The sequence below is a fragment of the Artibeus jamaicensis genome, unplaced genomic scaffold (genome assembly GCF_021234435.1).
Source record: "Artibeus jamaicensis isolate MK-2021 breed Jamaican fruit bat unplaced genomic scaffold, CSHL_Jam_final contig_354, whole genome shotgun sequence".
Lineage (NCBI taxonomy): Eukaryota > Metazoa > Chordata > Mammalia > Chiroptera > Phyllostomidae > Artibeus > Artibeus jamaicensis.
This window is the reverse complement of record NW_026521803.1, coordinates 15,971,175-16,034,351: the sequence shown is the minus strand read 5'-3', so window position 1 is coordinate 16,034,351 and position 63,177 is coordinate 15,971,175. Positions and strand designations below refer to the sequence as shown.

At 37.2% G+C, this 63,177-nt stretch overlaps 1 protein-coding gene across 1 annotated transcript; it reads right to left on the bottom strand.

The window, feature by feature from the left end:
- Window positions 1–11,402: 11,402 nt before the first annotated feature.
- DSG4 (desmoglein 4) lies at window positions 11,403–62,819 on the bottom strand. Its single transcript, XM_053664317.1, has 16 exons — window positions 62,763–62,819; window positions 38,381–38,416; window positions 36,423–36,554; window positions 34,186–34,341; window positions 33,695–33,839; window positions 30,948–31,114; window positions 30,585–30,719; window positions 29,589–29,774; window positions 25,318–25,589; window positions 23,887–24,026; window positions 21,688–21,915; window positions 18,944–19,249; window positions 15,987–16,126; window positions 15,777–15,840; window positions 14,430–14,638; window positions 11,403–12,170 (listed from the first exon to the last, which is right to left on the bottom strand). Exons 1-16 carry the CDS (start codon window positions 62,817–62,819, stop codon window positions 11,403–11,405), a joined length of 3,141 nt encoding a protein of 1,046 aa, XP_053520292.1.
- Between the last annotated feature and the right edge of the window lie 358 nt (window positions 62,820–63,177).

Below are 63,177 nucleotides of genomic sequence, written 5' to 3'. Positions count from 1 at the left end.
TTATAAAAAATGTACATTTATTCTTTCATGTTCAAACTTCACTCACCTTCAAAGTACTTCCGTTTGATGCAATACACCTGTCAAGACATTTTTTCCACTGCTCCAAACAATTTTTGAACTCATTGATTTTGATGCTTTTTAGTGCTTCTGCCATTTTTTTGTTTCACCTCTTCCACATTGGGAAAGTGTTTCCCTTTGAGGACTTTTTTAATAGGGAAAACAAACCAAAAGTTGCCTAGGGCAAGGTCAGGTGAATAGGGAGGGTAGGGCAGGAGGGTTATGCCATGTATAATGCTTCTGAACACTCAGTGTGGTGTGGGCACGTGCCTTGAAAATCACCCATCATGAAATGGGCAAATGTGTGGAGAGTCTTCAAAACGAATTCACTGAAACCTGACGCAGCCTCTCACAACAATGCCAGCTGGTTATACTGCTACAGATGGGTTCCTAGAACACTCACCTAGTGGGGGAAACCTGTACTACAGGGGACCCACCATCCAGAAGGTCATTCCATTTTGGGGGGTTCCCCCTTGTACATTTAAGTGCACTGAAGTGTGTCTCACCCACACAGCTGTTGCTCTGCTCCAATGGGCTCTTTCTCTGTTTGTTTGGCTAGCTTCTCTATTCCCAGCACTAAAAACTCCCTATTTCTCTTCCAACTTACTCATAAAATTCAAGCATTTAAGAGGCCAAGGAACTTAAGATGATATAGTCTGGTGATGTTCAAAGTTGTTTTAAACATGAGCAAAAATATTGTTTATCATCAACCAATACACACTACACAGATACTATACGTGATGTACGTTGCTATTTTCTTTTACATTCGACTTAATTCCATGAAAAATGTCCAGCTAGACATAGTAGATTGACTTTATGATCCATTATTGGGGGGTGTAGCTCACAGTATGAAAAACACTAACCTGATCAAATTTTCTAATTTGACAAAAAAGGGGAACAGATTTAAATAACTTATCCAAGAATTGGACTCAATGGGAACAGAATTGTCAATCCAGTTATGCAGAGCAGTAAGCCTTGGCAGGTAGATGTTGAAACATCTAATTAATTTTTCAATCTAATAGATTAATCTCTTTATGATTTTTCCTTTAGAAAGATAGAGTCCCCCATAGTCTACAGATGGTTAGGGGGGATAATTTTGATAACAATGTTAGGAAGTGATTGAGAAGGCTAATCCGGTCAGTAAGTATTTATTCCGAGGGCATATATTAAGTGTCTAACGTGTTCCAAGCACAGTTAGGGCCTGGAGATATGAAGATGAATGAGATAGAGGTAGAACCCTGGGTCAGGGTGTGGGCATGAGTTTGGAAAGAAAGGCACAGATTTAATTTGTGCTGTAAAGGAGTTTACAGTACATGACTAACGGTCATGTGAAATTGACAAATATTTAATGAATGCCTAAAATGGTGACTGTATTTTCTAAAACTCGACTTTGTCTCTCAAGATGAGTGTGTAAGAGCAATAGGTAGATGATTTTAAGTTCAGACTAAAAGGAATGGTGATAATATTTCATCGATAATTATGAATCTGTTCTAGAAATCCAGAAGGTATGCTTGGTATTCATTACACACATCACCCTGAGAATCACCAATTGCTACAAATTGCAAAACTCATCATAAGGCATTTTTTATTTTAGCCCGATTTTCCATTTGACAAAGTGGTGGATGCTTTTTCTTTTAAGTATTCACTGCCAATCAGCCCTCATGGGGTTTAGGACTTTCGACTTCAGCCTTTTTCCTGTTAAGCTCTGTGCTTTGCTGCCTTAGCTGAGGGTGCTTGACAAGCACGTTGTCCAAACATGCAATGAACCGAACACACCCTGATCTTCAGAGGAAGGATACGCCTATCAGTTCCTTGGAAGTCATATTCCTAAAGCCCTGAGATTTGCCGTAGTCTCTTCTCCCCTCCCCTCCTTTTGCTCTCTAGGGGAGGGAACAGTGGTGGGGAGGGATTTGGGAGGAGTCTGCTGCCCCCTAGACCTGCAGGGTTTTCAGTTCTAAGGTAGCGTGTGGTGCAGGGTGGAAGGAATCTGTTGACCTGCAGAGACAGGGAGAGGCTGGAGTTAATGGAGGGTAGGTGTCCTGTTTCCTCTTCCCTAGAGAGCAGCCGCTCCCTCCTTCAGCTCTTAGCTTGCTTCCTCTCAGCAGAAGGGAAGGTTCCCCTTAGCCTCTCAGCAGAAAAATCTGAAAATTGAAGGAAGAAGGAAGGCACTAACTACTTAGACTAGCTAATTATCAGAATATGATGAAAATGTTTTCTTTTCATTTCTTTTTATAATTATTTTTCACTGATACATTTTATGAAATTGGTGAGGGTGGAAAGTCTTAAGGTTCCAGTTAACTTTTTGTAGCACTTGCTGTGTGATTTTGTTCTAAAGTGCTACTAGATTTCAGTAGTCGGTGGAAGCAGCTGGAATCTAACCAGGCTGTGAGGATTGTGAACACACAACACCCATCAGAAAGAATTAAGGATTTATTAGCTTGTGATATTTGTTTGGGGAAGTTTGCACCCCAGTTTGAAATTGTAATGAAAGTGATAACTGTTCTGGCTGGTGTGGCCCAGTGGATTAAGCGCTGGCCTTCGAACCAAAGTTGCTGATTTGATTCCCAGTCAAGGCACAGGCCTGGGTTGCAGGCCAAGGTCCCCAGTGAGGGGCATGAGAAGCAATGAGCAATGTATCTCTCACACATTGATCTTTCTCTCCCTCTCTTCTCCCTCCCTTCATTTCTCTTTAAAAGTAAATAAATAAAATCTTTTAAAAAAGTGATTACTGGATAAGCCAAGTGTTCCCTCAGGTGTCCAGATCTTCCATCCTCTGTGTTCAACAGTTAAAACAAAATATTTTATCTTAGTTTTTCATCTTCATTTGTCACAGTAGCTTTTCTGCTGCCAGTATGTCAGTGCATGTGAAGAGAGATTGTAGATTCCCTAAGTTAAGGGCAGAGTGAGGGGTGGAAACATTGGTTTGAAGTGATGGAAATGGAAAAGAACAGGGAGCAGGCAGGTACTTGAAATCCACAAATTGTGAAAGATTAGTCATAGTTAATCCATCTGGACAATGTGAAAATTTCATTTATTTAAAAAAATTAAAAATTAAGAACAAAGATTAATAAGTACCACCTGAGGTTAGAATCTGCTATCATCATGTCAGATCATGTCTTACCTTGGCTGGGAATATTTTTCCCTGTAAAGCACACATTTAAATCTAAGGGCCTTTCATGATGGATGGTTAACCTACTTCTGTCAACCAGCCTACGGGTGGCACTTGAGCAATGCCAGTGTGGCTGGTGGTTCAGGTTTTCTCATGGCTTTTTGGGGGAGAGATTTTTTTCAGAATTAAATTGTTTTAGAGGACAATTTGGTGCTTTCTTAGAAAATGATAGCTCATAATTTTTTTTCTAGGATTATACTCTACCTAGGTCAGGGCTGAACACATTACAGATAGCAGAGCCTGTATTGTCTTCAGTCTAAAGAAGGAGTAACTTTTTTGGTCATCGAAAATATCCTGGGACAAATTAAGTCTTGAGAGCTGGGGATATCTATCTAAGTATTTCTCTGTAATACTGGCACCCTTACAAATGAGTGTAGGATCCATAATGATATCTTAAATCTGTTGGGTTCATGGATTCAATTTCAGAGCTAGAAGGGAACCCGAAACTACAAACATTTTAAAAACTTATTATAGCTATGATGATTGCATTTTGGTGTATAAGGTATTTTCACTAATATCCAGGACTTGTCAATAATGTGCTGTAATATTCAGATTATTAAATATGTTCACAGTCTTTGACCCAGAAATTTCAATTCTGATGGAAATAATATAGGGCATGGGCAAAGCTCCATGTCATTATTTACAATATAAAGGAGTAGAAGAAACCAAAATGTTCATTCATGGGATGACATGTCCCTTAAAATACTCTCATAAGGAATTTTAGATGTAAAAAGTAGGCAAAGCCATGGCTGGTGTGACTCAGTTGGGTATTGCCCCACAAAGCCACAGGTCACTCACTGGCTGGATTCCAGGTCTGGGCACCCATATAGGGTGTGGTCCCCGGTGGGGACACATACAAAAGACAACAATCCATGTTTCTCTCCCTCACCCCCCTTTCTAAAAATAAATAAAAGTAATCTTTAAAACAGCAAGCACTTTTATATGTAATAATCTCGATTTAAAAGATGTAATGAATAAGGATATAGAGAGTGTAGTGACAGTCACGAATTTGGGTTGCTAAGGTGCTTTGTGTCTGCTGAAGGGTAAGCTGTGACAGCGTTAAGTGGAGGGAAAACTATCACAATGTAGCAATAGTCATCATGGGTGGTACATGATTTTCATTAAAAAAATGTAATTACATTAAAAAATTTTTTTACAATAAGTGGACATTAGTTTTAGACTAGGAAATAATGCTGGCTGCACTAACAACAAAAATTAGCTTAAAATTTTAGCACTAACTTTCTCATAAATTTTATTTTTGATTTCTTATAAATGTAGACAGTCTGTTATTCTTGACGTGAGAGCCTGGGTGGTAGTCTGCATGTTCTGCTTCTTCAGCAGATGGTCCTCCAGGGAGAACCCTACTGTTTGTAGAGCATTTACTGTTCTTGGTGTTTTCAGGTGATGGCGGTGACTTTGGCATAACTGGTTGCAGCCATTTATCATGAGTGACACTGTTGCTGCCAATTGTGAAATGCAGTTATAATATGATCTTGTGATATGGGCCATTAATTAGTTATCTCAAGGATTATGCCAGGTAGATGAAACTCAGATCGTTCCCTCACTGTCTTGTCTCACTGAATCAACTTCTTCACTCATCTCCACACCGGTAGCCTCATGCCCCTCCTCCTACATGTCTCAGAGTAAACGTCCCAGGTGATGGCAAATTTCCTGTTCTCCTGTGAGTGTTTCAGGGGTTCTCTTCAACTTTCAGGTTAAGATAAAAATTCCTGAGGATGTCATATATATTTGGGTCTCTGACTTCTTATCTAAACAACCATCTTTCATTCTCTAGCTTTACCAACTATAATACTTAACAATTTTTAAAAGGATCCAATCTCTTTGCCCATGTTCCCTGTTTTTCTCCTCTCCCATTCCATTTTATTGGTCTAGAATGCCCTTCCCATTTCTTCATCTGCATTATTTCCTATGGGCCCTTCCAAACTCAGCCAAAGGTCATTTCTTCTGAAAGGCCTTTTCTAACTCCACATGGCTGGGGCACCTTCTTTTCTCCCGTAGCCCTCTCACTCATTCCCCTTGTGTAACACTTGTCATCCTGTATTTTTGGTCTTCACTTCCTGCATCTGATGTGAGATCCTGGATGGCAAGGACCCTAGTTCACCCCTCTACTTCCAGCGCTTAGTTCACAAGGAACTATTGAAATGCTCAAAATATATTCAGTGCACAAATGAGCATGGAACTAGGTTGCCGTGGTTCCCGTGTCATTTTTTCTAACTTCTTCTGTAAAAGAAGATCAAAAGGTGGATTAAGTAGGAAAAGGTTTGAAAAGTAATTAGCATAATGTTTAGCACAGAATAATACACATTTGTTCTTTTTTTTAAATTCTTCTCTCTTTATAACCCTTATCTAGTTTTATGTTGCCCACACCTGGTTGCTTATGGCTCACTGATACCAAAGTCCCCACCCAGTTAGTGCCTCCCTGTTAAACACATAATGAAGATTTCTCCATCAACCAATACTTATGCTGATCACAGGTGCCCACTGTGACTTTGTACTAACACCTCACTATCACTCAGCACACATATTCATCTCCTCCCTGGTAAGTGTACGTTCACCATCTCACCTTTAACTCACTCATCTTACTAATCACAGAGGAACTATGACTTTCTTACCAAAGTATGGTCCTCTCTTTAAGAAAACAAATTTCAATGCTTAGAGTTGATCTTTTATGTCAATAACAATAAATACAGGCAGTCCTCGATTTTAATTTTCCCACTTTCATGCAACTCACTTTATCTACATTGTGCATTGGTGCGCTTGCATTTCCTTTCTTACGCACAGTCCAGCCTGCGGATGAGCTAATGAACAGGCACTTCATGCTGGCACAGAATGCCTGCCTGCCAGCAGGTTGGTACCAGACAATTGCCGTCTTTGTCTGTGACGCAGAACAAATTTGTGTAGTGATTGGAATGGTTTTATTGCCTTTTTCCTTGTTTTTTTAAATGATAAGGCATCTCACAGTCTTTTGTTTATTAACTTTCTCAACAATCCACAAAACACTGGCAAATCCCCTCTAAAATTTTTTTCCGAGTATGATCTCAGTTTCTTCAGTTTTACTGTTATGTTAAATAAGCTGATGTAGAAATTAAAGAAGTTGTCTTAGTAAGTCAATTTTCATTTCTTTATTTAATATTCAGTCCATGTTCAAAATATTGTAACAATCATTTACACATTGGAACACTGAAGAAAAAAGTAAAACATTGGCGTGTTTAGTGGCAATAAGTTTTGACTTACTGGGAATGATTTTTTTCATGCATCATGTGAATGTAATGTTTAGGATTCATTTACTTGATTTTTATGGTTGTTCTGAGGAATATAGTATAATGAAAAGTAAAAAACTTTTATCTTAAGGACTCTATTTTGCCCCCTGCTGTATAACATGACAATGAATGAGTGCATGGGAAATAGAAGAAATGGTTTTGAAAAAGGGGGAAAAACAACTATCAACCAACCAATGGCTACAGAGTAAGGTAATATTATCAGCAGTCTCTCAAATTTCCAGAAATTTTAACTTTCTTCTAAAGTAATTATTGTGCATAAAAGCACTTTCTCTGTAACACTTTAGACTTTATTTGATTTAGCTATACCATAATTTCTTTCAAAAGGAATGTGAAGCTGTTTTCAATAATGTTATTATTCTTTTTGCAAAAGGTAAGTTTCTCCCAAAATGCAGTTGTCTTCATGAGTTAAGTATTTGCATTTTCTTGCTCAGTGTGGCTTTTACATCAGCTCAGTGACTGGTTAAAGGGCTGCTACCTAGAGGCAGCCTGTTGAACTGCAGATACTTCCTTGGTGCCTGGGAAGGGGCAGAGCGTGCTCTAAAGCAAGCCGCCCTGAATCTTTGTCCTGAGGGCTTTTTATCTTCTGCAGGTGAGAATCTTAGTGGGGGATTTCAAAAGAATATTCATCAATTTTCCAGGTGCATTTCCAATATGTTGATGCATCAAAAATGAGAGTATAGAGGGGTTTGGGAAAAGTCTTTGGACTGCTGTACTGTTTTACTTTTATGTTGGCTCTGTCTGTCTTTTAATGGGGCTTTTGTTATTTGTTCCATTGACTTCATCTGTCTCTGGGTTTACCTGGCACAAAAGGGTTAATTGGGTCTTTGTTCTTTGTTCTCTGTTTCTCCACCAGGGAGGTTTAAGCCATGTGTTCTTTTGTTAGGGAGGAGAGGTATAAACCATTCACTCTCAAGTGTCCTTTGTCCTTGGTTATGGGAAATAAGGTCTTGCAATTCACCAGCTGGCTCAAACTGTTTGACCTTGCTTAGTTTTCTTGTCTCAGTTTCCTCCTCCCACTAGCCCAGGGATTTTCCTAGCTTCTTACTACCTTATCACAGTGTCACATGGTGTTATTTTGAGAATTCAATAGGATAATACATCTTGAGTAATTACTGCAGTAAGCATCATATAAAATGACTATGTAATAATTTTATAATCCCGAATTTGATTTAGACATTTAAAAATATTTAATTTTACTATTTAATATTCCCTGGCTATATCCTGTGATTTTGTGTTTTATACCTTTTAGAATCCCTGTTAGACAAAATCCTTCTTTGCCTAGCTCAGATCTTACCTTGTTCAAAAACCATCCTCAATTCTCTTAATTGGAATTAATTATTCTTTTGTTATTTCAGCAGAAATAGGTGCCTCTGATACAAGAACAGTAAGAATTTTGTTGAATTTAAGTCTGATGGGAAAAGATCTTATTTAATTCTATAACATGCATGACATCTAGAATAGCTGGGAATTATTCAATTGTTTTGTTACTTTATAGTGAACATTTACTAATAAAGTAATGGTTATATTGGGAATTCTATTAATGTCAAGATAAATGAATTATTCTGAGTTTCAATTTACAAATGAATCTATGATCCTGTATTATACACAGAATGATACAGATGGCATTCACCTAGAAACACAGTGGGGAAATTTTTCCGAATGTGTGGCTGTGTATGGACTACAACATACACCCAAGAGAAAAAACATTTTTTCCTTTATTTCTAAAAAGATTTTATTTATTTATTTTTAGAGAGTAGGGAAGGGAGAGAGAAAGTGAGGGAGAGAAACATCAATGTGTGAGAGAAACATCTATCAGCTGCCTCACGCACATGCCCCAGTTGGGACTGGCCCAAGAGCCAGGCATATGCCCGGACTGGGAACTGAATCAGCGACCCTTTGCTTTGCAGGGTGGCTATATTCAGCCAATCGAGCCACACCAGTCAGGGCAAAACATTTTTTTCACATCACATATTTTTATATTGAAGAAATTTGTAAAACATTACTACATGACTAATACATTACAATCAGAAACATCTAATCCCAAAATGAATTCTTAAACATTTTTCTTATGAAACAAGTTTATAAATACTCTTTGTTTCCCTAAAGTCTTTCTTTCCCTTCACCTGATAAGACCTTTCTAAGAAAACCCATTTATTCATTTAATAATGCTATCTCCTCAAGTAAACACACAGGGCCCAGGATATGATTCAAAACCCTACTGTAAGTGCTATACCACTTTTATCTGCTGGATAAAACAATACCCTAACCCTTAAACTGTGAAGTAAAAATCTTGTTTTATATTTTGTTCGAGATGATGTTTTTAAAATATGCCAGTTTCAGAGACTTGAATCATGTATGAACGATACTGACAATGTTGGAATGATAGAAAAGTTCTTCCTCACTGATAATGTTGAGAGAAAAAAATGAAATGTTTCTGGTCTCATTCCCATGGATCATAATGGAGGAAGGCATCCATCAGAGGTAGACTGCCAATTCTGGAAGCACCCTTAAATCTTTGCATATTGATAGAGATAGAAGAAGTTCACAGAGAATTTTTTTATCCTTCTTGCATATGGGTTTACCTAAGTTTAAAATTTTAATCTGCCAGTTCAGTGCTTACTACTATTTTATTCATAATTTCTCGAATAGAATATTTTTTAGTTTAAAACCCATTATCATCTTACATTTAATTATTTACTAATTGTTTTAAAATTCTTAGAATTACTGACCTAGTAGAATGGAAACTTCGAGAAAGAGGAACATCAGGGTGTGCCATAGGACTGAATGCATGCAGGATAAACTGTGCGGCTGGCTTTTGACCCTGGTGCCAATGCTCTGGGGCTATCTTATGGATTTCACCAAATTATAGAGTAATGAAATGTAGCAGGATCTTGGTTGTGAAACTAAAATAAGGAATGACTATAATGACTGGTAATACATACAATTTGGAAATGATCAGGGACATGTAAATGATCTGGCATTATACTCTTTTATTCATCCTACACTTAAACTTCACAAAGCCTATTTTATTTTTTTTAAGAATAAAGTTTTCCTTCAAATAGGAAATAGCAAAGACCATGCAATGGGCCAAATTAAATCCCTTCCATGTCTGATGAAGTTATAGTATCAAAAGCCGCACTGGCCAGAGTACCTGAGCAATGAGTTTGAGTTTTGTACCACATCTGGCTGGTTGTGGTCATTTACTGTCTCCAGTTCTAGATTCCTTTTCTGTAGAATGAGAGAATTGGGCAAGAGTATATGTGAGATGCCTCAAATTCTACAATAGTTTTATTTACAAAGAAACAAAATGAAGAAACAAGCACTAAAATTCTTTCCAAAAGGAAAAATCCCTGAAAATAAGCTTATTCCATTATTTTATTAGTCATATTATCATTACTACTATATAATTTACATATTTTACAGAATTAAATAAAACTATAGAATTTTTTTCTCAAGGCAGCTTTTTGCACACTAAAAGAAGCAACCTGTGCGTGTGTTTCCATTTCACTTATTCAATAGAAGTAGCAGTGTTAAAAGGAAAAAGAGAACTTGGTAATGGACTTAAATATTTAGTTAGTTATTCTTTTTTTCCAGATTTTATTTATTTACCTTTAGAGGGGAAGGGAAGGAGAGAGGGAGAGAAATATCAATGTGTGGTTGCCTCTCATGTGTTCCCTGCTGGGAACTGGCCTGCAACCCAGGCATGTGCCCTGACTGGGAATTGAACCACGATCCTTTGATTCGAAGGCCCATGCTCAATCCACTGAGCTACGCCAGCCAGGGCTAGTTAATTATTCTTGCTAGGAACTCAAACCTCTTTCTCCAGAGTTTTAAGTCTGGATAGAAATTAGAACTCCTACCAAGACAAGAATTAAGTCTGTAAATTTAGACATGATTCTTCCCCTACAAATTTAGAGCAAAGACCAACACTCAACCTATAGCAGCTTCTAAGTATATATTGTTGAATATATACATACTTCTAGGGGTGATTTTGGAGATGATATGGTTACCCAATAAAAACTCTATGACTCAGGTCAATGATGCTTATTAAACCATATTCTGTAGTAAGAATATGTAGAAGTAGCAAGAGGAGGGAAAAAATTCTCTGTAAGGGGGAAAACTTAACTACTCTATCTAAGAACTGTTTCTACTGTAGTGTTGTCATTTACATATTTTGCTATACTAATTTACATTTAGTGATATAAATCAATAAAGTGCAACAAAAGTTAATCCATATTGATTTATGTATCTATGTCTATATGCATACAGTATTCCTTTTGATAGACCATTCTCAGTGACACATTTAGCTGGCAAACTCCCTGTGTTATATATTAAGCGTGCCCTAAATATTTCATATCTTGAGAAACTATTTGAAGAGACAAATGACTTTATTTTTCTATTGATAAATGCTCCATCTTCCTTTTCAATTTCCTTTCAGAAATTTACATTTCATTCACTTTCAATTAAACATATTTAATAGAGATAGTTTTCTAAAGATACACATGACTGGTGACCGTGCACAGGGCTTCTTTTGCAACCTCCAAGGACAAGGGCAACTTGGCTTACATGATGAGTTCTACAGGCCTGAAGACCTCTTAATATTCTCCTTGTGAGTTATGTGCTGTTTATCAGTCTTGAAGGCTGTGACACAGTCTTCAAGTTTTTTGGCTTATTACTTAAAATCAGAAATAATTTTAAAAAGCTTATAAGTGCTCAGCCATATTTACCTCTAAAAAAGATATAATCAAAGAATGCCATTAAATTTCAACAACTTGAATTTTGTTGACTGTTAAAGTGTTAAATATAGTACAATATACATCTCTGATGACTATGTTGGTGATGACAAGGTGCAAGGAATACTGACCATAAAGCGCTTACTGTTGGGAGTAATGTATGTTACTATACCTTGTTACTCTGTGTCGAGGTGTCATCGGGGATGTGGAACCAATGGTTTGGCTTATGTGAATATCTGGACTCATCATTTGTGTCACTTGAATTTCTGGCCCTACTAAAATACCGCCACTCATCACAGGGCCCATACGACCATCAGTCACGCTGCTACTCCTCATGTCAGGCACACCAGGACTAGGCACTACTCTCTCAGTATAGATTACGTTTTGTGTGTTGGCTAACTCCGCAGGTACACAAATATTTCCTTGGACGTCATAGACAGGTGTCATCACTGTTTCTGTCACTACAACACTGGGTGCAAGCTGCGGATCAAAAACAATTGTAGTGGGTTGCATACATTGATCAGTACTAGTGTAAGTCTCAGTCACCACAATGTCCCCATGGACCATGGGTTCCGGCATTGCCATTTCTGCCTGGAATTCAGCCTCCGAGAGAGTCATTCCTGAAGACTCATTAACGAAGTAATTAGGTCCGAGCAAAGGGAGGTGAGTACTGATAGGTATACAAGCTTGGTGTGAAGGAAATGGTTCAATTTCTGTGCCTAAGCAGATTTCGGCAAGAGTTCTAAATTTGGGGTCTAAGTTTTCCATGTAGCTTTCCTCTAAATCATCAACAATCCAGCTGCAGCAACCAATTGAGCCCACGGGTGACCCTATTCCCTCATGGTCATAAATGAGCAAGCAGTCATTTGCTGGCCGATCTTCATCTTCATCTGCATAAGCATGTGCTTTCTAAAAATGAGAAGAAAAATGGGGAATTAGAAGTTTCTTTTCCCTTAAAATAATCAGAGCCTTAGAGGCATCTGATTTAAGAACATTTTATGGAATGAACCAAGAAAAATACTGATTCTTTGCTGTCTTTCTAAATAACTGGAATTTTTTAAGGAGCTCACTGTGTATTAATGGTTCATAGAATTTGAATAAATGTGTATGTCTCTTATTTGAAAGCTAGTAAGTGATAATCTTTACATTTTATTCAGATTATGAATCAAAGATAGTGTGTTAACCTTTTGGATTTGTAGTCTTGTTTCTGAGGTGGTCTAGAAATAATAAAATATATTGAGTTATGTTTAAAATATTAAGGAGAGACATTTGACCTATTTAGCATAAAAGCAAGTGTAAAGATGCTACTATCTCTAAGCTTCAGAGACGTATCAGAATGTTCAGTGGAGTTTTATGTGGCCTGAGTGGAAAGAACTGGCATGTCTCTGGAGTTTGGTTAACAGGAGGCAGGCGCTAAGAGGCTATCCACTGTGATTTTCAAATGATTTTTTATGACAGACCCTTTATATGAAATCCTAGGTAGGAATCCAACGAACAGCACCGATGAAAGTGGCACATCTCTGTTTGAAGGGCCGGGTGGGAGCAGAGACCGGCCCTTCTCATCCCCTTCCTCTTACCTTCCATGGCCCTTGCTGGGTCCCAAGAAGTCCCACAGGGCCTGCCCAGCACCATGTGAATCATACAATGTGACCCCCTCTTTATTTTATAAATTTAAGGCAACCAAAGGCCCAGAGAGGGAGAATGGCATGCCCCAAACCTCACATCCAACTATCCTTTTTATACGGCATCATGCTGCTTTTCCTATGGTCTGTCCCAGAGTCTAAATTCTACTGTTAGAAATGATTTTAGGTCTTGAAGTCAATTATTTATGGGGTTGGGATTACCTTAAAACTTTGCTGTTTAATATTTTAAATGACAGCTCGGTGAGAGGAGAACCCTCTAGCACCCGGCAGGAGTTAGCTGCCGAGGTGGGCAGTGCTGGTGTAAACAGTGACAGGAAAGAAGCATCGCCTTTGCTCCTCAGAGGCTTCTGGCGAAGGAGAGGCTGTGTCTCACGACCGCTGAAATCTAGGGCCATTTTTAAAGTGTAGAGCTGACAGGTTTGGGGAAGGATGACCTTGGAGCCCACAGAGAAAGGAGAACGCACTGTGCTTTTGTTTGTCCTTTAAAGCACTAGTTGTAACCACAGGAAAAAATGCTCAGTGCAGTTTGACATGAATGGCAAAGTTTCTTGAAAATTCATGAGACTTTTATGCATGATTTGTTAAATAGCATTTGTATGACATTTCTAAGACACATATAGTTTGTTCCCATTTGTGAAATGTGCGTCATAGCATCGATCCCACATTTAAATAATGGATACTATTCATGCACAGCCTGCAATAGTATTTGTAACCACCAATTTTAACATATAGCTGACACTTGTAACAGTACTCTTAGCATTTTTTTTGTTAAGAACAGTTGTGAAATTAATGTATTATTACATGGGAAGTAAGACAGGCTAATTGAAAGAAGAGATGAAATGGGCTGCTAAGTAAGTAAAATAAGCATATTAAATAGGAATTTGCAAGAAAGTTTATTTACCCTTAATGCCAGGCCAATCCCAAGTCCAAGGTGCTTTCGATTTGGAATACTCACAGACCCCTGACCCCTTCTGAGGGGTCCCTTCCCTAACTGAGGCGCACCTGGCAGATGGGGCCCTGGACGGAGGTTAGGAGACCTGCGTTCTAGGCCCTGGTCTATCACCGAGTTGTGCTGATGCTCTGTTCTTGAGTTACCACCGTCTTTCTTCCCCAATCTTGGCTTTTAATTTATTTTTTCTCCTTTCTCTGGGAGGTACCTGCAGAGCAGGAAGGATCTCATAAAGAAAGGACGTAAATACACACTTTTGTTCTTCATCTGGATGGTGCTGCTCTCTGATTGCTATGGGAAGTAAAGTGGGAAAATCATAGGAAACAGAAGACAGAAAAGCGGGAAAAGGGGAAAGGGAGGATGGTGAGAGATGCTAGCCTCTCTCACGGTATGAAATGTGAAATGCCTCACCAAATTGGCTTCTGAACTTTAAAGAGAAGTGAAATTTTTTTTTTTTTTTTGGATTGGGATAATGTTAAGAATAACAGAACTTTTCAGAAGAGCCCACTGCCATTGTTACTATTACTATTGTTCAGTCTCAGGACTATTCTGTGTGTGACGGTGCGGGGGAGTTACCTCGGAGAAATAGCTGTCCAAGAATGCCATGTTCAGGCCGGTGTCTGCATACTCCCTCTGGGTTCCCAGCATCGAGCCTCTCCTCCTCAGGGTTCCCAGTGCTCCGCCAGCTGCCAGGCCAGCCGCTGTCCCCAGACCTGTGTTGAGTTCCACTCCTGACACGCCCCCTTCGACCGTTCCTCCGCCCGCGTAGGTGTTGGTGTAGATTTCTGTGAGGAGAGGGTGTGCACGCCACCATGTTTGAGTTGTCTGCATTGTTTATCCCAGTAAACCACTGCCAGCCGCTGTCCGCACCACCGCCACCACACAGCAGCAAGTAGGTCGTGGAACGCTAGGCAGGGAGAGAGTTGAATCACAGCCTCCACCTCCAGGCTTGCTGATTAAAGCAAGTCCAGAGGCTGCCTGACCTGGCCTTTTCCATTTTCACAGACTGCTCCTAGGCTTAAAGGTACAGAACTAGCCAGGAGGAGTGGGGCCTCTGTACCTGCACCAGTTCCTTCCAGTGCTGCCCCTGGCAAGCTCTCCAGGTCTGTCTGAGAAGGTCTGCACCCATTCTACAAACTCCCAGTTATGCGTTTGTGGAACTGGAACTCATAGTCCTCATTCCCCCTGGTGCTGGATGGAGAGCTGGTTTCATAGGAGCGTTAAGTCTCCTTAGGCTCCAAAGAGTCCGGCTTGGGATACTAAGGAAGCATTTTGGAGAAATCCCATGTCTGCTCTAGAATTGGGCAATTTCTCTACTTTGTTCAATCCTTGCCTGGTAGCTGGGTATACTTTTCAGTAGTGTTAGGTATTCGTGGGCCTGGTAGGTTAGGAGGGTATAAGACTGCTAAGGCGAATGCATGTATGAACCAGATGTTATTGTATTGCATATTTTGTGATACGCACTCACATATACCTATCTCACATATATAATATACAGATATAATATATACTATACATAATATAGGCATGCTATATACACATATGTATATATTTTTATTTACTCTTCACAACAACACCTTGTAGTAGGTGCTTTCATAAACTTAATTTTAACAATAAGAAAATCAAGGCCCAGAGAGGCTGTGTTTTGCCCAGGGACCTACTGGTAAGAGGCAGAGCTAGGAATCATACCCATGCACCTGGTTCTAAAGTTTACCACGTTCATTGCTATACCACGACTTCACTGTCTGTAGCTGAAGATACAAAACCAAGGTGCCCACTTCTAACATGTAACATATTCTCATAGACTATCCCACAGGAAGATCAACAGACACGCTGTTTTTCTAAAGGTACTTATACATGAGATTTATCCGGTTGAATAATTTTGCAAATTTTAATAAGAAACAGATTTTGGCATCCACTGACCTGAGGAATCCATACGGTCTTGGGTATTAGAAGCTGTCACTGGTACACATATATTTGACACATCCTGAAAAAAGAATATATTAAATATAAATGCTTTATATAAGCATTTAAAGTTGCCATCTTTTTATTTTTGTGTGCTGTATAATTGCCAAGACATGCTCGATTTCCATGGAAATCCCATGCTTCTCCGGAAAGGGACAGTGTACTCACCCTGTCCTCGGGATGGGCCCCTTCTATTCTCCAAGACTGAATCACCCCTTCTCCCCCCTCCGGCACAGGAGCAAACCTGGTCCCCAGGCCTTCTGGCTGTCTTCGTTTGCAGCAACATATGAGTAGCAACAGTGGCGCCACTGCCCAAGAAAGTGAAAAGGAAAGTGAAGGGTTAACACATGCTCAGTTTAGGAAGTCACTCAGCACATTATTTGGGGGGGAAATGTGGCATTATATTTAGAACCAGAAGGATAAATACAAATGTAACAAAGCATCAGTTTTCCCCTAAAAGATTGAGTATATATATCCATGTTTATAACTACAAAACCACCAACTCACAGAGACTTTTAGAGCTGGAATGAATGAAGTTTAAGGTCATGTAATCTGGGTTCTTGACTGACAGGTTAATAAAGTAAGGTCCTCTCTGTCCTCTAGTCCAAGATTTCTGGACTGGTTGGTGGCAGACCCAGGATTCAAATCAAATTTTATGATTCCTGGTTCCTCATAAATGTGTGCTCATTTATATATATATATATATATATATATATATATATATTTATTTACATAAAATCATCTGTGTATGTCTATGTATTTGTAAGCCTATATATGTATGTGTGTACACACATGAATAACTATGTATTTATCTCCACGGACATGTGTCTATGTGAGGTACCTGGATATATGTATATCGGTATACATAGACCATCTCTGTTGACACTGATGTATTTGCTATACCCACAAGGAAACTTATATATACAAATGCATGTGGCCAAACACCATATACACACATATAAGTTAAACACATGATTAATAAATGTTTATAAGAGAATTGGGTGCAAGATTCAGTGGTTGAACCTAGAGATAAAACCTTTCTTCCACCCTTCTTATATTTAAACTCAAAAGAAATCAACCAAATATTACCTACCATAAGCTTAAGGAAGTTATTTCTATATATTGAGACTTTGTCTATAAAATATAATGGAATAATTCACCTTAATTCTATACTTTAATTCATAAATACAGACATGTTTTCTGAGATTGTAGAATACAGCCAGTTTAGTTCTTTGGGTCTACTTTAGTTGCTTTTAACACTTTTCTAATTTCCTAGCATAACACGCATTTCAGCAAATGGGTTAATTAGAAATACAGAAAAAATACCAAAGCCACTAAATTAAAACAGTTAATTTTACGATTTTATCATCTGCACCATGAAGAGTGAACAAAAGATCAAATTCTACATTTCCAGAAGGACTCCTAGAAAGGACTAGATTTGGGAGCTTCTAGCAGCTGCTTGACCTACACTAAATGTCTGTGAACTTAGTCCTGTGCAGGGTCATGCACCATTATGGGCATGAGATCTGTCCAACAAAGGCATTTTCTAATTAAGAAAATGAGTAGCACATACCAAGCACAGTTACTATATGCGTAATCTCATTTGGAATTAACATCAAAAGACTTCATCTGAGGCCTTTTGGGATAGAACCCCTGCCCCTCACATCACTTTGCTCCGCCCTCTCCATAACTGACCCTGGGCTTCTCCATTGAGGACGAGTGAATTTGTCTTCAGATGCTTTCCCCTCCTATGCGACAACCAATTTAACAACTCTTGTGTTTTCTTTGCCTGGTTCAGGAAGAGTCATGAAAATTTTAGTGCTAACCTGCTGGAAATGGCAGCTGATTTTGGATTTCAGTCCCCAGATTGCCCTTTAGCTTCACCAGAAGGCTTAAACATGGTGAAACTTAGGAATCATCTTGAATATCACTGTTTGGGCATGAGTGATTTTTAAAGACTTCCAAGTAATCCTAATGTGCAGCTAGGGTTAAGAACTACTGGTTTATAGGTAAATGCACGCCTCTGCTCAGTTACTGTAGAGTCAGGTGCTGGGAATATGTCTCTAACATCATTATGAGACTCATTCATGATCTTTGTATAGACTTGAAAACTCAGATCATTTTAAGAAAGTCTGCCCCAAAGATAGTTGTTATTTCTTAATACATCAAAAATGATAATGCTTTAGTTTGTGTTCATCCATGAAAATATATTAATGTTGCAGTTTGAAGAATTTAGTCATCTTTAATTTTAGACTCCAATTTTTGATCTCCACAAAATCTAAGTGTTGCAAGGGCCACTTAAAATATGTGAAGAATTTCTCCTCTAAAGATCTAGATGTTTTAAAAATGGCATAGGTAGAGGAGGACCCTTTTTGAAACTTTTGCTTAGTGACTTTGTCATTTCCGTGGTGTGGTCCTAGTTTAGATGCTCATCCAGAGCCCAGAGGCTAATTTCCTTCTCTCGTCTCTTCTCCTTGCTTCCTACAACACTAGAGTAATCAGGCCACTTGAGTTTACAAGTCCTCAGGGACTCTCATTGCCTGTAGACGGAGGCCCAGAAGGTTGGGCGGATCCCGAATGTTCCTGCAGGATGGCTCCCAGCCTGCCCCTCAGCTTCTCTACTTCCTGAGTGTGCTGTGCCCTTCCACCCCTCCCTGTTCATGTTGTATTACTCCTTTGGCCTGGATTCAGTTCAGGTCCTGCCCCGCTAACCCCCAACACACACCATCCTCCTTCTAAGAAAATCCTCTGCTTTTTAGGGCCAGGCTCAAAGCCACTCCCACCAGAAAGACCTCCCCATCCTTCCCACTTGGATTGCTTCTGCCTCTCTACTCTTAAAGCATTCTGCTGAAATTTTCATTGTAAGGTATACTTTATGCTCTGCTATATTACACTTAGGATTTGCATGTATTTCCCATCTTTATCTCCCAAATTTTAGGCCTTTTAAGTTACCATTATGGAACAAGTATGTGCCCTTACCACTCCCATTGTTTATTTCCATATTTCTGCAAAAATTGACAGAGACACCAAAACAAAATGGCCAAATGAACCTAACCTCCTAGTAAGCCTGGTTACACTCTTATTTTGGAGAACTGTTGAAAAGAAGGACTTAACCCAGTACTTACAAAGCAGTAGTAAGAGGCCCAGAATGATCATGCCAATCGCTGCGGGTCCGAGACCAACATTTGAAACCTTAATTCGGTCTTCAGGGTCAGGTCCATATATGTCACTGACAGCTGAGGTGCCGTCCCCAGTGGAGATGGCTGGGGTACTAAAATGCAAGCACATGTGGTTGTTGTCACAATCGCAGGCAACTAATTTGACCACCTGTGGAAATTCACACTCCCTGTGGTAGCTGTCCTTCACCAGGATTGGGATTTGGTAAGTATCAGCAAATAAAGGCTGCTCAGCCGTCAGGATTGCAGAGGTAGCTGAAAGGGAAAAAAAGAGAAAATAAAATGATTTGGGGTCACCCTTCCTAATACTCCAGACTAACTTAGGGCCTTACTCGTAGAGCTCTCTGTATTTATTTATAAAAAAGAAACATTTATAATGAATTGTTCAAGACTTTTTTCTGCTGGATTGTTATTTCTACAAAGGCTGGATCTTTATTTCTAGAGCAACAATTCATGGTCTATGATATGACTCAATAAATATTTGTCCAATACAAAAAACTAAGGGGGGTGGAAATGGGAGGGAGGTGGGGAGCAGGGGGGTGAGCTGGGATGGGAGTAAAAGACAGAAAACTGTACTTGAACAATAATTAAATTAAAAAATGCTTTAAAATATTTGTTCAATGAATGAGGAGTACTGAGCTGAAAGAAAATATTGGAAGTCTTCTATTTAGTACTACAATTTTCAAATATCCTCCCTAAGATTTTGTCTATCTCAATTCAAAAGTGTTGCCCTTTCATTTAAAATTATTTCAATAACTATTATTTTCCTAATTCTTTGTGCTATTATTGCCCATTAAATTTTTACAGAAACTATTGCTTAAATATTGGTTGAAATTTATTTATCTGCCCAAGTAAGTTTAAAGGTGATTAAGTTTAACACCTGACTCATGAGTAGTGATTGATTAGTCCATAACACTCCGTAATAATAATAATTATTATTATTTATTACTTTTAATTGTTATATGATAAACCAGCTAATTCTATCAAAATGTAACCTGGGCACAGAGTAAGAATCAAATAAAGCAAGAATCAAATCAAGTAAAGCAATCAAAGTAAGAATACAAAATGTAACCTGGGCACAAGATGTTATGTGAAAGTTATTCTGTTTTTCAACACCAACATTGAAACAAGGCTCTAAGAATATTATCTCAAGTGTCATTATATATTTTTATATATTTATTATTAAACCTATAATATCACTTGAATATGTCAACCAACCTCCACGTCAAACATTTTTCTTATATTTTTCACTTACAATATTTAGGATATGAATGAAGAAAAAGTGGCTAGCAATTATTATTTAAGAATGGGCTATTGGACTTTACAGGAAAAGGTGAATTCACAATTGTCTTGATTTTAGTAGAATTGCATTAATGTGCCTAGATTTTTAACAATTATATTTTATTGATGATGCCATTATAGTTGTCCTGACTTTTCCCCCTTTGCCCCGCTCCACCTGGAACCTCCTATTCCCTCAGGCAATCCCCCCCTTTGTTTATGTCCATGGGTCATGCCTGTAAGTTCAGCTACTCCATTTCCTGTACTGTAGTTTACATCTCCATGGCTATTCTGTAACTATCTATTTGTACCACTTAATAATACAGTGGTTTGTGGAAAAGAGCCAAAGAGTTTTATGGCGAAATCATTTCTTTCTTTGACTAAGTCCTTAGTGGAGGCATTATCTTATGGTTTCTCCTTGTGAGTGGAGAAGTTTAGTGGCCTCAGAAAGGTGGGAAGTATTTCCTCTCACCATGGCTCTGCAGTATGACCCCCATAGCTCCCCCAAGGCCCCCAAAATCTCTATTTCCCAAATGAATGTGACATTAGGGAGCTGTCTCAGCCTAAATGAGGTCTTTTCATAGCATTTTACTATCTAATATACATTTAGCATTTCAGGAAAGAGAACTTGAAATATATTAAATATATTCTGTGAATATTTAATATAAAATGTGCATTATATGATATATATGAAATTTAGTCCCAGTTTTTATCAGTGCCTTCAATTTTATATAGCAATAGCATAAACACAACATGTACTCTGGAATCTTTGTACTTTACATGCTTTGGTTTATGTATTCCTTTGTATCTAAGTGCTTCACGTAACTCTAATGTTAATGAGGTATGATACTACATCTTAATAATATGTACCATGGTTGGCCTAACCATTCTTCTAATATTGTACAATTTGGCTTTCAATTTTATCCCTGAAAAATAAGTCTGAGCGCCTATCTTTTTATAAAAACAATTTTATTGATCTCATGTTCTTCTAAGTAACTAGAAGATGTATGCATGTAAATCCATAGCATACCTGAGTTTCAGAGACAGTTAAATGACTTGCCTGAAATAATTTAAGATGGGGAATTGTGACATCTGGTGAGTTTGTCAAGGTTTCTGTTTATTTCAAACTGATCAAATATTTGTGTAGCACCCCACCTATATAAAATGATGGATAAACTGATATTTATATACTACTATTTGTAAGTACAGTATTCATAAAACATTTTTACTTTTATTTCAGTTCAAAATTTTTCCAAATAGCCTAAATATGTATATGAAAAATTATCATCACTTAATATGAATATGGCAAGGATCATAGAAATAGGGAAGGAAAATATTACATGACTTGACTAATTATTTAGTAATTGTTTTTGCTTTTGGCCTTTAAAGTATGAACATGTTTGCATTCCACTTACCATTTATTGACCTGATATCCCATAAGTCAGCTGTCCCTGGTGGCTGATCAACAACACAGAAGGTAAAAGGAGACCCATATGAATGGTGGTTAATGTCTCTCGCAGATATAAGGATAGATGGAGAGGCTATGCAGATGGAGTCACTTTCAGCAAAAATGACTGGGCAGTAATCATTGTCATCAGGAACTTCGATACATATGGTTCCTGTAGCCGTTTTCCCAGAGCCATCTGAAATGGCAAAGCATTACAGGTGTCGGGGTAAATGGTATCGGGGAGACATTTCTTTATCCACTGATGATGCCACCACAGATAGGAGTGGTCTGATGACTCCTGAGATGGTGTGTAGTAGGTTCCTGCCTGGCTCAGCAACCTGAAGCCACCCTTGCCTTTGCCCACAACCTTCCAGCTCTACTGGCTTCTTTTTGAACAAGTTTCTTACTAATTCGAGACTCTTTCTTATCGTATTCACCCTTCCTAAAATATTTTCCACCCCCATTTCATTCTGCTAACTCCTACACATTCCCAAATGCAAAATTAAATGTCCTTCCTCAGAGAAGGTCTATGGCTTCCCATTCCCACCCTGTCCCCATAAGTGAGACCCCTAGACCAAGCTCAGAACCTTCCATTTCAGGCTGCTTAGTGGTTCCTGTGTTGTTGAAATAGCCATATTTGAAATTAAATAATTGTGTGTATTTACCCTTTCTACTTTGACTGTCTATTTTAATTCCATTCATGAGATGCTATTTCTCTCTGAAAAGACACTTATGAAAACAAATATCAAAATATTAGATTGTTTCCCCTAAACTCTTTGCAACAAATTTTGGGTGAGTATAGTTTGTTGGAAAGGGAAAAGGACTAAAAAATAGTAGACTGGGTTTTAGTCCACTTTTCTACTTTATGTTCTGTTACAATGAATAAATAATTATTTTATTTTTAACTTGCAAAGGGTCTTCATTTTATCATTTGTAAACTAGAACATTATCATGTCTTCGGCATTTTACTAGGACACTTTTGGAGAATTAAATAAACTGCTTTAAAGATGGCTTTTGCATACCTAAGTGGTAGAGCCATTTAGTTAATCAAATGCAAATAAACAGGAAGCCTATCCGTATCCTGCATGGTTTTGTACATTGTGTTCTTACTACCCTATTAAGCATTGGGCTTTCTAGATTTGGGCTCTCATGAGACAGACATCAGATTATCCCATAGGTTGCTTTCTGTGCCATTCCCTGGTCCTCCACAAGGAGATACCACCTCACACCTGTCAGAATGCCTGTCATCAACACATTTAAAAAACAAGTGTTGGTGAAGATGTGAAGAAAAGGGAGTCATGATTTCTTCTATAATCTTGTGCTGCCCACTCATTTTTCTGTTTGCTACTCTCTGTCAGGTATAAACTTGATGCAAACCTACACTACCTATCTTCTATTAGGTATGTATCTGGGACGTTTATTTCCCTTCTTCTTTCCTGGTTGCTGACCTTTTGTCTGTTCTTTTGTTCTGTAGTAGCTGGTTTCCTGGGCAGTGCTCCAGAGAATCATTAACTATTGATAAACAAATGTCTGTTGCTACTTACCAAGAGGAAGGCCTAGTCAGTTTTCCCATGTGAAAAGCAGCTTAGTTACAGGCTAATTCAGTGCATCTGTGGTTATGACTTTTAATTTGGATCTTATGTTTAGAATAACAACATGCTTCTTAGTTCTTAACATCTTACTTTGGACAACATAGCTAATTGAGCAGCATTCACACAGGCCTCTCCATGCAGCACAATTTTAGTGACTCTAAAATATCTCTACTCTTTGGGACACTGCCTTTCCTGCAGGCCATCCCCGGATGACCTCTGGGCTCATTTTGTGGCACTTTAGGTGAACATTCCTAACATACTCTGCAGGTTGGCTCAACCATCTCAGGAGATAAGGCCATTAACAGAAAATAAATTTTATTTATATATTTTAAAGCTTTACACTATGAGTCATACAATTCCTTTTTAGAAGTAGGTGAAATACATTATGACAAATGTAAGTTATGCTTATGAGTGAACTGAATTCAGTTCTTAGTCTAAGGTATTTGGAACTCTCTGTTAGACTTGCAGATACCACTGAATGATGTTTTATTTGACTTACTCTACTATCAATATTAAAATATTTAGATTTGATACAATAATAATTTTGCTAAAATATTGAAAATACATTTTCTTACCATCTACAGCCAACACCTCTGCTTTGTATATCCCATTGGTAATATATTTTGACTTCTTATCAAATTCCCTAGAAAATTGTATCTCACCAGTCCTTGAGTCAACTTTTAACCAGCTGCCCGCATCATGTCCTATGATATACCTGTTTTTAAATAAATAAATTCATCATTTGCTTCTGTGAAAGTTAATAATTTTAGTCACATACAATGCGTTAAATTTATATATGGTGTTGCATGCTCTACAGTAATAATTGCTTTGGATTATAAAATGTATATGTATCAATACAATTCTAGTATTGAACATATTAATGTACAGGCTCACAACAGAGTTTTAAAATTTCATAATACTTACTCGTCTAGCTCTTTATAAAATAAAGTGAATAATAAAATGTTAATTAAATAGATAAGTCTATTTCAGGTCTGTTTATTAAATCCTAGCAATATCAAGGGAATAGACTTTATCCATTTCACATGGATATACTCAGTTGTTACTGAGTTTTTACGTATATTGGTTTTAGAGCACCTCACTGTTGGCCTTTCAGGGGTTGTGGTGTCATCTATTCCACTTGTGTATGTGGGTTTCGTGACATAAATGGTTTCAAAGTGCTTGGATGAAGGTCTGGTGCCTGTACCAGGCATGATTTTAAGTGGCTAAGGCACTTATCTGACATGTCCTTTTCCTTTATTCCATGTTGACAGACTTCATCATTTTCGTTGTCTGTGAACTTGTTAGCTGACTAAGTAATCAGAATTGTTACTATTAAAACAATTTATAGGTCAATACACCCTTCACTCCAAAAATATTGGGCATAGGAAAAGAAGAGAGACAAGGAAAGGATATATGGAATACTTGTAAGTTTCATCATAGTTATTTTCCAGAATACCTTGTATAGGTCTAATTCATGTATAATCGGTATACATAGGTCCCATAATTCTTTTCTATTTTTCTAGTTCTGACTCTCTACATTATCTTTAGCTTCATCTATTATCCCTTTTTTTTCCTTCCGGTAAGTAGAAGGTTGAAATTAGCCCTAAAGCTATAAATAACACAGGTTTAAAAAAAAAACAAGCAGTGACCATCTTTTATGATGATGTGCAGTTTACAACGCAGCTTTATCAGCCCGGGTCTGGGGTGGTACAATTGACCACAAGGGATCTCCCAGAGTAATCAAAGGTGACTCCGATCTTCCAATTGCCCCCTGGATACAATTACTCTTTGAACCAGTTGGAGCTCTTACAGCCTTTAAAACACTATTAATATTCTAAGAAAATGTCAATAGAAGACCCCATAGTCTTCTATAACAGTGACAGATGAGCAGGAGAAACGAACCCCCCAAAATATTTCAACCCAGACACACTAGCACGTGCTCCATGAATTAGCACTGGGCAGAGCCAGGCTTTATCACTCAGATGCGAGCAAAAGGTTTGCAGTACCTGACATTTGTTGCGGGATTTCCTGTGTCCAAATCTACAGCTGTATATGTGCCAAGTATGTAATTCATTAAGGAATCTCCTCTTACTCCTTCTCGCACGCGGAAAGTCATTGAATTTGGATCAAATTTTGGCCCTTCTTTCACATTGATAACCTGAATTATTACAGGGGTTGAATGCATTCGGAATTGAGAGGCAACTGAGGGGTGAAATTCAGCTTGGTTTTTAACTCCAATACCAAGGTGAACATTAGGCATTTGTTCATAGTCCAGCATCTGAAATGACAGAAAGTGAAAAGCTCTGAAACAGCGGAAGAACTTTCTTTTGACAGAATGAGAAGTCATGATAGGAACATAACACACCAGAATAAAGTCCAGCAGCTATGAAATTCAGGTTCTAAACAGATCAAAATATTATTTATTACAGCATGAGGTATTTCAGACATGTTAATGACTTTATCTTTTAGCATAATGAGGTATATAGGTAATTCAGGCCTGTGATTTTAAGTTGGACTCAAATTTGGAGTTTTGCACTTATATAAAAACCCTGGAATGCAAAATGATCTTTTCCCCCAAGTGAGGTATTCATGAAAAGTAAAAAAAACTTAGAATGAAATAAAAAAATATCCACAATCAGTAAATGAATATATAGGCCTCCGTTTCCTTTGTAGAAATACATCTGAGAATTTCTGAAAGTAAATCAGCAGAATGAAAGAGCCAATATATGTATGATGTAATTGAACATGAAACATTGAAGAAATATGGTGTAAGTGACTTCTAAAGGAGACTTTATGATTATTGTAGTCAGATCTAAACTATGATGTAATTGTGCTGGGTATGATGGACAAGAAGATTTCTTCATAGGGCACATTTAAGTAAATAAATACCATACCCAGAGAAAAGTGCCCTTTGAAATGGGTTCCCTGGATAAAAGACAAATAAGATCTTTTGATCCAGAATGATTGATGTGGTACAATGAAAAGTTACAGGTGAAAAAGCAGTTCTAAGAAAGGGAGTACTGAGCAGCATCTGTTTAGAAGTTTCTGGAACCAAATATAGGCATCATTCGCAACACAGACCAACAACAGAGGTCAAGCTATCTGGGCCATCAGCAAGATCCTGAGGTAAATCTCGGCTCTTCATGGAAGTTCTGCGACATCATAGATGCTTTCTTAGATTTAAGTTAAATTCTTTACAGGGGCTGGCTCAACATGCCTCACTTAAATATTAGCTAAAACCCTGGAGGCTTGGGATTTTGATTGCTTTTGTACATCTTTTCCCCTCCCTGGTCCACATAATACCTAGCTCAGAACTGGATATGAGTTGCATGCTGAAAAATGGATTTTCAACTGAAAGAGATTCCTCTTCCACAACCCACTTTTCATTTTCTGGAATTTTGTGCTACCTTCAAATAAATGAAAAATCTGAGACTTTTCTACTTTTATAGAGATATCTTTTGGGGCTTTCTTGTGTACACGCATAAATGTGATTTTTTTGTGTGTCAGAATAGTTCCCTCCCTACTAAACAGAGTGTGGTGAAATATATTAATATGAAGTTGTGTTAATTATAGACATTCACAGAATGTAGACACAGGGAAGATGAAAAGCAGATTGAGCCAGCAAGTCCTCATTCACTCTTTGCAACTGGGGCCTCTTATCAGGGGTCCGGATTGTACAAAGAGCAATAAAAACACTTGTTTACTGCTGAGTCTCTGCTTGGAGGTAGAGCAGGCTGGAAAAACTCAGTTTCTGCAGGGTAAGGCATGACTGAGCAATCACAAGGGATGCACAGCTATGTGTTAGAAAAGTGAGGGGGTCACCCTTCAGGGCTCCAAAGTGAGGCTCAGGAAGGGCTCAGAGTGAGGGAAACCTCTCCAGAAACAGATAGGGCTTCTGGTGACGTCTTCACTTCTGTAAATTTTAATAGAGAAGCTAAGCTATAAGATGATCACATCGAGTTTGTTTATTTATTTATTGTTGGCTCTAATTTAACATGACACTGCTAATTCAGGGTTCATTTTAGAATTAAGTGTGAATGAGGAAGTCTCTGTATAAAAAAAAAGCGGTTTTCCGTGGTAGGGGGACAGAGGAAATGGTCGAATGTCTGCCGGGTGTATTTGTTCTGCTTTTCTAGAATTGAAGTGTTTCTGGCACAAATGTGCCTGGAAGAGACCAGCAATGGCACACACAGCTAGGATGGAGCTTTCGGAGGTGAACAGACTTTGGCGGGGAGAGGACTCTCAAGGCACTTCCCCCACCCCAAAACTTGTTTTACTGGCCCCAGATGACAGGGTGAGGTGTGGAAGTGGCAGTTAAGAATGACTTTGAGATCAAAGATCTGGTTGAATGATGTCTTTATCCTTTGCCAAGTTATTTTTCCTCTTTGATTTATTTCACTTTTTATAAAAAAGAAATTCCAAGATTTTCTTCTCAGAGTTCTGATATGTGCAATGCCTCTATACACACAATAAAGCCCTATAGTTGATGTCAAATAATAACTTAATAAACACTAATTGGAGTTATTATAAAGTAGATACTGATATTAATATTTTTGTTAAAATTCTAATTGAGTAGCAATTTTTCTTAATGTCAAAGTGTGTACATACACACATGTATTTATAATGTTTGTTAGTATTTTAAAACACATTTATCAATAAATAGCAAAAGGAAGTTGTGATTGACAGAGAGATTTTTAATTTTCTTAAACATTTTGTCTTTTTAAAATACAAGTTTCTTGAGAACAGGGCCATATCTCATTCACCTTCATATCCCTAGCACATAGTAATTCTCAATAAATTGGAGTTAAACTAAATCATTTATAATGTCCTCAGACTGAGAAAAAGGTTATAGAAAGCTTAGTCAAAAGCTCGTAACAGAGTGACATGAGTGAAAATGAAGAGCGTATATAAAAGGACATTAACAACATCATTTCAAACGCTAAATCCTAGAAAAACCACACATATATTCTCTAAACACAGAATTCTTCTGGCTACGTGCTAACGCACATATTAAATTTTTTCATTTTATTTAGATTAGCCTTTCCATATTATTTTGATGCTTTTAAGAATGTTTTCTGCTCCCTTTAAGAGATTTGTAAAGTTATCATCCATGAATAAGAAATAGATATTTTGTCTATGCAATATGTAATTCTACCTTAACTGATTATTCATAAAATTGAATTCCCAATATTTCTTTTGGAATGAAGTAAGTATATCTTTAGGACACTTCGGCTCTCACAGAAGACATACTATAGAAGTCATAGATCATGATTGCCTGAATTATCAATTCTGAAATTTGTGTGTTCACTAGAATGACAAGTGCAAAAATATAGATTGTTCCCCCAATTTTGATGACCATCTCATAAATTAATACACCATATAATTTCAGTGCCAATGGTTGTATTTTGTGGTAGTGCTAATACCTTAATTGCTCCAGATAATTTTAAAAAGAGCAGAGACTCAATATGTAAATGATATGTGTGCAGGTGTCTACCAGTATATATTTTCATAGCTGTAAGTTCTGTTTATATTGTTAGTAGTAATTTTGTTAGAGAAACATTAATTTCCTTTATTATATCAATGTTGATTTGAATCATATTAGTTTGTAGTTTGTTTCTAATTAGTATTTTTAGATTGTATTGCAATCCATAATGTAAAAATGGAAAGGAGTTTGAGAAAAATTAATCCGTAGGAAAGGGAAAGCCCTGTAGTTTGGTATTTGGGCTTCTCAGCAGACCAGCCCCAACTCAGCATCTTGCTTCTTGAATCTCGTGGCTTCTCCTGGTGGATCCTCTGCTATGGCTCCACAGTTTGCTCACCGTGCCCTGAACGTGTTTTACGTTTTCTCACCTCTGTGTGTGCTCACTCGTTCCCCACATTAGCAACCCCAGTTACAAGGTCCTGCTTAAACCTCATTCCCTGTATGAAATCTTTTCAGACAAATCTAGCTCACAGTATCCCTCCTCTTATCTTAGTAATTATCTCACATTTCACCCATTTGGCAATTGATTGTGTTTAATGTGACATCTATATTACTGTTTATTATGCTTTTAATTTATGTTTTTTGGGCATTGTAAAAAGAGCCTTCTTATTTTCTTGGTGATAAATACTGTGCTGCTTGACTGGAAGTCTCAGACCAGCACAGTCAACTTATTTAGGGCATTTGCTCACGTAAACAGTGCTCAAGGTCATGGGTTGCTTTTTGAAGAGACGATTCTGTCTCTAAGAATATTTTAAAACTTCTTTCAAAGAAAAAGTTGCAGATTCCATACTGTACCTTGACGACTTTCAAAATGCCTTCATTGGTTCGCGGGTCTGTTTGAATATCAAACCAATTCCCATCATTTCCGGAGAGAATTAAGTATTTTGCTAACCAATTATCAGTGCCTTTTTCATCAAGATCAGTTGCCTTTAATCGTATCAGTTCTGAATTTAAACAATTCTCTTCAATGTTTGCTGAATACTGCAGGACATAGATCAATGTTATAGTCAATGAATTTTTCAAAAGAGGAAAGATATTTTCTAATAATTACCATTTAAATTATTAACAACAAACTGTGTCAATGATTTTCCATCATTATGTCTGATCAGAAATCTAAGAATAAAATGATTATAAGCTAATAGAACTGATTTTCATCTGCTATCTGTAAAATCAAGGTCAAACTGGCCTTTTCTTTCATTTTTCTTGTTTATTTTTAATTTTCTATAACTTCCAGTAGATATATTAGGCTTTGTGGGCCTGGGAGTTAGTGTTGCAGCTCTTCATTTTTGCCACTGTAGCATCAAAGCAACCACAGATCACATGTAAAAGAATAAGCACAGCTCTGGTTCAATATACATATGTATTTTACCAAAACAAGGGGCAAGCCAGATTTGGCTCAGCCGATTTCAATTTTAGCTTCTTTATGCCTAAAGATGAAAGTGGAAGGTTGAGAATTTGGGGATTCTGTTAGAATTAATTCAGTAAATCACCAGGCTCATAAAAATACATCAATATTGTTACATGATTCCCAGAATAATAATAAATTTCTACACTTCTGTGAGTGGAGAGTATGGAGGAGATGGTCTGTTGCTTTCACAGAGGAGACCTGCATGGAAGAGTGACTCAAAGGCAAATATGCAGTATTAAGATATATTATTATATAACGAATTTCAAGGTTTATACAGCAAAGCTGAGTACATCATACATGTAAAAAAGCCAGGTTCACACACCAGTGGCAAAGAAAATTGATTACTGACATTTATGTAAAAAAAGATAAGAGTAACAACTTACAGAAGTTTTCTCCAAGATGGGGAAATTATCGTTGATGTCCAAGACCTTGATTCTGCAGGCACACTCTGAAGACAGCCCATCTGCAGCTCCATCTCGATCCGAGCCCCTCACAAGGAGGTTATACATAGTGTGTTCCTTAATAAGGATGGAAAGGAGTTGTAAGGTTTAGGTCTTGTTCTGAATAAAATCCAACACACTTGATGTCATTATTCTACTTTTATAATTTTACACAGTATTTTAATATCATCTTTCTCTATATAATTTCCATTCAACATAATAGATGGATTATTTTTTCTTCCCTGCTGTGCAAAGAATTTTCAAAATTGTATTGACTTCTTATCATTCATTTATAGAAGGCTTTACCTCTCTGTCCAGGAAACTGGACATCGTGCGGACCTCTCCAGTGTACCTATTCAGGATGAACATCGGTGCGCCTGCTGGCTCCTGAGAGATAATCTTGTAGGCAATTTTAGAATTCAGATTGTTGTCTTCATCTGCATCTGTGGCACTTAACTTTACTACCAATGTGTCTAGAAATGAAGATGGATATGGGGAGTATTTTGGACTCTGTTAAAATCAATTCAGTAAATCGTCAGGCAAAGGAAGACAGATTGGTTGACTTTCTCCTGCATTCTCTCTTCTAGTTATCCATGAGAATCTACAGGGTAGGGCAAAAGTAGGTTTCCAGCTGTGTGTACGTGAAAGAGTTTATTCTTATGTTATTATTTATTATTGTATTATTTTCCATACAAACAACTGCAAGCCTACTTTTGCCCCACCCTGTATTACCATAACTTTAGTCACACCACGAATTACAAAAATAACAGTGGTTTGCTTCTATAAAACACTTTATGGTTAGTTTATAAACTACTTACACTCCTTCAATGATTAAATGATATATTAGTAGCAAAATACAGTGATCTTTAATGTATAGAAAGAAGTTCAATAATCTTCATCATAAAACTGAAGGAACAGATTTCATCAGTTCCCTTTTTTGCCATTGTCTTGCAGAATTATTTTAAAATGCTTAATTAAGAAAAGTGATAGCTTAATTATATTCAACGTTGCGATTATTTATTGAGTGCCTACAGTCTTTTTTGTTACTCATCCAGGAAGCAGAGAATTACTATTCATTGCTTTGGAAGATAAAGTACTTTACTGAACAGTCATAAATGTATAAACATTGAAAAGAAGATTTGTTCACAGTTATATAAGAAGTTCTTAATTATTCATAGCGACAAAGCACAGACATGCTAAGTTAGTCCTCAAGGCTATCAGCCCACAGGACAGGTTTTCCAGAATGGTCAGTTTCCTGATGTTTTTGTGCTTCCTAGTCTGGCTTCTAAGTGAAAAATCCTTGCACAGAGAATGAGCCATAGACTGAATAGCTAGAGCTGGGTTTCATGGAAGTCATAATTTGTGAAACTAGGCTTTTGCCCTCTGGTTGACTCTCCTATCATGGGCAAGCATTAACAAGGCTGCTAATCAGCAATTGAGTGGAGGTGCATGTGGGTTTTACCTTCTTTCTTCACCAAGTTTGTCTTGAAATACGTTAGTGAGGAAACAATGATGGACTTTGGAGACCCTCTCTCTCTCTACCTTTCTTAGGCCAAGTCCTCACTTTGCCTATGTTCTCCCACTTGGTTTTCAGCATCACTTTTTCCCAAGGCATCTGAAGAAGTTCTCCTGACACTTCTTGACCCCTGCCTTTTGTTAGCTCTTCCTTTTTCTCTTTCATTGTTTCTTATCTCTTTTCTTCTCCAAGCTCCTCCATCTTTCTTTCTTCGGCGCTCCATTGTTCCCTCTGCTTTTCCTTCTTATCTGCTTTTCTCCTGAAATTTCTCTTTTTTAATTCTCTTTTTGCAAATTTTATCTAGAGGCCTAAGTACAGGTATAGATGTGGAAAAAAAAAAAGGAATATTAGAGGACTGAGGAAAGAATGAGGCAGAAGGCAAAGCGGGAGAGCAGGGATGAAAGTAGCAAAACAGGAAAAGCTTAAGTGTAGAAAGGAAATCCAGGAGAACTGATAGAAAGAGGGAAGAAAGAGGAGAGTATTAGAGCTAGAAATGGAATTAAGCAAAATGGAAAAAATGAAAAAAAATGAGAGAACATAATGTAACTTTCTGTGTAGACTGTGAAGACCTTGATTATCCTTCGTGAATGATCTGAAGGGTACTATTGGGAAAGGGGAGAATTCTCTCTTAAGTTCTTATGACTGGATTAATAATAAAATTGACTCAAGGCCAGATGAACAGGAGGAAAATGCAACTTTTTATGTGCTCACGGGAGAATCATAAATGGTGCTCTGACAAATGATGGACCGGCCAACATTTAATATTTTTTAGACAAAAATGCAGTTTTGAAGAATTGATGGGACAAGAAAAAATTTAGTATTCATTAGAAAGGAATTGAAGCAAGATTTGGAAAAATCTAAATGAAGTTTGGGCATGGACAGAAAATTAATAAAGAGGCCATAAGATTTGTTTATATAGGTTCTTTGGTTCTGTGTTCCTAAACTGTACTCTATGGCTGTCTCCAGGTACAGGGAGGTCACCTTTCACACGGGGCATTTATCTCTCGATTTTAAGGGGTTGGGGGAGGGTGGAAGACACCAGCATGTTCTTCTTGCATTGGCAATTTCTTAAGCAACTTTAATTCAAGACAGTAAGTGTGCTATTGTGGAATATCCTGGGGCGGCCTACTCTGGTCCAAACAGCACAACTGCTGATGCGTCCTTCATCAGGTGTGGTTCAGCCTAGAATTTGAGGAATAGAACAGAACAGGGCCCTCCTTCACATTCATGGTTTCACCTCAGTTTATTCATTTGGATTAAGTGAACCACAAGCCCAGTAATGATATCTGAGGAAGGTGCTAAGCCCCTGCTAAACCACATGCATAAGAATCCTTCACAAAGAAGAGGATGTTTAATATTTTAGACATGATTTTTTTCTAGCTCAATTTTAAGTTAGAATTTGTGGGGTTTGTTCAAAATACAAGTTTGACATTTCTTGATCTTTATGTTACTTGCACAATATTTTAAATCTCCTAAAGCTTTTGACCAAGAGAAATAGATATGGTATAATGCAGAGACAAAGAATTATTCTACTCACTTGCATCACTGTTTTCTTCAATGCTGGCTGTGTACACATTTTGTGTGAAGACTGGAGGGTTATCATTTATGTCCATAACTTTGACTCTAAGCTCAAGAGGCTTTTCTAAATCTTCACCCCGTGAATTCAGAGCCCGACAATAGATCTGTGGAAAGTTGGGAAAAAAAACTATCTTTCTCCATCGAAGGAAATTAGGTAACATGCTTGAAAATATACAAGGAAATGTGCAAAAGAAACATTTTCTCAGTAAATTCAGACTATTTTTACAGTCTAGCGATTTAAATATTATAAAGACATTTGATCACATGCATGTACAACATATCAGAGAATTCTGAAAAATAAACTTTTTTCTCACTCTTTCCATCTCCTGAAGCCCTTTATTTGGTTTAATTCTGCTGTGTTTTATCAAAAGGAGGCATTAGTCCTGAGATAATTTTTTTTAAAGGAAGAAAAATAATTTGCTTAAATCAAAACACACTGCTGTGACTTACCAGGAAAAGTGGAGTTATCTCTCTGTCCACCACCGAGGTGATGTTAATTTCCCCAGTCTGAGGATTGATGGTGAACACGCCATAAGGTGGTCGATCAATCCCTACCCCAGAGATGCGGTATGTAATCTTCTGGTTCGCTTCGCAGTCTGATCGAATCTATGAGGAAAATGCCCAGGATTTAGAGCAGATCATGAACTTCACAGTGTAGTTGAATGAGAAGGAAATGGCTTTGTAGCCAGATGGGTCTTGTATGGAAGCTGCGCACTGCGACATAGGCCAGCGTGACCTTGGAAAACTCACTTAAATTTGCCAAGCACCAGCTTATAATGGGATAATACCACTTATATGCTAGGTTTGTTGTGGGGATTGTATGAGGTAACCTGTTTACATCCCACTCCAATGACTGACATAGGGCACACCCATGCCTGATGCTAGATTTGTTATTACTAACATTATGTTGTTCACTTCTCTGATATTTTTTTGCACATAAAGAGTTTGACAGACAAAATAAATCAGAATCTTTTCTATTTTGTAAGATCATGGCATATTAACATGTACCTGCCTAGACTTGACTTTGAGATTTAATCAAAGTGGTAGATAATTTAAATTAAGAAAATCAGAAGAGAAATAGAATGCCTAGAGATATTGAAAATAATTTTATAAATCAAAACCTACCATATCACTCATCTGCCAAGTTGATTTTATGGCAAATAGTCTGATGTATAGATTATGTTTTCATAGTTTTATATCTATAGTTCATACATTTAAACAAAGACAGTTTAAATTTTGTAATCTAACGTATATACTAGAGATGAGAACACTTAGTAAAATATTACGATTTGTTACCTAAATATCCACAATTAATTAAAGACAGCTAGAAATGCAACTTGAATGAGTTTCATTCTAGTTCAAAGATCTTATTTATATAGGTGAAAAAAATCCAGAAAATCCCTTAAATAAAAATATAAGGAAAAGAATGTACAATATAAGTGGGATAATACAAAGCTGTAACTGTGGCTGGATAATTAAAAAAGAATAATTTAAAAGTTTTCCAAAAAATTGAAAATATTTGAGAAAGAACAAATCTCTTTTCTTGAGCTGAGAATAGATCTATAATATTATTTCTGATGCTTACTATATTTTTGATGTAAAGTTTTAAGGAAAGAATTCTTTTTTTTAAAAAAATATTTTATTTTAGTTATTTATCTTTAGAGGGGAAGGGAAGGAGAGAGGGAGAGAAATATCAATGTATGGTTGCCTTTCGTGCGTCCCCTGCTGGGAACTGGCCTGCAGGGAACTGGTCTGCAACCCAGGCATGTGCCCTGACTGGGAATCAAACCACAATTGTCTGGTTCACAGGCCCACGCTCAATCCACTGAGCTGCACCAGCCAGGGCTTAAGGAAAGAATTCTGATAAATCACTACTTTTGATTTCAATAATGGCCCAAGGCCAAGATGCCTAGAAAGAGCTAATGAAGTGGTTAATGTAGATCCTATCCTTCATGGGTTAGTTTGTGACCATTCTTCCCATAACGGTCCTTCCTTATGCAGAGCCATTATTTGAAATGCCTTTTAAAACTCTCCTAATCTCTTGATCTAGTAGTCTAGTGAAAACTTTTGACACTGCCCTTGCTTCCTTACTTTCTTGGAGAGAATTGGTTAATTCTTTAATTTTTTTTGAAAAATTGATTTTTAGAGGAAAAGAGAAGAAGGGGATAGCTAGAGACAGGGAGAGACACATAGAGAGAAACATTGATTTGTTGTTCCACTTCTTTATGTATTCATTGGTTGCTTCTTATATGTGCCCTGACTGGAGATTGAATCTGCAACCTTGGCACATCAGGAGGATGCTCTAACCAACTGATCTACCAGGACTCAATTCTTTAAACTTTTGATTTGGGGGAGGGTTAGTGAGAAACTTTAGTATATGCATAAATTGCCTAAAATGGGAAGGCAATAATAAGCAGAAGACAGATGGAGACACAAAGCCCAGCGGTGCTGGAGATCCAAGTTTCTCTTCTAGGATCACTCGAGGACCCCCTGCTCTGTAGCAGTGCTCAGCACGTGATGGTCCAAATGGTGCCTCAGCAACATGAACAGATGACTGCATGCCACCTGTCTTCCTAAATCTCTGTGGAGTAGCAAAGACTGCAAAACCTTAAAGTGTGTGAGCGCTTTCCTGCCTCTTAAAAGCCATTGTTATCAGCACAGGATGCTCCTGTTATTCCATCGCTTACTCTGGCGATTGGATTCCTCTTGGAGTTGTCCTCTCCTTCTCGACATGCTGCGGCAAACTTGATCCACTCCCGCTTTTGTCTTCTGACAGTTTGCCATTTTGTAGCGCCATTTTCTACGTCTAATTCTTTTACCTTAAGCAAAAATAGTTCACATTTCATACCGTGTTAGAACAATTTTACTTAGTAAGGACATTTATTCAACACTGTAAGGTACACCCAGAAGAAGCAATGGTATTGAATTTGAGGAACAAAAAAAGTTTTTACTAATTTGCAATTCTGGATAGATATAGCTTGGCCATCCTTACTAGCTACTTCTTTTGGAATCATGTCATTACTAACTATATAATTTTCGTGAAAAAATTATATTAGCTATGTGTGGAGCCATAATATGTTATACTGGATAATATGGTATATACAGTTTTTTTTCTTTCCATCTGTCCTCATAGGTGAGCAGACATTTGGTTCTGTCCAAAACATCTGCAGAAACAGTTGGTGCATGCCAAATGGTCCTTGATATTTGGCCTGTCCAAATACATTGATAGAGATGTCCAAGCTGACCCATCTACCTAACCCCACATGCCATGACCAGCTAGGCTACCAAGGCAAGAAGGGTTATAATTAGAGACAGAGTCACACCATAGTCATTGGACTAATAAAACATGATAGTATTTTTATGTATTAATCCTGTAAACCTAAAGTATAAATGGGTGTTACAGGCTATTTGAACCCAGGAATGTTTTCTAAGCTTGGATGTTTTGGACAGGACTAAATAACAAGGACATTTTGGTGTGGACCAGGTGTCTCTGTGGGTATTTTAAACAGGGATTAAATGTTTCACTCGGTAGAGACCTTGCCCGCCTCACCCTTCATTGAGCTCTGACCAAGCTTTCTGGTCTCCAGAGTTTAAAAGATTGCTGCTATTCCAGGTAAGTGTATCCCTTGCAAAAAGAAAGTTGTGTTGGTGAGTGTACTCACCTAAAAGAGGGGAAGGAAGGAGACCACTCTGGCATGCATTATTAAAGGATTAGAAGAATATGTTAACTGAAATGATGGTAGCTGTCATAATCTCATCGACACCTATATGAGTTCTCAATACTGTTCTTTTGTATCTGTGCTTGGCGTAGGTTTTTCTCTTTATAGTCTTATTTGCTATTGTTGGAAGCTGTTTAATAATTTTATAACATTAAAGACTTTAGAAGTGTTACTACGTGTATAAACATATCTGTATACACACATAAACACTTGCATATATATTTTTTGTAGCTCAATGTACTTGTTGAGACACAGATAATTGTATGTTTGTTTAAGCTAAGGCTTCATTTAATTACCACTTTGGGGGAAGGAAATGTTCCATGTGAATGGAGCTTCTACTCAGAACTAAAGCATTAACATTTCCCCCATTTTATGCAACTTCCTAAAATGTACCACTTATTCTCTATTTTGTCAACAGAAGTTACAAAAGTAATTATATTTTCTTCATTGTTTAGTATTATCATAATGAAAATTTAATTACCATAACAAAATGAAGCCCTGCCAGAGAAGACAGTAGTTTCGTTTCCTGAGTCCTAGTCTAAATGACGGGATTCTCTGTTGTTTTCTTTAGTTGTGATTACAGATTTCTTTTTGTTTTTGGCATTTTTTCCCTCATCGATTGACCATCCAATTGTCTTTCTTGTAGATGTAATTGTCTAAAATCTTCCTCCAATGCTAATGTGTTACTATGGTTCTTTTCTTTTTCTTTTAGGTTGGAGGATGTAAATAAATTACTAGTGTAGTTTGACAGGAGTTACTATGACACTAAGCTGTCACAAATCATGTTTAAAAGCTTGGAAATATAAAATTATGGGTTTTACTATAGCTATTCTCAAATATTCTGATTTTTGATATGTGATGCATTACAAAATTTATTTTTTCTTTCAATTTTACATGAAGAAATAGTTTTAATATTTATACATTACCTCAACAATAAATTCACTGTTTACTTCCAGCACCACCTGTTATAGAAAGCACAACATTAGTATAAGTTTGCATAATTTAAACAAAGCAGTGTCATAAAACTATTGACAATGCTCTCTGATTAATTCATTTCTTAAGTATGCATTTTGCTAATAATATGGAATAAACATAGGTAATACAAAATTAATAACACGGGCTCTTTGTCCTCAATATCTTTTAAACTTTTAAAGAAGACAAAGACATAAATCTAGCAAAGGAAGTTAGGATCCGTGCTTCAGCACAAGCACCCATGGGTTCAGTGGGAGGAAAAGTAGACAACTCAAGCTGTCAAGTGAATTTCAGGAAGGCCTCATATGAGAATGGGGATTTGAAAAGGGCTCTGTAGGATGAAGCTACTGTGATGAGAAGTTGATGGGAAAAATTGTTTCAGTCAGAGTAAAACATAAACATAGGTGTAAAGGCACTAAGTTTCAGAGTATGTTCCGGGAATGGAAGACAATATTTTAGCTGGAGGGTCGAGGAAATAGTGAGGAGACATGGGAGGCAAGATGAGGGGTGTCAGTTTGGAGGCAGGGCACGAAGTGTCTCATATACCTAACTAAAGAGTTTTGGCTTTATTTTATAAGATACTAGGATTAACAAAAACATCGTCTTTAAAACCTGTCAAAACATGTCAATGTTTTGAAGGGAAGATTACAAGGGAAAAGCACCTGAAGTCAAGACACTTAAGAATTAGCGATTGCTTAGGTAAGACATAGTTAGAACATGAACATAGGTGCTGATGTGGAAGGAGGAGGGTGGAATGGAGACATTTCTAAAAAATTGATAAGGCTCATAGACCGTGAGTGCAAGGGGAGGGTGTGTCAGATGATTTTGGTGCCTTAAGTTGGCTTTCTGGGACAATGGGGGTATTTTTAATAATAACAGAAGATTCAACAGAAGAATATCACAGCAGGGAGATAATGACTGAAGTTTGTTTTATTTATTTTTAATGTGCCTGTAAAATTTGGGATAGATATAAAATCTGGAGAAGTGGAATTTATCTAAACAGGAGTGCTATTTAAAGTTGCAGGAAATGAGAATAGTATATGAACAAGTTTAAGAAGATCAGTGAAGTAGGCACAGAATCTTATAGGTAATACTTATATTAGAGTAGGAGACAGAAGGAAGAAGTCTAGAAGCAGAGAACAGATCAAGGAACCAGGTTTGTGGGTGCAGATCAGGTCCTATAAACATGAAAATGGTAAAAAGTGGCAGTGGTGTGGTTGTGGTGGAAGGTGAGTAAGCAAGCTGAGTTCAGAAGAAGGAGACTGGATAAGTAGAGTAGTAGTCAGAAAAGAGACTGAATGAAGGGAATTCAGTGATAAGAAGTTAGACAAAGAGGAACTACTTAAGGGTTCACGTCTCATTGCGAGGTCAAGGAGATTGGGAACTGAGAAGTTCTTGGGATCTTAAGCAGGTAGTCATTGCAAACCTTTGTGAGTGGGATAAGCCAAATTGCTGGAGTCAAGGAACAAATTCCTAAGAAAGTGGAAATGACAATCATAGATTGCATTTTCAGGTTAGGAGATGAAAGACATGTGAGAGGTGTGATGCAGTACAAGGAGCTAATTAAATGGAGAAAATAAAGTATCATTCTACAGGGGATGAAGAACTTGAGGACTAGTTGGCATTAGGAAGCAAGAGTATAATGCACAGCCTGTCTGTTTTATGCCTTCTCTAGTAGAACTTGGCAACCCGGGAGTGTGAGGAGAAGGAACTTAAGGGCTGTTCCGGAGTTGTTGGAGATTGTTATCAAGGCAGAGAGGGGGCTGGGGAAGTGATAAGCCACCACTGTGAACTCCAGAGACTGAGGGAGCAGAGTAAATCCAGGGAATTGAGATGAGGGAGACATTGGACCAGGTGGAGTGGGTGCAAAGCAGGTTTTGCAGGTTTTAAGGAGCTATAATAAGGAGTGAAGGGTGCAGGTGGGGATTTGGAATGGTAGCTGAGTCCAGAGCAGGGAAAATCAGAGATGACAAATGTACCAGTAAGGTATAGTGTTTCTGCTTAACTCACTTGCTCTCTGATGTGTCATTTTATTAGACATTAGTAAAATATCTAGACCTGGAAAAGAAGTTCAATATGTAATAGAAGATGGTCTTCTATTATTTGGTTGCATAAGGTGTTTTGTGTCATAATGAATATTGCCTTTGGGGGTTAGATATTCTTTTCTCAGAAAAGTAGATGATTCTGGAAAATATAAGGAAAAGCAAAAATCACACAGAACCTAACCACTTGGAGATTACTTATTATTGTTAATATTTGGAGAATTTTTCAGACTTTTTGTTCAAAAATATAGGCAAATTATAACTTTTTTAAGCCAAAAGGAGTTGTAATATACACGTCACTTAATAATCTTTTTCGCTTAACAATTATCACGATAAATCTTCATGTCAGTGAATACATACATACATACATGCACTTTGATGACATACACTTTGATGGTTGCCTTGTATAACTTACATTCAGGTGATGATAGGATACTAGGGTAAGAGAACCAGTAGATTCTGCAGTTTAGTGCTGCAGATTAACCTCTGCTGTGATTCTCAGGCACTGTCCCCTATGGGAAGGATAAGTAGAAGGCTGCCTTGGTGGACGCCAGAAGGTTAGTGAGCTCAGCATGTGAGCCCATGGTTAACAAGAAGGTCTCTCTCCTTGTTCTCAGCTTCCCACTTTCTCTTTTTACCCTTTCCTTCACTTCTTTTTTTCTCTTCTTTCTCTTGTCTTCTTGATCTTTTCTTAGGTGTGTCGCAGAATCAGGGTAGCCTCATTATGCTGCTTCCCTTCATAATGCAGTCAGAGATGTGGCAGGTCCTTTTCATTGTGTCCTCACCCTGGTTTCTGTTAGCTTTCAACAAGCTTGCAAGGTTAATATTGTATCTACATAGTGTTAAAACACCAGCTCAAGAATGGACCCAAATCACTATTCTATTGTTTTGTTGTTGTTGTTAAGTTAATTAAACCAGGAGGCCATTAAAATAAGGTGGCTCTGATGCTCATGGAGCTTGGTAAGCCAACCAAAATCTAAGGTTGTAAGTGCCTCAAGGCTACAAAATTGAAACCTAAAAACAATCACAAACATTCAGTTAGGCTTTGAGCTAAAGCCAGTCAATGATGTCTTTGCATGGCTTCCATCTTTTCTTTATAAAAATTCTTTTCCAACTTCTATTGGTGCAATGTTTCTAACCACTCGGGTTTTGATTTTTGTTTTGGTAAATTAAAAAATTTTAATATGCCTCAGATTATCTTTTAACTATTCATTTACACAACACCTAAGTCTTCTCTTGAATCATCTGATATTTTACTAAATTGCTCTGGTTTTGCTGAAACTTTACTGTTATATAACTGTGGCCTCTAGCTCTGGGAAAATATTGATGTTTATGTTGATCACTATTAATATTGTTTTGAAGAGGCCTTCAAGAGATTTTGTTTATGCAGCCTTAACTTTGAAAAAATATGTTTTTCAAAATTTTCTATAGTGACATCTAAAAATTTTATTAAAAGTTTAAATAGCTACAAAGGATGGGATTAAAAATTTATAAATGTTGATATTTTAAAATAGATGGTTATGTTAGCCTGCAGGATCTGAATGTTGTAGTTATTTCAGGTACTATTCCATCCATTAAAAAATAGGTGAGTAAATGCTTTTATAATAGTTAGAAGTTTTATTTCATTTCTTTTTCTCCTTGAATTCTTATATGTTATTTCCATGTAGTGAACTTTATCTTCCATAGGTTCATCTGATTAGAATATATTTTAAGCTTTAAATATATTTAAACATATTTTCTTTTATTGAGCAAACTACCATATTTTGCCATGTATAATGTGCACCCACTTTTTTGGCCCAAACTTTCAGGAAAAAAATCTTATCTTTTAATTTTTAAAATTCAATTATTAATGTATATTTAAATACATGTTATCTGTATTATAAATGGCATTATTTTGCATACAGATAGCATTATTACTTTCTAGATTATACTTTTAATGCATAAGCATAAATAAAAGAATTAAAAACATATATAGATACAGAATTAGTACTACTCACATATAATGATGCACATCCTCATCATTTATTTTTACCTAAAAATTTTGAGCAAATTTGAGTGTGCACTATTCAGAGCAAAATACGGTACTTTTCTGCAACAAAAATATATATATGATTAGAAATTTTATTTTATTGTTACTTTTATGGCTGTATAGGTGTTAAAAATCGATTTCTTCTAGATTAAATTAGCTTCACAATCATTAGCAGCACAGTTGATTTCCAGCAAATATAGAAATTTTGATACAATATCATTAATCTAGAAAGTAAAATTTTATCAGAAGTTTATTGCAAAGACATGAATGAAGGTTTGAAAAAATAGTTCATGAACAACTATTACTGCTAGAATTAAGCATCAATTCTGTTTTGCTTGGTTTTGTTTTTCAGTTGTAAGTACTGGGAAAAAACTTGTTCACATAAATAGGCGCATGATATAGGAATTTTTTTTAGTAGCACAGTCATTAATTCTTAAAACTTATTTTGAATTTATCACTTAAATTTACAGATTAATCTAGCATTAAAAATGTTTTTTCTATTCCTCTTTGTTTTTAATTTAAATTATTTTATTGTTGTTCAATTATAGTTGTCTGTATTTTCGCCCCATTCCTCCCTTCCTAAAAATGATTTTAAATGACTTATTAGCTGACAACTCCAGTATGTCCTCTTACAATTTTGTTGAAAATACATGATTGAAAAACCACATGACTTGCAAAAAAGATTTATTATGAGTTTTAAAGTCAGTTATTTTCCTCAATACTAACATGAATATTTTGAGTTGTCTCTTAGTATAGTGCACAAGATACTTTTATAATTTGTCATGATGTAACAGTAATATTTGCAGTGGGTGAGAGGTGTGACTTTTTTAAAAGGGGGGTTTGGGAGAGGAGAACTAGCTTGTTGTCTCAGGTTTGGCTGCATGTTCAGCCAAATGACTTAAGGAAAGAATATACTTAAGGAAGCTTAAGATCTAGTAAACGATTCCTTTAAAACTATCTGTACATGTAGCCTTTGAAGTGCTTTTGTATTGCAGGGACATCTGTGTTCCAATTTGAAGACTATTGTTATAGTAGGAATTAAGCTAGCAAGTTGTTTAAATTGGGTTATATTTCTCCCATCCAAGTACTAACCAGGCCCGACCCTGCTTAGCTTCTGAGATCAGACGAGATCGGGTGCATTCAGGGTGGTATGGCTGTAGACTAAATTGGTGTATATTTCTAAGTCAAATAATTTATATCTTAAAGTGGATATAGATCCCTAAATTATAAATTAGTTTCATTAAAAGCAATATGGTATAAACACAAGTACTTCAGACTTGAAGCAGAAGAACCGAGTATGAGTCTTGACTTTGTTTACCAGATGTGACTTTGGATAAAACCCTGACCTCTCTCTGATTCAAGGAGAGTAAAAGTGTGAAAGTAGTAGGCTCAGCACATTAATAGAGGAAAGAACAGCGAATGAGGAGCTTTCCTCTGTGCTTCAGAGTTCAGAGGGTGTGCTCACAGTACTTCCTAACATATAAAAGTACCAGTCAGTCATTTTGAAACACTTGGAATTAGCCACAAGGCTTCCAGAGGGAAGAGGGAAGGGTGGAAGGATGGGTGAAAAAAGTATAGGGGAATATAATCAATAATAGTGTGATAGCTGCTCGGTGATGAATAGTTACTAGACTTAGTCTGGTGAGTACATTGTAAGATACATTACATACCTGAAACTAACAAAATATCATATGCCAACAATACAATAAAAATAATGAAATAATAAAAACTAATAAAAATTAAGGTTTTTTGTCTGGGAGGGAAAAAAAGAAAAAAGAAAGATATGAACTACCTTGTGCAGATTTGTCCTCAGTTTAGAAAGAAAAAAGAAGTGGTTTGAAGACCTCCAGTCAGGATGGAGGTATAGGCATACATGCTTCCCCTCCTTATGCAACCACAGAGAGAATTACAACTAAACCTCAAAGCAAATAATACCAGAGCTTTCAGAAAATTGAACTGTATAGAAGTCCAACAACCAAGGTTTTAAAGAAGCTGCATTTATCCAGGTGGGTTGAGGGGATGGAGGCACAGAGATGGTCGGGGAGGAAAGGACATATGGTGTGGCTTGGAGAGGCAGTGGGGGAGGAACAGACATTCCTCCCCCACTGTGAATGTGTCACATTCACATATGGTAGATAAAAATTGAGAGGGACACCTTGGGACCCAGTGGTCCCAGCCCCAGGCCAGACTGCACAGTCCAGAGTTCCAGTGCCAGGAAGATAAATTCCCATAATTCTTGGCTGTAAAAACCAGGGGGAGTCAGGGTGGCAGAAGAAATTGCTGGTTACTCAGGAGACACTGCTTAAAGGAATTGCACGGTCTTATAATGTATGCAAACCCACCCATGCTGGAATTCAGCACCAGGGCAACATCTGGAAGAGTGCCAGTCACATATGGGGAGTGGGTGAAGTGACTTGAAATAGGGCAAATGCCAGGAAAACCTTCAGAAGCCAGGCAGTGGCATTGTTCCCTCCCTGAACTCTCACCCACAAAGAACCACAAAGCAGTGAAGTGGGTTGCCCTGCCCTGGAGATTAACTAAGACTTTACCTCAAACAATTTACAGGTGCCTTTTCTACAATAGGCCACAATACCAGGACAGAGAGTCAAAACGCTCTACCTAGTACACAAAAGCAAGTGCAGGGAGGCCGCAAAATTGAGGAGATGAAAAAAATATGTTCCAATTGAAAGAACAGAACACAACCTCAGAAAAATAACTCAAAGAAATGCAGATAGCCAATCTATCAGATGCAGAATTCAAAACACAGGTGATCAGGATACTCACAGAGTTCACTCTATACGGCAACAACGTAAAAGAAGAAGTGAAGGTTACATTACATGAAATAAAGGAAAACCTACAAGGAACCAACAGTGAAAAAGGAGGAAGCTGAGATTCAAATCAATGATTTGGAACATAAGGAAGAAATAAGCATTCAACCAGAACAGCAAGAAGGAGCAATAATTTAAAAAATGAGGCTAGTATAAGAACCTCTGGGACATCTTCAAACATACCAACATCTGAATCATAGGGGTGCCAGAAAGAGAAGAAGAAGAAACTGAAAACTTATCTGAAAAAATCATGAAAGAAAACTTCCCTAATTTGGTGAAGGAAATAGATATACAAGTTCAGGAAGCATAGAGAGTCCTAAACAAATTGGACTCAAAGAGTACCACACCAAGACACATCATAATTAAAATGCCAAAGAATAAACATAAAGAGACAATTTTAGAAGCAGCAAGAGAAAAGCAGAGAGTTACTTAAAAAGGAGTTCCCATAAGACTGTCAGCTGATTTCTCAAAAAAAAAAACAACTTTGCAGGCTATAAGGGACTGGAAAGAAGTATTCAAAGTGACAAAAAGCAAGGACTTACAACCAAGATTACTCTATCCAACAAAGCTATTGTCTAGAATGAAAGAGCAGATAAAGTGCTTCCCAAACAAGGTAAAACTAAAGTTCATCACTACCAAACCATTATTATATGGAACATTACAGAGACTTTTAAAAAAAGGAAAAGATCAAAACTATGAACATTAAAATGGCAACAAATTCACAATATTCTACAACTGAATCTAAAAAAACAAACTAGGCAACAACCAGAACAGGAACAGAATCATAGGTATGGAGATGGGTTGGAATGCTATCAGCTGCGAGGGGAAAGGAGGAGAATGGGAGAAAATGTACAGGGGTTAAGAAGCATAATTGGTAGGTAAAAAAGAGACAGGGGCATGTTAAGAATAGTATAGGGAGTGGAGAAGCCAAAGAACTTACATGCACAACGCATGGACATGAATTAAAGGAGGGATTGCTGGAGGGATTGGGTGCACTGGGTGGAGGCAGAAAGAGGTGGAAAAATTGGAACAACTGTAATAGCATAATCAATAAAATATATTTTTAAAATAAGAATGTTCTGAGTTCATTTCACTTTATTCTTGTCCTCTCTACAGAACCCAAATCAAGTGAAGGATAGCAATAATTGCATATAACATGGAGAATCTTTGAGTCTAAGCTCTTTTTCATTCTTGTCCTATCTCTGATATTTGGTTAGGTTGGGGCAATTGCAATGCTAGATCGCAGGTTCATGTCTAGCAGAATTTATGTTGTGCCTGATGGAGTCCTCTGTGGTCCACTTCTGGTAGTTCTGTGTTTGCTCGTCTGGCTCCACTGATGAGGGTAACAGCAACCAAGCCTACACACGTCTGCTCTCTTTCTGTGACGTTTTCACTGAAGAAACTTGGCAGATTTTATTCTTAGGCCCATCAAAATCATGAGCTCTGTCAGGAAGCTCCTCATTTTCCAGGAAACACTTGTGAATGGGTGTTTTGGAAAAAACATTAAGTGACATCATATTCCTAAATTTCACACAGCATAACGGCATGAACTGTGAAGAATAGGTATGGGTTCCGGAATAATATAGAAAATCCTTGTCTATAAAAGTCACCTTTCAGAGCTTATGTAGGCCATGTATCATGCAAGGTGGGGGGGGAATTTGGCCTGAGAGCCTGGCTAAAACCTAGCACACAAAATGGAGATAGCTGAGACCAGTTACCACAATGGTGGAGAACCAGAAAGAGAGTCAGAGGCACCTGCAGCTGAGGGAGCAAAAATAACCCTGAGAAATGTTTTGGTGTCCTGAGTGTGTTATGGTCTCTATGGCCTAGTTGATGAGAGTTTCTTGTCTTCTTTTTTCCCTTTGGTTGTCCTTACAATGAATTGCATTAACTAAAATAACCCAAATGGGACTTTTTTCTGGCAATATAAAAGTGCCTACAGAGTTAAAATGTATGTGTCTGTGCTAATGTCCAAGAATATGATGAAAGATGAGAAGTGAGCACCTGACCTGAAAGGGACCACATGTTAAAAGAGGGAGGAAAGTAGGTAAACAGGAAAAGATATTGGAATGTCATAGACATGGCAAATGAAGCACATACAGGATGCAGCATTGGCCCAGAGGGGAAAGGAGTCAAATCTGGAACAATAGAGTTTTGGACATGTGGTACCCATGTTCAAATTCTGGTACCACTTATGGGCTATGTGCATCATTTAGGCCTTGAAACTTTCTTTATTTGTAAAATCAGAATACTTCTATTTCCATTTCAGGAGCCTTACATGGGCGAAAAGCTTTGTAACTATAAAAATGTTCTGCTAGTGTGGTATGGTGAAATGGGAAAGCAATGACAGACCAAATACCAGAGCTATTTCCACATCCTGCAGAAAAGAAAGAGAACCAACTCCTTTGTTGTCTCAATTTTAAGCCTAAATTCACTACCCACAATGAAGTTGCCTGTTAGCATGTAGGCGGGAAATATGGTGAAGTGACTTGGGAAGAAAGATGATCTGGAAACGAAATCTATTCATTCATTCAAAAAATTTCATTGCTAAAATATTACGTGATAGGCACTGTCCTCTGTGTGTAGGATGAATTCTGACCTGTTATGTTAGGTATACATTCTAGGGAGAATAATAGGATAGCCAGTATTTCATAGTCATCCAACTTTGGGCAAATTGCTCAAGTTTTTCTAGGTTTACTTTTCTCTTTCTTAATACTTTCTCATGGAGAGAATACAGTGATTTTATATGAAATGTGTGGAATCTAAGTCAGTACATGTGCTTATTGCAATGTTAGAATACATATTACTCTCTTCCAAATTGAATATATTTCAAGTAGTCACTACAGAACAAGCCTACTTTTCATCTCCATGACTTCCCTTTTTGAAGTCAGTTTTCGGAGTCATTTGCACACCTAGTACCTTATTAATAAGCCTTCCTCTCCTGAATAACACTTATAAAAATAACTGAGTAAAGCAATTGCCATCCTCATAGGGCTGTGATAGAGATGCCAAGTTCAAGCCTAATTATACCACTTTTGTTTATAATTGAAGGTATATCAAGCAGTGGCCTTTTAGTTTGTAAGCTGTGTAATTTTCTGTGTAGAAAGGAAGGATGAACATTTCCCATGCAGGTAATATCGGAAAGTTTCACTGGTCACTCCTTTCACACACCCTGTCGTCAGAGCTGCTCTTGTGAGTAAGGAATTCCAACTGCAGTCCCAGTTGTGGAAGGGAAAGAAATACAGCTGCAACTCAAACAACACATTCATTGCTTTATAAGGAACACCTCCTTGGATACTTCAGGACTAGGAAGGAGTCATACAACTAGGTAATAAGGATCAAGAAATTCTTTAAAAAAAGAAATACCTTAAAAAGAAGAAAGGAAAGCATCTATCTCAAGAGCCATTTGTTTTAGAGCAGGATTTTTATCCTATAATTCCATAAACAGATATTATTGGCAAGACTGTATTAAAGTTATAGGTCGTGATATAATAGTAATACTATCTTTTGGCATATAAAACTTCTGTAGGAATTTGAAAGCAACACTTGGTAGGAATTATTCGCTTGTTTTAAAATATGTTTTGTAATTCCTTAGTCACTTATACCAGCAGAGAAATAACAGAGGTGAGATATACTTCTAGATAGTCTTTGGTATGATGAGGACATAAAAAATGCCTGTAACAAGCAGTATTGGAACCAATCATTTAATGCTATTTTAGATATTCTGTTTAGTAAGAATGAAAAAGGAAATTGGATGAGATTGTTTTTCATGCCTTGGTTGGCATGCCTCATTTGGTTGGGCATTTGTCTTGCTACGCAAAAGTACTGCTTCGATTCCCTGCCAGGACACACGCCTGGGTTGCAGGTTTGGTCCCCAGTCAGGGCATGTACCAGAGGCAACCAACTGATGTTTCTCTCTCACATTAATGTTTTTCTTCCTTTCTCCCTCCCTTCCCTTCTCTCTAAAAAACAAAACAAAACAAAAAACCCCAACAAACACAGATTTTTTTATCAGCCTCTACTTCTAGAAATTTGCTTGATAGTAAAAGAAATTTCTGTTTCACATGCCAGAATCACGTTGTTTTAAGTGAGAACTAAAATGATAAGTGGCTAGGTCAGGCCTAAATTGATGATCAGTTTTGATGCCTGTTTTCAACTTACAGTGAAATAATATTTATATGTTTAGCCACTGACCTTCCTTACTGTCCAAGAATCAGAATTTTAATAGAAAGGTTAACATTTTATATGTGGCATGAATGATCACCATATGTGCACAAAAATCTTGTCTGAGGAAAGCTACAGGGCTGTTTTTGTGATCTTATCAACTCAATAAAATATAGGCCTCTCACAGCTAACAGCTGTTTTGCCCTAAGTGATTCCTTCCCAGCAAAACATATACTCCATAGTATCACCTAAATCTTCAGATTCTCCAACCAAAGTTATGAAAATAATATTTGGGAGTCGGATATGAACTTCTACAATAGCTATTCAATAGAGACAATTATAGAATCTGAGTTTCTACACTGGAAGATGCTCAGTGACATTATATCTGACCACGCATTCTCCCAGGAGCACAGTTGATGCCCTGAGGAGTTGGGTGCCTTAACCAAAGTTATGCAACCCTTTGAAGGGAATCTGTGACTTAATTTTGGGTCTTCTAAGTCTTGGTTTAGTGTTGACTGTACCTCACCACCCCAGTGCTGTGTTTTATAGCAGAAGAACGTGAAGAGCATCTTTAGGAAGAAAATGCTGAAGGACTCACATAATAAAATGAAATGCCTATTGCAGCTTAGAGTTTGGATAGCTTTTATAAAGTAAGTCAGTCAAAACCTTATTTAAAGCACTCTTTGTGGTTAAAATATAGATGACACAGAATACCCATAAGTCTCCGAGAGGCTGCCACACCCTTATTGGCGTAAGCTGCAATGATGCTCCACAGAGCCTTTGATTTAGTTAATGAAAAAGGGCCAGAGTTGAAGTTCAGGAAATGAAAGACAAGCAGGAATGCCCATTTTCTACAACATCTGTAATAGTATATAGATTCTCCTTTAACATTCTTGCATTTGTCCTGGTCTTGAGACATGCTAGAGTCTCTCCTTCCTAATTGCAAAGATTATTACTTATCTTAAGAGATCTATCAGAAATACAAAAAGAACTTAGGTCTATTGTAATTACCATGAGATGCAAAACGCAAATGCTTTAGTATCTTTAGGGAGAAATTAAGTATCACAACACTAAAATTATGAAGGATAATAAATCAATACTACCAAGAAGAGATTCTAAGAATCTGAAATATAATTCTCTTTCAAGATCAAAGAGAAGAAAATTCACTCTTTCAATAAATAACATTGTCATAAAATGTACCTGTACAGAGAAGAATAGGAAGCAAAATCTAGTGCCCAGAAGTTGCCTCAAAAATCTTGATGCATAAATCATCCTTCTGCATGGAAAACCAAAGGTTTACCTGAGTCACAGCGTGGAGACACCCCGTAGAAGTTGAATAAGTGCTCTATACTGATATTTCTTGATTTCCATGGAAGATTGAATCAAATTCTTCCCTCTTTCATTAGTAATGTATATAAATAATGATCATTATAACAAGGCATTGCACTTCTATTTGGGCTGTTTCGGTTTACAAATATTTCTCAATAATGGTCTTGTTTAATGATGCCTCCCGAGCTCAGAGAATGGAATGTTCTACCACTGTTCTTTCCAAGCTTGGGCTGTGTGCCCTTTGGCAGCATTAGGCTCCTGCACTGTTTTTGAAGTTCACAGATGTGAACTCTAGAAGAATGGTACCTGCTGGACCAGCTGGACACGGTGTATTCCCACACCTGTCCAGCTTCAGCTGTCCTCTGCTTTTTAGACCTGTATAACACCATCCTAACAATAGGGTAGAAATCCTTTTCCAAACTTATGTCCTAGCACCCCTGCAGACATTTCTGGAGGGCTGAGTTGCAGCTGACTATTTGCCTTTATTTGCTTTGAAAAAATATGTACAATTTCCTAATAATTCACTCCTCTTATCTTTCCACTTATTTTTCTTAACCGTTGATTGAATTATGCTGTCATCTGACCATCAATGGACTTTCATTGAATGAACCTAGTTTAACTGATTACTTAAATAGTCTTTTCTAATTGAATTGGCAATTGTTTGGTGAATTGATCAAGCTGATCTTTGTTCCTCAAAGGACCTGGCATTAGGAGCTGCTTCTTTTTTTTTTTTAAGATTTTATTTATTTATCTTTAGAGGGGAAAGGAAGGAGAGAGGGAGAGAACTGGCCTGCAACCCAGGCATGTGCCCTGACTGGGAATCGAACCGTGGTTGCTTGGTTCCCAGGCCCGCGCTCAATCCACTGAGCTACACCAGCCAGGGCTAGGAGCTGCTTCTTTTAAGGATGGGCTACACGATATGCAAAATGCCTAACTGGAAAGCTCTTCATGCCTTGGGCACCTAGAGGCTGGAGGACAGTAATATAGTATGCAAAATGTCTCGTTTACTTTAAAGAAGTAAATCATCTAAATGTTTTCTTCCTGGACTGTAGAAGTGCTTTAATAATTCCATCTAAATATTTCTTTCCTAGACTGTAGAGATGGTGTGGTTTTCTTCATTTTTCTTTTGCCATTTCTGACCAGGAATTTTTTTTCATGTGACTTCAATATTTCATAATTAGTTGAAATGTAATTTTGACCAAGCTAACATTCCTCCACCCTGAAAGAAACTCACAGGGATATAACTGTTTAAAAGAAATAGTCTTGATCAACTTCCCTACAAATTTAGAACCCATTCGAACCAGGGATTTTGGTAGCTATCAGTCGGCTTTAAAGATAAGAAATGTAGTTAATAAAATGGAACAATTATTTTATTTCTGATTATAAATTTTAGAATTGTTCTAGCATTTAATCTGAATTAGATTATGGCTCTTATGCTATTCAAGTCTAATTCAGACAGAATCTCACCTTGCTACTCTATAGCATTTAGTCCCTTGAACACGGAGAATCCTTAATCACCTGAAGATGAACTCAGAAAACTGCCTGTGCAGGATGGGGTTTACAAATGGATTAAATCCCACGTAGAAAGTCCATAAAGTGACAGAGACAGAGCTTCAAGGCTGCCTTTTCTCCCCAGGCCTTTCGGTCCTACTTACCATTAAAATGATCACAAGGTAAATGTTCCTGAAAAGGAGCCAATCCATTCCTTCGGGTTTCTCTTCTCCACAAACAATAGTGAGGGCTGACTTTAGTCCTAGTCGTCTGGATCCTCAACTCAGCTCTGCAGCAAGATGTGCTTCGAGGTGCCGTTTCAGGAAGGCATGGGTGCTCACTGTGTTTCTCTCTGGGTAGAGGACTGAAGATGTTCTATAATGACTCTGTTTCCCCACCCCAAACTCCTGGGCTGGTCTGGAAGGCTGGCATTGTTTGGGTTCTGGGTAAGAACATAGACACACCTTGATTCTTATTGCAATGAAACCCTTTGTTGGGCACCAAAGAAAAATCTCACAGAGTGAAGATGAGATTTACAGGGAAGATACCCAATGAATAATAAATTACTCACAACATGAAAAATAATTAAAATGTTAGGGCCTATCATCATGCTGAATAAAATTAGTAGGCTTCTTCTTACTGCCAACATTGTAAAAGCTAAATTACATATACTGACAACACACATCCACATCCACCACCGAACCAACTTCAAGGAATGACTCTTTGAGCAGAGGGCACTGTGAAAAGGTGAAATATGATGTAGGGAGAAAGATACAGTAATGAAACTCTCATCTCCTAATCCAGGTGATTCCTGCTTCCCTCCTTTAGAAGTCTGTTCTAAAATGTTCTGAAAAAAATGAGGTTAAGACAAAGGAATGCTGATTTCACTAGCATGTTTTTTTTGGCACATTTTTTCCCTGAATACACAGTGGAACCCATGTGATATAACATTAACTAACTTGTTTCAAGGTACAACCACACACAGAGTTTGCTCACTCCTCATGGTGTTTCGCTGATAAAAGAGCACATACCGTGGGAACACTTTTTTTTAAAATTTTTTATTTAGTTATTTTTCAAGTACAGTTTTTTGTCTATTTCTCCCATCCCGGCCCCCCCTGCCCCGTCTCCCCACCTCCCTCCCATCCCCCCCCCAGTCCTCATTCCTGTGTCTTTCATACTTGTTCCTCAAAATCCCTCCCCATTTTCCCCTTAAATTCCCTTCCCTCTCCCCTCTGGTCGCTGCCCACTTGTTCTCTATTTCAGTGTCTTTGTTTTTATTCTGTTTGCTTGTTTGTTTTGTTGTTTAGCTTCCTGTTAAAGGTGAGATCATATGGTATTTGTCTTTCAATGCCTGGCCTATTTCACTCAGCATAATGCTTTCCAGTTCCATCCATGTTGTGTGGGAACACTTTTTAAACCTTCATAAATACTGATTAAGAAGGAACTGAAATTAGAAATCTGAGAATTTAGGGCTAAAAAAACCAGAGTATCACCTGAAAATCATTTCCCTCTTTAGTTCTCACTTCGCCTTCATTACTATGGGTTTGGAATAGGATATAGTTTCCTCCTGAAAAAATAAAATTACAGGCTGGCAGTAACCTCAACTAACATAAAAAGAAAATACAGTTAAGTGTTCTCTAATTGCTAATATGGGTTGGTTGGAGTATTTTGAAGGGAGACTCTACTTTGTCTTCACTCTCCCATCAGTACAATTCAGAAACAAGGCAGGCTCTATTTCTAGTAATGGAATGTATTCCAAGTAGCACTTAGTGTCTTCAGAACCTCAGTTTAGCATTTTCGGGAGCATAAGAGAGAGTCAAGGCAATTAGAGGGTTGGAATAGTATCTTAAAATAAATAGAAATGAATTATATGTTGAGATATTTATGAGAGAGCTGAAAATTATATATAAGTGATGGGAAACAATGAATTTTTACAAAAAGGTAGTATTTGGGTGTATCGGCGCAAGCCAGATCTTATATTCTTGTACATATCTGCCTGGTCTAAAAATATCTAAGCTGACCAGGTAAAGCATGTGTATGGTGTCATGTTTTAAAATATATCTTTAGGTGTTTCTCTAGATTGTCTAGAATGCTAATAGACATACATTCACCAAATGGTTTATTAATCCATTATTTCATTTGATAGGACTTTAAACCAAGAATTATGGAGAGCTACACTTGAGTAAACAAAGCATTATAAATTTTCTGGAACTGTTTTATATCCAACTGAGCTTTTATCATTTTTCATTTTCATGAATTTTTGCCCAGAGGTTTGACATGTAGCTATTATGTCTCCCATAGAAAATTTTTCTTTTGTACCTCAGTCAGAACAACATAAAATTATTTTTACTCTACAGATATATCGTCTATTGATAGAGCCAGTGAGTTTCGGGCTTTTGGGTACAGCAGCATTTTCCTGTTGTTTTTCTGTGTATGAGAAGTACAAGTGGAACTGCTGTTTGAGATGATTTCCAAGAGACAGGGATTTCCAATGGGAGGAGTGAAGCGGTTCCTTCCCATCCGACCTGCCAAAGACCCTTTTATCGCTATAACTGCATTGTGACCTTCGTTTTTATTTTTCTACAAAGCCTTTGACTTATTTTGGAATAAAGAAGGACTGTAAGAATTTGTGCTGGACCAGTGAGTGACAATATTCCTTGGCTAACTGTGTGTTTCTATCACTAGAAACACACCACCAACAGCTTTATAGATGGTTTATGTCTTGTGGAAATTTAATGTGTTAAAATTTGAATCACAGAAACACAAGAAAAGAACACAAAATGTTTCAAATAAAAGGTTTTTTTTAAATAATAAATTTTATTTAGTTACTTTTCAAGTACATTTTTTAATCTATTTATCCCATCCCACCCACCCCTCAAATAAAAGGTTTAAAAAATATATGGCCGATGGCCTCTTTCTATGTGCTATTCTGTTTATCATGGCCCATGTACATAACATTCTTTTTAGTGTCTGCATCTAAAGGGGCATATGAGAGAATGGTAGAGAGTGTATAGAAGCTTCACTGCTTCTAGTACTATGCGCTGGACCATCAAGGAGAAATAAAGGTGGGAGACCTTTGCAATGAGAGTCACTGTAGAGAATGGGAGAGTCACTTTGGAATGGGAGAATCCGACAAGAATTCTTTAGTGGATTTACGGCCTTCAACAATGGGTCATTCAGAACTTAAGAAGGAACTGAGAGATCTGGGAGAAGTCTGTGACTCTCCTGATTGTTTTATTTCCAGAACTACTTCCAAGCAGGCCCCAAGGCAACCTATAATAGTGCACTGTACTAAGATACATTGTATAGAAAGTTGATCATTGTTTAGTCAGCTAAATTAAGTCATTTTTGTTTTATTTCAGTTAGTGTTGAATTGGAATAATTTACTTTGCTTAAGACAATTCATGAAATAAGTCTAAATCCTTATGTGCCATTGTTTTTCACAAGGGGAAAATTATATTCTTCATTTGCTGCATTTGATGGAGATATTTTACAATGGTTTTCACCCTTTATATTTATACTATGATAGTTGGTTTCTTCTGAAATATAAAATGTTTAATCTACCTGAGTTCCTATTCATAGGATGAGTTTCAAAGAAAAGGTAAACACGCAGTAGAAATAGGCATTAGATTATTTAGGTGATTCCTCCAGATTCTCCTTTTGTAGCTCCTGATTTCAATGGTACCTAGAATTATAATCTGGAGATTATTATCACGAGCAGATGTAAAGAATCTGCAATAACTAAGAAGTAGCCTCTTGATGCCCTGGTACCTCATTTGTACCTATTTTTTGGGAGAGGATTTCAAAGTAGAATCCTCGAAGGATTTCAATTAAAACCCTCTTCAAGGAAGAGCTTGATCATGGTCCTGAGTTTAGACACATAAGTAGCAGCTACTTCCATTTCTCCTGTGGGTTACCATCCATCATAGAAACAGAGCATGAAATATTAATGCTTAAAGATACCCTAGGGAAGATCCAATCCAATCTCTTCTCTCTAACTTCTCTCCTATGCATGTTATAGGTATAGGTACAGTTTATTAGTGCCAAAGATAAAGAATTCTTTATTGTCCTGACTTACAGCCAATTTATATAAATACCAGGCCACTTTCTAATATTTGCTAAATATGTGAAGGCAAAATAGAAAAGAGTTGATGGCTCAATGTTATCTTTTTTTAAAATAACTTTACATATTTTATAGTATACCAAATTGTTGAGCTTAATAGTTGGCTCTGCGAGCAGAATTTGTCCTATTATTTATATCTGTCCTATTTATGTTTGATTTTAAACCAGTAGTATTTCATTAGCTCATGTGAAAGTGTGCATTGAATTTCAGAGATGCTCTTGATATTTAATTATTGTTCTTGTGCTTCTGTAATATAACATCCTGCTTCCAATGTCATGGGGCATTTTCATCCTCTGCATTGTATCTGTTGAATACGGTGATTTTCAACCCCTGTGCTGCAAGAATTTTTAAAACATGCAACCCCTGCCTATTTAGTTAGGGCACTGATCTCTATTCCCTTAGACCGTTGAACACAAACAGTGATGGCAGCCAACACAATAGTTGTCTCGTGTGAATGTATCAAAATTCTAACTACTTTTTTGTTAGACTGGCAAAAAAATATATTTTTGGTATGCCACAAGGATTTTAGTAATAAGTTTATACATGCACTAAAAGATGAAAAAGTTTGTAAATTACTCATCTAAAACATAAGTGTCCTAATACTTATATTTTAAAAAATGCTACAGAAGGCAGTTAATTCAACACATTGCATTGCACATTCTTTTTGAAAGAAAGACATGTAATCTATACAGACCAAATAGTATAAAAATGAGCTTAGTGCAAAGTTTTCCATCAAATTATGATGGCTATTATTTAAGAATGCAAGGGCAGCTGTTTCTCGAAAGCAGGTTTTAGAGAAAAGGAAATTTAAAAAATATTTATGGTCCTAAATTATGTTTGTCAAATGCAGTAGGCAATTAGGTTTAGAGTTGACTCAAGCAAAAGGATTTTCATTGGCACGCGCCTCTGGGGATGGACAAAAAGTAAACAAAGCTTGTTTACCTAGAGCTGTTGCTGTGAATACTGCCTGACATTCCCCTTAAGATAAACACCCTGTCCCTTCATTAATGCTGATGTATGTGTAGCAACCAGGGTGCCAGCAAACCAGCTTATTTAGTGGGTGTTAGAAATCATAGAGATTAAATGTCAGTTTCCTATGGAGTTACGTTACTACCATAAGGATGCTATTAGTTCACACTAAATAAAATCATATGCCCTGACAAAGGTGTCTTGTGGATTCTCTCTGCGACTTCAAGTCCTAGGTGTGGGATGTTTTTTGAATAAGTACACAAAGAATCACATGGCTCCTAGGTTTGTTTTAATTAAAGTGTATTACTTCCACACTTATTACATACCAGCTGCATACTTATCCCCCTAAATGTCATCTTATTGTGTCCCTGACTCCTGATCATGACCCCGGTGGCAGCAGTCTTGCAGGGTGATAATTACCTAGATGCCATTACCTAGATGGCTGCTTTGAGGGCAGTGGCAGTTCCTCTCTTTGGCAAAGCTGTAATGTGTATATAGCTTACCTTGGATGTTACTATGCATTTAGTCTGAATGGGCTGGCTAAAGTTGTTTGGGGAAAAATCCAGGAATAAGAAAGTCAAAAGCAATGCTTTTTTAAAAAATTAAATCCTTACCTGAGGATATGTTTTTATTGATTTAGGGAGAGAAGGAGAGAGAGTGACAAGGAGTGAGAGAGAAGCATCAGTATGAGAGAGAAACATCAATTGGTTGCCTCCCTTACTTGCCTGGACAAGGGATGAACTTGAAATCTAGGTATGTGCCCTGACCGGAGATCGAACCCGCAACCTTTTGGTGTATGGGGTGATGCTCCACCTAACTGAGCAACCTGGCCGTGTCTGGACAGTACTCTTTCAAATATATTTTTTGGACTACTTGGACCAAAAACATATGGTCCAGTATGCAGAAAATGCAGATTCTTGACCCCAAATTTGCTGGGTCAGAATCCCTAGCGATGAAACCTAGAATGAATTCATTTTTAACATATTTTTCTCAGTAATTCTGAGATTGCAGGCTGAAGTCGAGGAACTACTGAACCAGGGAAATTAGTCCGGGCCTGTGGAGCTGCTCAGGGAGAAATGCAACAGGCAAATATGACTTCTTAAAAAAGTATGATAAGATTATTGTCCCTTCACAGGGGAAGGCTTTTGGCCATTTGTGCTTCTTTTTATAAGAAATACTTTCTTTTCTCCACTGTGTCATTGATGTCTTTATTATTGATTTATAAACACAGTTTGCATGTAAGAGAAACTGACTTCTGCCATAGGTGTATCAACTATTTTCTACTTAAATTTTTTTTGCAATTGAGAATGGCTATATTTTTACATATAGCAGGGTATTATATAACTATCCTGCTATCTATTAGTTCTGTATTGCGATGGTAACAAATTGTTACAAACTTAGTGACTGAAAACAACATAAATTCATTATCTTACGGTTCTGAGGGTTAGAAGTTTAAAGTGAGACAATCCTGAATTCTTGCTCACCAACACTGACCCCCAAAATATTGTCAGACTTTAAATTTTAGTCAATTTGCAGGCTAGGTACTTGTATCTCATACTGATTTCTCTGATTATTTTGGGTTGAATATCTTTGCATATAGTTATCAACCATTTGGATTTTTCTTTTGTTAATTGCATATGAAAGTTTTTTTTTCCATTTTTAATTATATTGATCTCTTTAAAAATAGTTTGTAGTTCTTTATGTTATACCTATCTATGGGTTGTTGGATACAGGCATTGCAAATATTTTTACTCATTCTATGACTTTTCTTTTTCTTTTTCTTTTCTTTTATTATTGTTCATTGTTCAAGTACAGTCGTCTCCATTTTTCCCTACATCTCCTCTCACCCCAGCCATCCTCACCTCCCACCCTCGATCCTACCCCTCTTTGGTTTTTGCCCATGTGTCCTTTATACGTGTTCCTGAAAACGTTTCCCTTTTCCGTCCTTATTTATCCCCTCCCAGCTCCCCTCTGGTTACTGTCAGTTTGTTCTTAATTTCAAGGTCTCTGGTTATATTTTGCTTGCTTGTTTGTTTTGTTGATTAGGTTCCACTTATAGGTGTAATCATGTGGTATTTTTCTTTCACCACCTGGCTTACTTCACTTAGCATAATGCTCTCCAGTTCCATTCATGCTATTGCAAAGGGTAGGAGCTTATTTCTGCTAGTATTCCATCGTGTTTTAAAGTGATATACTGAATAGAAATTCTTATGTTTGAAATAGTCGAGTTTACTATTTTTTCTTTTACAGTGAGTGCTCTTGTGTCTTTTTTAAAAAAACATTGATTGGGTGCCCCATTTAAAAAGATTTTATTTGTTTATTTTTAGACAGAGGGGAAGGGAGGGAGAAAGAGAGGGAAACAAGGTGTGGCTGCCTCTTGCATGCCCCCCACTGGGGACCCAGCTTGCACGTGGAGTCAAACCAGCGACCCTTTGATTTTTAGGCTAGCACTCAACCACTGAACCACACCAGCCAGGGTGACTAGTTGCCTCTTGTGTCTTATTTAAGGAAGCTTTACACACATATAAAATACTACTCAACATAGCTAAGTTTCTAAGTCATCTAGAGATAGTTTTTATAGATGGCATGGGATCAATTCAACCTGTATTTTTCATACGTGGACCTTAATGTCCTAGCACATTTATCGAAAAGACTATGCTTTCTGCACTGCTAATGATAATAAATTGGAATGTGTGCATCAAATAAATAACTTACAAATAAAATATAAATAAATATAATATTAAAAATAAAGATAAAGTGTGCATAAAAGTGAGTATCTGGTTTTAGTTTCTCTTTTCCCTTTTGTCTATTCTTGTATTAGTTCTATGCTGTTTTAACTACATAATTTTATAGTAAGTCTTGATATCTGATAGAGCAAGTTCTCTCACTTTGTTCAGTTCTAGAGTGCTTTGGCTTTTCTTGGCCAATAGCATTTCCCGCACCTTTTAGAATCACCAATTTCACAGCAAACTAGGAATGTATTTAGGATTGTACCATATTTTAAAATAAAATAGATAGAATTGTTAATATTTCAATTTTGAGTTATGATTGGAACATACAAGCAAGGAACAGCGTTTTAGAATTTAGGTTTTATTTAATAAAGTTTTATTATTTTTTACTGTTAAAATCTTACACAGACTATTTGTAGGCTTATAACAGTACTATTCTAAATGACATATTTTCTTTAATTGTAGTTTTTAACATTTATTCTCTTTCAGATAGAAATACAGTTGATTTTGATTTTTGATTTTTGTATTCAGCAATTTTGTTAAACTCATTTTTTCAAATTTTATTAAATTTATTGGGATTAATAAAATTGTATAGGTTTCTAGTGTGTAATTCTATAACAACACATCATCTGTATATTGTACTGTGTGTCCATCACTCCAGGTCAAGTCTCCTTTTGTCACCATGTATTTTACCCCTCATTCCCACTTCTCCCTCTGCCCCACCCCTCTTTCCTCTGGTAACCACCATACTGTTATCTGTGATCATGAGTTTCTGCTTGTTTGTTTGATTCATTTATTTGCTTGGCTAAACCCTTATTTTTAATTTGAATGATATTTCTGAAGATTATTTTGGATTTTAACTGCACAATTATTTGATTTGACAATAATAACTAGTTTCATTTTTTTCTTTCAAATCCCTATAACCTTTCCCATGTACTTTTGTACCATTGGTAAAGTGTTAAACAGAACTTTATTAGTGACCATCATTATTTTATTTCTCTATCTCATAGAGAAAGCTTATAATATTGTACCATGAAGTAAGGTATTTCCTTTTTTGGCTTTTATAGATAGTTTGTACAAAGTTAAGAAAAATCTACTTAAACCCTGGCTAGTGTGGCTCAGTGGATTGAGCTCCAGCCCCTGAACCAAAGGGTTGCTGGTTTGATTCCCAGTCACGGCACGTGCCTGGATTGCTGGCCAGGTCCCCAGTAGGGGGCGGGTGAGATGCAACCACACATTGATGTTTCCCTCCCTCTGTTTCTCCTTCCTTTCCCCTCTATAAAAATAAATAAATAAAATGTTTTTAAAAATCTACTCAAAATTTACTAAGAATATTTATCATGGACATATTCCATCATTGTTCTAAACATGCTCTACACACTGAAAAGAGGCATCGTTATGCCAGAGAATAATTCAGAATAGAAAGTTGTATTGGGAATGGTGGAGATTTGATGAGCAATATGATATGATCTGGGGGCTCAGTGTTCACACAGGCTATCCATGCAAGGATGGGTTGTAGAAAAATTAAGTAGGGAATGGATGGCATTTATTCATATATTTAAGGAATGATTATTAAGTTTTTGCTTGTCACTGTGCTGACCGCTGTGTAGCACTCATTAATTAAAAATTCTTTATTTAATTACTTGCATATCCAACTAATGATAAGAAAATTTTTGGTGTACTTGTATAAATAAGTCAGGTGCAAGAACATGTCTCAGAGACTGGCATGATGGTTAGAGATGAGTGATTAAAGTGTTTGGGTTATGTCTACAAAACAGAATGTCTTTAATTGACTCACAGTCCTTCTTCTGGAAGTAAATAGACATCAAAACCAATTATCTATTAAGGTCACTCCTAAATGTATAACAGTAAAGCTAAGTCATGTATTATAGGGGAATGATTATATGTCTAAATGCTCTATGGGTATAAGCATCTAATTAACATAAATGTCACAATGTCATAAAGGTACATCATTAATTACAAGGGGGACCTAAAGACTTTCCCATTTCATATCATGGTTTTTAAATCTAACCCATTAGTATTTTAGCTTATGTCCATTCATATTTACAGTAGAAAGCTAAAAAAAACCTGTCAAATCGGAAAATTCTTGTAGCACATTTTACCAAAGAGTGCTATGGAGTATACCAATGGTTGTAACAGATCCTGTTGGTGCCCTCTCCATATTTCGCTTTTATCATTTCTGTGCCCACACATCCAAATTCTGTCAACACTTGAGCTTCTTACTTCACTAGTGCTCTAGTCATTTTGCCCACCTGCACAGCAGGCACAGGGAATTCTGTCTCTGGAGCAGCCCTTAACTATTAACTGGTGGTAGCCGTTGTCTAAATACACAATTTTCTCATTTCCTGGGTGGTTGAACTCTGCAGTACTTGGGTAAAATTACACTGGTTCCTCTGGTTTCCCCCAGGAGGGTTGAGCTTTAGTTGTCCATGGTGGCAACTTTTCCTTCCCTATTCCTTTCCCCCAGTCCCTACCAGTAGTTCCTTCACCCACCCTGCTTTTCTAGATTGACCTCAAATTCTGTCTCAGGGTCTGCCTCTGGATGAACCCAACTGAGACCTGACCCGAGAAAGTCAGGTCCATAACTTATCAAGCAGAAACTGGAACTTACAGTCATTCCTTGGTATTCGTCAGTTTTAGAACTCATCAAAACCTGTACTTGTTGCATTTTGATGAGAAAAAAAATGTTTCAGCACTTGGTGCTTGCTTGGAACTCATCGCACTTGCTAGGACCTATGTGAGGCTGCCCCACAAGAGAAAACACTTTATTGTTTAGTGCTCCTCAATTCTGGCACTGGTCACAAGTTCTGAAAGTAACTGACAAGTACTGAAGTACCACTATATTTTGAAAGTGATATCTACTCATTTGAACGCAGTGAAATACTTTCCTTTGAAAAATGTGACACGTTACATTCTGGGTCCAGCCACATATGAACCTTAGTAAGAATCAAAGATTGACTTTTTGAGCAGTTCTGGGAACATTCTTGAGTCAGGACCTGTCCCAGGTTTTGTAAGAAGGAAGATGA

What these genes read in the sequence shown, in the direction of transcription:
- DSG4 (XM_053664317.1), bottom strand. Translation starts at nt 62,819, where the DNA reads ATGCAACAAGTACAGGTTTTGATGAGTTCTAAAACTGACGAATACCAA. An exon ending in AGATAACTCCACTTTTCCTG is followed by an intron (nt 33,840 to 34,185) that starts GTAAGTCACAGC and finishes AACTTTCCACAG; the next exon opens with ATCTATTGTCGGGCTCTGAA. An exon ending in CCAGTTTCCTGGACAGAGAG is followed by an intron (nt 30,720 to 30,947) that starts GTAAAGCCTTCT and finishes ATCCTTATTAAG; the next exon opens with GAACACACTATGTATAACCT.